Genomic DNA, 69,355 nt, shown 5'->3' with positions numbered 1-69,355 from the left:
GTGCATCCCTTCCAACTCAGGATATTATGTGATTCTATATTGCTGTGGCGAAAGATGTGGCGTCTAAAATAGCCAAGGCTTCCCACTAAAGAGCAGGGTAAGACAGATGAAAACAGTCAAACAGTGGAAGACCATAGAATGTATGGAGTCCCAAGGTACTGCTCCTCTGAAAGGTGGAGAGCTGGGCAGATGCAAAACGTAAAAAGCTCGGATCTCTACGTTGCATCCATTTTAGTTTATTTATGTACTAGATCGTAGCTGCTGGCTTGGAGCACTTTGGTCTCTTACGAGAGTACACAGAGGAGGAAGAGAAACCTTTCTTTTGCACCGCTGATGCTACTGATTAGTTGAGGCATTGCAAAGCCTTGTGCACAAACCCAGTGTTTGTGGTTGTCATGTATGGCATGTGTTCCCCTTTAGTGGGAAGGGGAAGCAGTGCCTTAGTTTTTCAGTTGTGTTCTGAACAGTCTCACCTTGGCCTTGTATAGACTCACCCTTCAGTTTTCTTTTTTTCATCCATCTTTCTTCCTGCTTTGACGACTCCCATTGGTGAGGGGGTAGCAAAACACTGGAAACCAACTGCTGTGTTAATACCTGACTGAGAGCAGATACTTTATCACAGAATCATGTAATCATAGAAAGGCTCAGGTTGGAAGAGACCTCAAGGATCATCCAGTTGCAACCCCCTGCCGTGGCCAGGGCTACCAACCAGGCGATAGATCGGTTTGCACAGCCTCCATCCCGACTAGCCTTGAACAAATGTTTCTGCTTGCCCCCTTGTTGAAAGGAAAAGAAGATAATTAAGACGGAGCCTGGTTCTCCCTTTGCCTGACCTTACTGGAAAGGTAACTGCACTGATGGCTTGCTCCAGCTGGCTGTGCTGGCAGTGAGTCAGTGGCACCGTGTGGTCAATTGCCTCAAAGTTGCAAAGGAAATGCATAGCATGAGGTATTGCTGCTTTGCATTAGCACCGTGAGCAGTAGCTCGTAACGAAGGTGGTGAAAGAATATTGTATTCCATCCTTGGACTGTGGATGGAAGTAGATATGGGCCTGCCTGTGTTCAAACCACCTTGTACTGTGACCCTGCAAGAAACTTCCTGCTAACATCCTTGTAGCTTGCAGTCCCTGATAACATCATGGCATCCTTCACGTGAGGGAAATGCTGAGCCCTACCTACCTTCTGCTACATTCATGCTTCTCTTCACTTTCCCTGCTGCCCGGCTTTGTAGGATAATCTTTTCTTCTTATCCTTAGGCATAGCACAGCCCTGCTGTTCTTGAGCTCATTACGTTTCTGTTGCAAACAAATAGTAGTTCTTCCTTCTGTTGCTGTTTGCGGATCAAAAGCAGTTTGAGATTTTAGTGTTTTGAGGTACTGTGATCCTGATGATGTATGATGCTCTGGGAGTAGGGGAATGAGAGGTAGACTTAGCAGTGAAGAAGTGCTAGTGCCCCAGAGGCTGGGTATCGTGCAGACAGTGCCCTGTTGTATGGCCCTTTGCCAGTGTCCTCCAGAGGAGAACATTAGGACTGGTGAATTGCCAGCTCTTAGCTGTGCATATCTTTCTCCGGCTCCTTGAAATCAGGATATGATTTCAAGATGGTATAAATCAACCGGTTACTTGATATAATGGCAAAGTAAAACTGTAACAGGTGCCTGGGGATAACTCATATGCGTACCACTTCTAGCTCTCCTCCTCTGAAAGCCATTCCCTTGCATGGCAGAGACATGCATCTGCATACAAGGAAATACCAAGGTTGTCCCTTTCACAGAGGAACTTTCGGCTCCTATTGCTGAGACAGAATGCTCCTGAAGCTGTTTATAACTGCATGTTCCCTAAGCTTTGAAAAGAGCTAGCTGTCCGTGCCCTTCCTGGCTTTTTCTTCTGCTTGCACATTAAAGCTTTTGTTTTTCATGCTGTTGTTTTTAACCTGACAGTAACTTGATCTCTCTTCACTTTTTTTTCCCCCTCCTCATTCAAAATTGTCATAAGGGAAATCTCTCCTCTTGCTCTTTTCTGTGTTCGAGTAACTGATGGCTGCTTTGTGCCAGAGCAGCTGGGGTTCCTTATGACAAGCTGAGATGTCTCCCTGTCCAGCACCTCCTTCCTCATTTCAGCTACACATAAATGTTCTGGGTGGGGAAGGTGGTTAATAACGCTTTCCTCCCCTGCTGGCCTTTGTCTCCAATTAGCCACTGCTCAAAGCACATCTTTTCCTGCAGTGCAGATCAGATGGTATGGGAAGGGATACGTGACAGACAGCTTTTGGCGTCTCAGCCCACCCAGGGGTGGATGAGCTCTCCACTCCCTGGCAGAGGAATCCCTGGCATGTGAGAACGGAGGTGGTTCCCAGGGAAGAAGTTTTTGAAGAGGACACAGCTTTATTCTTTGCTTCCCTCCTTTTACGAAGGGATAAGGAGTGGGTTCATGTTCCCACTCCTTCACAAAGGCAACTGAGCAGTGAAAACTGCCTCCTGGGAACTGTCGGCAGCGGAACAGCAGAGGGTACTGCAGGGCCAGCTTGCTTTGGCAGAGCTGCAGGGCAGGCTGCGGTAACGGGGAGGCAGTGCAGCCATGCACGGGCTGAGGAGCTGCAGAGCTTGTGCTGAGCCTGACGGACAGTGATGTATGCAAATGTCAAGTGAGGAAAAAAAGCTCTGCTTCTTCAAACCGTGTGTCCTGCTAGGTTGACATGGCACACCAGCGCCTGGAAAGTGAAGCAGTTTGTTAAATGTCAGGAGCAACAACTTCTGTTAGGGAGTTTCTCATGGCATGTGGAGCATTGAGGCCATCTGGGAAGAAGATGAAGACCTGCTGATCGTGACTCCTCCAGCACTTGTCCTGTGTGCTGGGCCAGCTCAGAGGATGCTGGCATTTGTGTCCTGTAGGAACTGGAGCCTTACTGGATCAAGGCAGTCCTTCATCTCACCTGAGCCTTGGTGAGCTGATATCCAGAGGTAACACCTTGCAGAAGTACAGGACGCTCAACTGGAGAGAGCTACACTAATGTACCAGCAAGGGATGTCTTCCAGCAGCCTCTGCTAGCTATCTTTCCAGATTCCTTGTATTCTTCTCTTCCCCGTATGTCAGGATGGAGCAAAACTGGTGGTGTAGAAGGAAGAGGTGCCAGATACTGCTTCTTGAGTAAGTGGTCCTACTGCTCCTAAAAGACAATAACAAAGACTAAGATAAGTAAATTTCCTGGGCACAATGAGATGCCTTTGGGTTTCTGTAGCCTCTTGCTTTAGCCCCAGTAAGAACACCTGAGGAAGAACAAGATGGTCCTTTACAGCTTCAGAGAAGGGAGCAGCACCAGGCCCTCCATCAGTGGATCACCACAGAGGTAGCTTTTCGTGAGCCCATGGCCGTGGTGGGTCCCTCCACTGTGTGCTGTGTCGAAATATATCAAAAGCAAACCCTATAACTCTTCCATTGGCTTCAGGCTTACAGTCTCTGTTTTTACGGTGAAATAACCCCACCAATAATGAAGTTGCCACAACCAGAATGCAGGGGATGGCGTTGGTGGATTTCCTAAAAATGTCACTAAAAAGGCAACAGCAAAGCTTCTAGGAGTGCTTGCTGCTGAACTGTAAGATATGAACGTGGACAACCCTTTTATCAAAGTCCACGTTGGAGCCCTCGGTAGGTGGCCAGATATGATTTCCTTTGAGTGGTTGCCATCTGCCTAAATTTATGGCTTTTCCCTTCAGCGTTAAGTTCTCCCCAGGTTAATCAGTAAACGTGCCCTGTTGTATTTCACTCATTCCCCCTGGGTGGGCTGGACACTTCTCCACTCTGCTCCTATCCAGGATGCATGTGGGCCATGGAAAGTGCCCGGCTGGCAAAGGGGAGCACCCTGGCACAGGGCCGAGGGCTTGGGCTGCCTGTGAGTGCTGCGTGGGGTTTATAAGCAATGGCATGGGATGTGGCACACCTGTCGTGGGGACCTTTGGCCGAGGGAGGAGACACTGAGACACATGTGCAGGCGTTATAACATGGTGGGGAGCTGCCATTGAGGAAAGCAGTGGAACATGTCGGGAGCGTACTGGTGGGTTTCCTGGGCGTGGAGGGTTTTATGCTTTTGGGGGAGAACCTCCACCTTGCTGAGGGTGTTCAGGTCACCTTGTTCCCTTGCCTGTTTGCTTCAACCTTCCCTAAGCAGCAGCATGCAGCTGCCTTTCCTTGTTCTGCCTGGTGAAGTGTTGGGTGAGGTTGTTTTTTTTCCTTCCTTTTTTTTTTTTTCCCCCTTCTTCCTTTTTCTGGATTGTAGTCTTCAATCACTTTTCTTCCTGACAGCAGCTCTGCTTTCCCAGCACGGACTGGCAGAGGGGAAGTGCTATAGAGAGAGAATGAAGACTGTTTTTTTTTTAATTGTTCTGAAGAAAGGGTTGAGCACCGCTGGCTCTTTGCTGGTCTGATATGGATCCATTGTGACAGCACTATATTGCCAGCAGAGACAGCTAGGCAGTTTTTATAGCCACCTTTATACAGATGCAAAAAAAACCCCTCAGCATCTAGTCCATGGAAGATGAAAAGCAAAGGGAGACAGCTGGAAACATAGTGGGCACAGAGGGATGGGAGGTGAATGAAAGGGAAAATCTTAACACTTTTTCTCCATTTTCCATACAAACTTGGCTAGAATTTCTTAGGAACAAGGGGTTTTTAAGGTGTGTTGTGGGTAAACACTGGAAAGATCTGAGAAGCATAGGTGTTTTCCTGGTCCTGGCAGCCTAGCTATGAGCTCAATCCCTTAAAACTGCTTTTCTTATGCTGGCTGGGTTTCAGCTGCATACCCTGTACTCCCTCTCATCCCTCTTGCTAACCTGCTGTCTCTTCATCTTCCCTGACTCAAGGTCTGCGTTTATTTGTTCCCATCAGTGAGTGGGGACAAATGTGCTAAGTGCAGTGCCTCACTGGACTCCTCTTGTTGCAGATTTCTCATCTTTCTACCCCATCGCCGGCACCTTTCCTCTCTCTGTGAGACCATAAGGCTATATCTGCTCTAGAGGAGGTTTAGCTTGGTACAACCAATCCAAAGCATAAGGCCCACTAAAAATGTTAGGGTGTGGGGGATTTGGTTTGGGTTCAATTCTTGATAGATGCATGCTGAGTTTGGACCGGCTTTGTAGCATCCCCAGCCTATTTTCCAACCACTAGCAAGCTTTTTTGCACCCTGGTAATTCCCGAATGTGACTTTCCTTTTCATGGCTTTTCCACAGGATGAAGATGAGACGCCATAAGCTCTTTCTGACTCTCTGCATGGCTGGTCTCTGCCTCATCTCCTTCTTGCACTTCCTGAAGGCCCTTTCCTATGTCACCTTCCCCCGGGACCTGGCTTCACTTAGCCCCAACCTCGTCTCCAGCTTCTTCTGGAACAATGCCCCCGTCACGCCACAGGTTAGCCCTGAACCGGGGGGCGCGGAGTTCCTCCGCACACCCCTGTACTCCCACTCTCCCTTACTCCAGCCCCTGCCACCCAGCAGAGCCAGCGAAGAGCTGCACAAAGTCGAGTTTGTGCTGCCGGAAGACACGACGGAATATTTTGTCCGAACCAAAGCCGGTGGTGTCTGCTTTAAACCGGGTACCAAGGTGTTGGAGAAGCCACCAGTGGGAGGGCGGCCGGAGGAGCGCGCAGATGGTGCAGCTTCAGGGCGTCCTGCTCGCAAACCGCTGAGCGCAGGTGGGACCAAGCGGCGCAAGTGGGTGGAGTGTGTGTGCTTGCCGGGCTGGCACGGCCCCAGCTGTGGCGTTCCTACCGTGGTCCAGTACTCCAACCTGCCCACCAAGGACCGCCTGGTGCCACGGGAGATCCCCCGGCGAGTCATCAACGCTATCAACATCAACCATGAGTTTGACCTGCTGGATGTCCGCTTCCACGAGCTGGGAGATGTGGTGGATGTCTTTGTGGTGTGTGAATCGAACTTCACGGCCTACGGAGAGCCACGGCCCCTCAAGTTCCGCGAGATGCTCCTCAACGGCTCCTATGAGTACATCCGCCACAAAGTGCTCTATGTCTTCCTGGACCACTTCCCTGCTGGTGGGCGCCAGGATGGCTGGATCGCTGACGATTACCTGCGCACCTTCCTCACCCGAGATGGCGTCTCTCGCCTCCGCAACCTGCGCCCGGATGATGTCTTCATCATCGATGATGCTGATGAGATCCCAGCTCGTGACGGCGTGCTCTTCCTCAAGCTCTACGACGGCTGGACGGAACCCTTCGCCTTTCACATGCGCAAGTCTCTCTACGGCTTCTTCTGGAAGCAACCGGGCACCTTGGAGGTGGTTTCAGGCTGCACTATGGGGATGCTCCAGGCTGTCTATGCTACTGATGGGATCCGTCTGCGGCGCCGTGAATACTACACCATGCCTGGTTTCCGGCAGTATGAGAACAGCACGGGACACATCCTGGTGCAGTGGTCGCTGGGCAGCCCCCTCCACTTTGCTGGCTGGCACTGCTCCTGGTGTTTCACCCCAGAGGGGATCTACTTCAAACTGGTATCGGCCCAGAATGGGGACTTCCCCCGTTGGGGTGACTACGAGGATAAACGAGACCTCAATTATATCCGGGAGCTGATCCGGACTGGTGGCTGGTTTGATGGTACGACGCAGGAATATCCCCCTGCTGACCCTAAGGAGCACATGTATGCTCCCAAGTATCTGCTCAAGAACTACCAGCAGTTCCATTACTTGCTGGAGAACCCATACCGAAAAGCGGAGGGTGCTGGTTGAGATCGCTGGACTGCTGTGGGAAATCAGAACTTCACGATAAAGGGAAAGAGTTGGGTGTTTGTCTGTTCCTTTCTTTTTTGTTTTCTTTGATTCCAGATGGGGTGTGCCATTTCTCCATGGTCTCTGTCCTACCTCCCTTCCCTTCTTCCCATGGTGATGCCTGGGGACAAATTCCTCAGACAAATGAAGGGAGACCTGGGCAGGAGGAGGGGAGAGGTGTGGGCAGTAGCATAAAGACCTCCCTGCGTCTTCTGGACCTTTCTGCTGGCTGGAGAGACTTGCTGCATCCAGCTGGTGGATTTTCCTTCTTGTGGGGCTGGGAGGGCTCCCTGAGGAAAGAGGGCAGCTGTTCCCATCCACCTTCATCTGTTGTGGATTGGAGCAAGCACAGATGCGAGCCTGAGCTGTTCATTGAGCGTTTGAGTCAGCAGGCACAAAGCGATGCGAGGGGTCACGTGTGCAGATGTGTGTCACAGGCATTTTTTGGATGAGTGAATGTGCAAAAGCATCTCAGTATGCATTTTTTTTTATACCTCTATGTTCAAAGTATTTTGGGGAAGGCAAATCCTTTGCTTCCAAGGTGTTCTCCCCTACACACTGCCTCCTCCCACAAATTTAATATATCTGTCCGAGGCTGTCTCTCAGCCTGATGCTCTACCAGACCTGAAGCAGGCAGGTGGGAAGCAGAGAGGAAAGCCAATTTTTTTTTTTTTTTTTTAAATTTTTTTTTCTGTTTACTCCCTTTTCACCCTGCCCCCAAAATGCTGCACTGGCTTGCTCCACAGGAGCTGAAGCATCTTCCCTGCAGCATGTGCTTTGTTTGGGTCTGGGATAAGCTGCAGGGGACTAAATCAGATGGTGGGAGTATATGTTTACAAGTGCATGGTTTCCTATGTGCATGAGTGCTAACATGCATGGTTTTGGTATGCACGTGGCTGTTTGTCACTGGTGTTGGGAGGGGAGGGGTCAAAGTTGGTCTTGGGTGGTGTGCGTATTTTCAGGAAATGGTGGCATCCATAAGCTGTGATCTGTCTTGTCATGGATGGCATTTCGGGGAGAGCATCAGCTCTTCATAGCAGGGTGTGCCATGTGGAGCTCTTACATGCCTCTCTGGATGCCTTTGCACCCTTGTGGGCTGTGCCTGCTGCAAGGATTCTGTTTACATGTGCTGGCTATTTTCAATTGCCATGGGGGAAATGAGAGGAGAAGGGCAAAGTTCTGAGTCACCAATGGGTGTTGTGGGGAAATACAAAGCATGTTGAGGCACAGGACCCACTGCGAGCTTGTGGTGAATGGAGCTGTGGGTAGAATCCCTCTGGGGCCAGAAGACTTTTCTGGGACAATCATGCAATCCACAGCCTGGACTGTGCAGATTAGGCCATGCAGAATAGAGGAGATGTAGGATGACATTCCTTGCAGCTGGTGGGCCAGTGTCCACACAGAGCTGGCCACTGATGGGTAGCCAAGATTAGCCTGTTGCTGTAGTAGACTGGTTCAGCTCATTGAGGAAGCAGATTGGCATCTCCACCCTCACCACCCTTCCTTAGCAGATGGCTTGACAGGGTGCCCAGAGCCCACGCTGTGGTGGGAAGAGGGAGAAAAACATGAATGTGCTCTGTTGGCCTTACAGTGGAAATATTGGCTCGTCTTCCGAACAAATAAGTGAGGATCATGTGGAGGAGGAGAATGTTGTCATAATGAAGAGTGACCGTGCCATCAGGCCAGCTGGAACAAGAGGGTTTCCACTGACCTCAACTCACTCCATCAGGGCTTCATATTCCCGTGTCATCCATCCCATTCTCTCCATTGCGCTCCATTCCTATCTCTGTCTCTCTCTCTCTCTTCTATTTGCTTCTTTAGAGATGTGAAAAGCATCAGGAAAGATAATTTGGTTCCCTAAGAAGAATTAAATTTGAACAGAAAGATGAATGTTGTTTTTCTGATCAAACTGAGTTGGACTTCATCTTAGTTCCGTCCCCCCATCTCACGTGCCACAATGCCTGCTTGGAAGAACTGAGGGATCCCCTCTTTTCTTGTTGTTTTGTTTTTGTGTTCTTTTTAATATATACGTGTATGTTGCTGTTTTCCTTTGTGATGTGTTTCCCAAGAAGAGGAAAGTCCCTTTGAGAACTGAGCAGGAGAAGGCTTGGTGGGTGGAATGCTCTCCCCTCAAAGAGAAGCTGTGGCTTTGCCGAGCTCAGTCTTGTTGATGCAGGAGGGAATTTTGCCATGGTCACAGAGACATGGTCACATGGACACAGAGGCAGGGGGAGACTGTAGAGAAATCAGGGCTTGGATGAGAAAGGAGCAGTCACTTTTAGCAAGTTAGAGCAATAGCTCTGAGACTGCTGCATGAGAGCTTTCCCCAGGGATAACCAGAGGAGAGCCCAGTGTATTGACACAAGGGATTTGGTAACAGTAAATTGAAAAGTAAAAAGGGAAGAAGCTATTCCTCATTTTCAATCTAGGATCTACATTCAGGCATTGCCTTGGTGACAACACAAGTCTCAGGTCAGGCGTTCCTGAAGACGAGAGAGGTCAGTCATTGCATACGTGCTTTGGGAGCAGCAGAGCACCACAGAAAACAGGCAGAAGCACACGCATGCTGAGGCTGCACCACCCGATCTGCAGTGGCAGCAGCCTCTCCCGTCCTACCAGCCCTTCCCACACATGGGCTTCCGTGGGGATTTTTAGTGCATTGCAAGTTGTGTTTTCATCACTGGGGTATGGTTTTTCATCTCAGCAGATTCAGATAAGCCTTAACTGCAATTATCAGCATCTCCTATTCCCAAAGTTCAGCCTGTTCCCTTCCCTCCCCTCTCTTTCACTATTTGCTCCATTGTTCCCCTCTTCTCCCTTCTGAGAAGGTCCCACTGGAACAGGCGAGAGCAGCACTGGGGCTCTTCTGCACGACTCTGGCCCTGTCAACCTCCTGGATGTCTCCATTTCCTTATTCTTAGGAAATCAAATTTAAAACAGGCTTCTGTTGTGGATGGAGGAAGGGACTTCACAGCTGAAATGCATTTTTTCTTTTTCTTTCTCAAGAATCATCCAGTGTTTTGATTTAAGGCCAAACCAGTTAATGTTCCTGTTGTTTCTGTAAGCCCTGTGTTTATTATCCTTAGGGAGTTGGAGTGCTTGTCATTAAAAGTCTTCCATCGCCTCCCTTGAGGGATGGGGATAAGCACAATGACTTCTGCACAGCGATTTCCCAAGGTGGTGGCTTGCCCTCAGCCATCCCTGTCTGAGCCAGACAATGAAGTTTGGAAAGGGATGAACTGAAAACCAAATCCCATTCTGCCCCAGGACTGGTTGTTGCAGCGAAGCCATGAGCCCACTGTCTTTCTGGGACCAACGTTGTCTGTGGTTCACCAACCTTTCCCCACAGATGTGTGCTTTTTCTTCCCCAGAACCTTTTCACCTTCAGATTAATTGGTGTTATCTGTAATTGGTGCATCCCTATACTTTGCCCTTCTTTCTGCCCAACTCTGCTCGACTTCCTTTGTGCCCATGCATGGCTTTGAAGTGGAAAGCTTCTCTTCCTCCTTCTTCCCAGGTGAAGGAGAGGATGTGGGCTAATGCCTCTGTCCCTCCAGAGGAACAAAGGCAGTGAGGAGGTGCAGTATACCCAGCAAGGGATTGGATGGGGTTGTGTCTGCATGAAGGACAATACTCAACAGTCTGCTCTCACTGTTGCTTTCTCTGATCCCTGTGTCTTGCTGAGGTGTTTTCTGTTGTGCAGCCTGTTCTTTGTGCCTCTGTGCTGGATAAAGGAAGGGGACCTCGTGGCCTCCAGGTAACTTATGAGTCAGGGTGGGGGCAGGGTCAGTGCAGAACGGGTATTTGTTCCCCTGGTGCCTCTTGGTGTGTCCTTGTGGGGTGGCAGTGTCTCTTCTTGTCCCGCTGCTCCTGCCAGCACTCCGTGGCTGCTATGCCTGTGCACTGTGAAGACGTGTCGGGAGTCACTCCTGGTCCTGTTAGCAAACACTGGTGGTGAAGAGGGAAGGGTTGGGGCTCATGCTGGCCTCACTGACCTCAAGCCTTGGTGAGAAGGGAGAGAAGTACGGTAGAATGGATCCCAAATCCCTCTATTGCTGCGTTTCCCCTATCCACCAAAAAATCTCCTTCTGATTTCTGAGACAATGGATGAATCTGCTCTTACTGAAAAAGAGGGGGAGCTGGAGATGTCAGGAGTGGCTCGAATCCAGCACCAAGGAGAGCTGTTTCTGATGCTATATACCAACATCTAAAGCATTGGGGACTACAGATAATGGCTTAAAAAGGGATCTGAAATGCTCTGAAACTAAGAATCAAAGCCACTGTTGGTTTTTTTCTTTCCTGTGAGGATGGTGATGCAGAATCGTCCTGGAGGAGGCCCAGCAGCACTGCTGATGCTGGGTTCCACCTGGACCTGCTGGTGGCATCAGGACACTGTACTGGCAAAAGAATGCGTGGACTTGCCAAAAACAATTTAAAAAAAAAAGAAAAAAAAAAAAAAAAAGAATCTGCAAAGCTCCTTTCCACTCTGTAATTTATAAACAGCAAGTAATAATGAACTTTTTGTAAGGATAAATCAAATGTACATTCTGAAATCATTTTCTCTGTAAATGGTTGGATTTCATTTCACCCTTAAAGGGATGCTTAAAAGGAGGAAATAATAAAAATAATAATAATTAAAAAAAAATTACAAAGTCTGAAAGGAAACCAAGGCATGTGTGTGGTAGCTTTTATTTCTGAGCACGGGAGGTTGCTGCTTTCTACCTCAGTGGGACTGAGGTTCGTAGGAGGGAGGTTGAGGGGCAGCCCCAGTGCTTTGAGGGATGACTCCTGTGCCCAAAGCAACCCTATTCTGTGTGTCAGGTGAGTACAAGCACATGTGGGGATGTGACGGGGAGCACAGCATCACCACTCACAAAATGGTCACATGCCACCATGCCCTGTCCCTTCCTGTCCTCACTTTCAAACGAAGCCATGGAAAGCCCCAGCTGAAACCTTTCCACTGCAGAAACATCTCTCATGGCTGATTTTCTGTGCAGTGTGTGAGAGAGCATGATCTCCTTGGCTTATTTTTAAAGCCATCTAAGGTAATTCTGGCTGTTCCCATTACTCCCTATCAAAGCCTGGTACTGCCCTGAATCCTCCTGAGCATCTGGTCCCAGCATTGGCTTTGCCAAGGGACCTTCAGGAGCTCCTGTGGAATCTGCAACTATTTCATTTTTTAGTGTTTTTAAGTGCCTTGAGCTTTTAGTTCCTGGTTTCAATGAGAGACAACAAAAGTAGACATTATTGGCTAGTTTCCTTATGATTCTAGATTGAATCACAGAATCACTGAGGTTGGAAAAGACCTCTAAGATCACAAAGTCCAACCATCAGCCCATTCCCACCATGCCTACCAACTCTGTCCAGAACTTCTGTTCCAGAGCCACACGGTTCTGGAACATTTCCAGGGATGGTGACTCCACCACCTCCCTATCAGCCTGTGCCACTGCAGCACCGCTCTTTTGGATAAGCTGTTTTTCCTAACACCCAACCTGAGTCTCTCCTGGTGCACTCTGGGGCCATTCCCTCTCATCCTATCACTGTTACATGGGAGAAGAGGCCAACTCCACTTCAGTACAGCTTCCTTTCAGGTTGTTGTAGGGATCGAGATCCATTTTCTCTTCTTCCTTTCTTCTACAGCCTTCTGAGGTTTTTATTTTCCCCCTTGCGAGAGGCTATCCATCAAACTGGAATTTCACCATCCATCACTGATGCCTTACTGCTGCTTCTATCTTTCTTTCTGGAGCAAAGAGCCTGGAATGAACACACACTCAAAATTAACAGATAACATTTTATATGAAGAATTTTTAGCATTCCTACTGGTTGCTGTCTTTTTGCACCCCAATAGGGAGCATTCTAAAAATAGGTGGTCACCAAAAAGTCTGTGAACTTGCAGGTTTTCAAAAAGGGAAGACAAGTCTGAGTGCTTGGGCCCACGGCAACTTAGCTAGACAGTTGAAGAAATGAGAGTTGACTCAGTCAAAGATTCTCACATGGATTCATCTTGCCTCTAGTACAAAATCTTTTCCTGACATTTATATTAAGGAGCAATGTAAATGGTATTTCATGATGTCTTACCACATTTTAAGTCAAGACATTGACAAACACCAAGACCTCTCCCCCGAGAAAGCACCAGTTTCTGCTGTGTGAGCTAGAGGAGGGATTAACTCTTCCATGAACTGGTCCGTGGTGGGGACCCTCGTTTGCAGAGCTGATGGATTGAGCACGGGGACACATGGCTGTGCCCTCTTTCAGAGTCAGCCCCTGCATCCCTCAAAATGCATTGGAATGGATTGTGGTACACACAGCCTGCATCTTGGATATGGATAGGCAGCTTTAAACATTGCATTGAACCATGAACGTTCAGGGCATGTGGCACAGAATCACTGAATGGCTCAGGTTGAAGGGGACCTTAAAGCTCAGTCAGTTCCAACTCCTGCCCTGGGCAGAGCTGCCACCTACCAGGTCAGGCTGCCCAGGCTTTGATGATGTGGGGGATAGACACGCTGCTTCCAAACACCGGAGTGCTTAGAAACAAAATCACTTTACTATAAACTTACAGCATCACTTAAAGAGCTGGAAAGGGGGATACTAAGTCTGGCTTGCTGGCTGTTTGTTTTTGTTGCTCAGATACATTTGTTCCCAGCACAAGGGCAAAGCTTAATAAGCTGTTTCACATGGACAGTAAATTTTTAATTATTAGCTTGCTTCTTTTTCCTAAGCCTAGTGGCTCAGCTGGGGCAGCAGCTGGGAACAGCCACCCCAGCCATGTCGAGCAGCTCCGTGCTCAGCTGCAGGTGCCAGTGCCCTGACAGGGAGGATTTGGCCATAGTGATGGCAGAAGGGAGCTGCGTGCTTGCTTCCAGCGCTGGTACGTGTTTGTGTGGCTCACCAGCACGCTGCAGCAAATCTCATGGGAGCCAGCTTTGCTCTATCACTGCGAAATGACATCCAAGGAGCACAGCAGAGCAAAGCTGTCCCATCTGGGGAAAGGGCTCCGGGTCACTGAAGCAAGGCACTGACCCGAGGGATGGCAGTGCTGGGGAGAGGAGCTGGCTGGGGGCTGGGCTGCCACGAGTGGTGCCTTTGTGGCAGGCAGAAGCACGTCAGCAAAGGGTAAGGATCAGCCCCTTCCAGCCTCTGTTTGGGCCATTACTGTAAGCATCTCTGAGAACTCCAAACATAGACACTTTCTTGGAATTAAGGAAAATTTGGCAATCTTGACGTTTCAAAAGTCCCTGGGTGTGCTTTTCTTTCATTCTTTCTTTCTTTCCTTTCTAGCAAAGAGAGATAACATAGTCCCCACCATTGTTTGAAATACATTACGTCTATGTAAAGCCACAAATCTTTCAAGGCCATCTCTCTCCTCATTCTGCCAAATGAAATAAAAAATTTAAAAAATCCCACATTGTTTCACTTCTGCTTATCTTTCCTGTGCCTTACGGCTCAGACCATGACTCCCTTGGCTGAAATCCATCCCAGTAATGATTTAATTTGGGAGCCACACTTCACCTTTCTAAAAATAAGGAAAACTGAGAAGAAGAGTGGCAAAGCTGTGCCGAATAAAGATATGAAATGACTTCTACAGGAGCTCGAATTAAAGAAACCGTGTTGCTCAGAAAATGCATAAAATCAGACCTTTAAGCCTGTCTCTATGCAGCAAGCTCTTTCCTGGCATTTTAGCCCTATTCTACAGTCTGGACCTTTTCCAAAGAGAGAGCAACAAATCATCAGTCATATCTTTTTTTTTTTCCCCCAGACACTTACTAAGAACCAGGCACACATGCAAAAATAAAGGAATGTTGAAAACATCCACCCACTTCTGTTTGATTGTCGGTGTTTTTAAAGGATTTGGCACATGTTGTTGCCCAGGACTGGACGTCAAACTGCTGCAAAGCCCAAACCAGACAGATGTCCCTAAATGGGACAGAAATTAATCTAACTGAGGATACATGATTTAATGGGACAAAATGTGAATTTGGTGCAGTGGCAGCTCGGTGCATGCAGATCCTGGGTTCCAGGGCTTGAGGCTGAAAGCTCTACTTTGGAAGCAGCGGGGCTGTGAGCTCTTCCTATCTTACCCCTGGCAAAAAGAGACCCTCAGAATTCCTCCCCGGCTGCTCTCTGAAGCTGTGACTGAAGGTTGGGTCTGGGCTGTGCGTCAGGAATGTACCTTGAAAGGCAGCGATCTCCCCTCCCTCAGCACCTGTGTTCCTTCTCAGCTGTGTTTGTTCAACATCAAAGCTGATGGATTCAGTGGAAAGGAGCCATCAGCACCAGCCTTGGTTGTTCTCCATTGCTGGCACATCATAGATGGAAAGCAAGAGCAAGATATCATTATTTCTGCTATGTTATCAACAGCAAACCAGTTTTGGTTTTTTTTTTCTTCTTTTTTTTTTTTTTCCTTTATTTTTCTTTTTTTCTTTCCTTCCACCAAATTCCAGTCTGCCAGATCGTGGAAAGTCACTAAAATGCAGAAGGGCAAAGCAGCCACTTAGGGCACAAATGCCACTATTCTTTGCAATTGCTCAAGAACTAGGAGCACAAAAGAGAAAGCTGTTGAACTGGTCCAAAAGGGCTCTTTATGATAAGACATGACAGATATTACGCCCATGCTCAGATGGTGCTGACAGGTCACTACCTATCTTCCCTGCTCCTAAACAGCAGCAACAGAGCCGTGGTTCCAGAGTCTCCCAGGAGAAACAGGGAAGGGGTACACCTGGCCTTATGCCCAGGTAACAGCCTGGGTTGTTGTGCCTTGTAACCCATGCTGCCTTTGATATTTCACAAGCTCAATTCGTCATTTGGGGAAACAAAAGCCATTATTGTTCTCTGAGCGTACAGTGAAGGTGTACTCTCTACTCTGCCTGCAGTATAAGGCTTTTTTGCAGGGATGCAGGCTGGAGACATGGGGCCCTCAGCCCACTGTGGAGTACCCCACCTTCCCAGAGGGCCCATGGGGAGGCGAAAGGCAGAAAGGGCATCCTGGACAGGCACTGAGCAGCACTGCAGGCAGCGGGACAAGGGGTCAGCATCCTGCCAGAGCAGCACAAGTCCATCCTACGCCAGGGCTGCAGGGGTACTGCTTGTCATGGGGTCAACAGAGGAGTAGGCTGGGCTGGGAAGCACTGAGGGGGCTGTTGCTTCACTGTCTGCAGGCAGAATTCAAGTTCATAACCCCAGCATGCTGTCAGCAGTCCAGCAGTGGGAAAGCAATGGATGCACGTCACTCTGCCTTTACACCTGCCCACTCTACAAGACCAAAGAGGCACACTGAATGTGACGCAGACATCTGGAGCACACGGCAGTGAAGTGGTGGCAGGCACAGCGAGCCCTGGGGTGCTGGGGCAGTTGGGGGCAGGCGGAGCAGCACGGCTGGAGGAGTTCACAACGCACGCACGCAGCTGCTGGCGAAGGGCCCAGGAGCTGGCAAGCAGCCCAGGGAGAAAAAAACAGAACAAAACACTAAAACAGGCACAACCAAAGGGGGCCAGGATGGGGAGGGGTGCTTGTGGAAGCCCATGGTCCTTGGCTTCCACAGCAAGAAGGGACAGAAAGTCCCCGAAAGTCCCTAAAAGCAACCTTGCCCAGGAAGGTCAGCACATTTGGCACGTTCTAAGCGGCTCAAAACAAGGAGCTGTACTTTAGTCTCCTGTGCCATGGTCGCAACTTAGCTCTCACACTCAGCTTTCATAGTACATGCAGGTGGATCCTGAGAGGAAGCACAGTCTGAAATCTTCTGCCTGGGACTCAGAGTGAAGGAGAGCGTGGGGAGCAAGGCTGGAATCACCTAACACAGTGCCACTGGTTCAAAGCCCACCCTGCTGCACATCTTGGAGCAGTTTGATCCCATTTGTACTGCATCAGGGATTTGCCACATGTAGATGTGAAAGTTTTGATCCAGACTTTGGAGTTTCAGGGACTGGACTTATCAGTGCACCTGTTCAGAGAACTGTTATGAGCAGCAAAGTATTTATGTGGCAATCCAAGGGGTAATTCAAGTGGAGAGTTCAAAAATCAATGTTCATTCTGGCAGAAGGCTAAGGGTAGAGAATATGAAGGCTGCCTCTGATGTCCCATATAGCTCAGAGTCTAAGCAGATGATCTGGAAAAAAAGGATGAGCAATATACTAAACATTTTTAAAAGATGACTCAAAGCTATAGACTCTTTAGGAGATCAGAAAGAACTGTAAGTAAAATGCAAATGCGGCAAATGGGCAACAACATGTGTTTGCCAAGGTTTAACTTGTCAAATGCCAAGTAAGAAAAAAAAAAAGAAAGAAAAAATTCCACACAGATATTATGAAGCTCCAGATTGCCTGTAGCAGCTTAGGGAAGGGTATGAATATCACACAAATCCTGAATCTGTGAGTGGATGCAGGTTAGAAAAGAGCACACACAAAACATTAGCATGCAGAAGGAAGAAGAGGAGAATAATATGGAAAATATGATAATGCTATTATGTAAATCAGCAGCGTAGCCTCTTTGGGAATACTGTCTGCAGTTCAAGCAAGCCTTTCTCGGAAAGGGCTGATTAGGGGCATGGCGAAGTCGCTAACAAAGAGAGATCAAAATGATTGGAGCTGTTTATCTCGGAAAGGAAATTAACAAGAGGAGGTTGGCACAGACCAAGCCAGTCCAGAGCTCCTGGTTTTCTTCCCGTTCAGTTCTATCACTATCATATCTGGTGTCGCTAAGGATAGTGTGAAGTGATGTGGCTCTCCTCTGCCACACACAGCTTGTTCTCTTTCTCACCCTCTTACCCAGGGGAGGCACGGCATATGTAGATATATTTTATATTTTGGTAGGATTTGGGGAGAAGATGGCGAAGGAGAAACAATGTGTGCTCCCTATAATAGGTTTATAGTAGAGCAGGCAAAGGTGAAAAAGGGATGGAGATGGGTTTTGTTGCTGGGAGGCTCCTTCCATTCCCTCAGGCAGAGCACAGCTCTGCCAGCTGCCTCCCAATGCCCTCAGTGGCCATAGGGATTTCCAGACATGGAGGTAAAGACTCAGAATTTGATGAATTATTCTGCAAAAAGTACCAGGGCAGCTGAAGGTACCCTCAGAGAAAAAGTATTTCCAAAAGCACAGAGTCAGCCCTTCGTCTTGTGTACACAGGTCAGGTAGACCATTGCAGTGAAACATTCCATCTGTACTCAGCTCTGGTGAGGCTGCACCTTGAGTTGCTGTGTTCAGTTCTGGGCCCCTCACTACCAGAAAGACATGGAGACCCTGGAGTGTGTCCAGAGAAGGGCAGCAGAGCTGTGAGGTGTCTGGAGCACAAGTCTGGTGGGGAGTGGCTGAGGGAACTGGAGTTGTTCAGTCTGGAGAAGAGGAGCTCAGGGGAGACCTCATTGCTCTCTATAATGACCTGAAGGGAGGTTGTGGCATGGTGAGGATTTGCCTCTTCTCCCAGGTAACAGCCATAGGACAGCAGGGAATGGCCTCAAGTTGCATGAGGGGAGGTTCAGATTGGATATGAGGAAAATTTTCTTCTCCAAAAGTGTTGATGCACTGGAGCAGGCTGCCCAGGAAGGTGGTGTCCCTGGAGATGTCCAAGAAAACGGCAGATGTGGCACCAAGTGAATCACAGAATCACAGAATGGCCAGGGTTGGAAGGGACCTCAAGGATCATGAATCTCCAACCCCCTGCCACATGCAGGGCCACCAACCTCCCCATTTCATACTAGACCAGGCTGCCCAGGGCCCCATCCAACCTGGCCTTGAACACCTCCAGGGACAGGGCATCCACAGCCTCTCTGTGCAGCCTGTTCCAGCACCTCACCATTCTCTCTGTAAGGAACTTCCTCCTGACATCCAACCTAAATCTCCCCTCCCTCAACTTAAAACCATTTCCCCTTGTCCTGCTATTATCTACCCTTTCAAAGAGTTGATTCCCCTCCTGTCTGTAGGCTCCCTTTAGGTACTGAAAGGCTGCCATGAGGTCACCCCGCAGCCTTCTTTTCTCACTTCTTTGACATTGACACAGTCTAAAGTGATTAAGGCATGGGTTTATGGCTGGACTCCATGACTTTAGTGGTCTTTTCCAGCGTTAACAATTCGATGATTCTGTGATCTTTTTTCCCCACACTTGACGGCATTCAGGCACATTTGAGCCCACATGCCTGAGGGAACACCTGTGCATGCTGCAGCTACGCTGGGCTGCTTTGTGACACGACCCCACGTGAGGAGCCAGCACGGTGGTCTGAGGACTTTTTTCCCCACCGTCCCCTCAGCCCCTTCCTGCACGCCCTCTGCCCGCTGTGGCAGACGACTGAAGGACACAGCCCCTGCCAGCAGCCCGGCGGTGGGCCATTCCCAGTCTCAACCGGGAGGAGAACTGGATTGGTGTGCTCCTCCCTGCCGGCAGGGGGAGCACTGGCGGCGCCGCGTGTCCCCTCTCGCTCGCCATACGGCGGAGCCCCGCCGCCAGGGGGAAGCAGCGCTTCGCCGCCATCGCCTCCCTCTCCGGCCGGAAGTCCTCCGCGGGGAGACCGTTAGGAGCCTCGGCTCGGATTGGCTGGCCCTGGGGTCACGACCCGGAGGCGGATCCGCCATGTTGCTGGGTGACCCCGCGAGCGGCGTCTGGAGGATGCGGCTGCCGTGAGGCCCCAGGGTGCCTCTCCCGGCCTGTGCGGGAGGTCGGGCCGGCAGCGGTATAGAGCGGTACCGGGCTGCCCGGACCAGGCCTCGGAGCCCCGCCGATTCCGCTGCAGCCGGGCTCGGGGCCCCCAGCTGACGGCCGCGGCAGCTCCGGAACATCCCTCCGGGAAGGGAGAAGTGGCCGCAGCCTCCTGCTCCTCCCCTCGCCTTCGGTCGGTCGGCCGTTCCCCATGGCAGCGTGGTCCCGGCAGGCCGTCCTGACCCTTTACCGGGCTCTGCTGCGCGAGGGCCGCGGGCTGCGCTACACCGACCGGGATTTCTACCTGGCTTCCATCCGCCGTGAGTTTCGCAAGAACCGGGGGCTGCAGCGGCTGGAGGATAAGGAGAGGCAGCTGGAGAAGGGGCAGGCTTTCCTGCAGAGCAAGCTGGGGGGCCTGGTGTAGAGCTTTGCTGCCTTCCCCACCGCCCTTTTTTTTCTAAAATCCTCTCACCTACCGCGGGATGATGACTGCTTCCTGCCCACTGCTACATTGAAATTGGCCAGAAGGTGCCTCCACAGCCACACCAGGAGGGCTCTCCTGTTCTCTGAACAAATGCTTTAGGTCACAGGTAGGTTCCTTATGCTGATATAGCCCTGTTCTTCATGGTTACATGGCAGTTAGCTTTGTGCAAGCACATTATATTTTGCCTTGTGATGAAGATTGCCTGGTTTCCTGACCAGATGAGGTAGGCACATTCATTTTTAAGCAGTAACTTCACTTTAGAAAATACATAAGTTCACTCAGGCTCTGATCCGTCATGTGCCTTTGCCTTAGAAATGTAATCTTAAATCAAATTGGGAGAGTTTTCTGGTGTTTTCTTTCAGTTTCAATCCACCCATGTGCAGAGCAGTGGCAAAATGCATTTTGTGTGTGTGGTTGACCAGGGAATCTCTCTGAATTTAAACATAAAGGTCAGAGGTTAAATGGGATTTGGAAAAAAAAAGAAAAACAAAGTGCATACATAAGAGAACATTAACATTTGTGTTATACAGGGCTTGTATGAAAACCAAACCCAGCAGCCTTGAGGGCAGAAGTAAATATCAGGTGGAAGCGAGGAGTTGTTCCCTTTGTGGTGCACTGTGGTTTGCAGTGCCGACTCCTGGATGTCTTTGAAATACCTGGTACCAATTGTTGTCGGAAATAAGTCTGAGAGTGGATACTCTGAGGCTCTTGAGATTTTTATCAATGACAAGAGGTTGGCAGTCTGTGTAGCCGTATCTAATGAGCAAAGTTGCAGGCCTTAAGACGGAGGACGAGAAGATAAATTGGTGTAAAATGGCTGTGCTCCGGCTGAAAAGCACCAGCTAGAGTTACCTTGTTGTGACCCATTTGTTTGATGCTCCCTTCCAGGTGAGATGGCAGGCGCTGGGCCGCGCAAAGGCAAGAAAGACGACAATGGCATCGGCACAGCCATCGACTTCGTGCTGTCCAACGCCCGGCTGGTGCTGGGCGTGGGGGGAGCTGCGATGCTGGGCATTGCCACGCTGGCTGTCAAACGGGTGAGCTGGTGATGTGGGGAGAGAAGTGAAAGGACACGGGATGTTGGCATTAGATGGGGAAGAACGCAAAAACACTGGGCCCTTATCGACTGAAACTGTGCCTGGTGATGTTCCTTTAGATGTATGACCGTGCAATCAGTGCTCCCAGCAGCCCCACTCGCTTGAACCAGTCAGGAAAGAGAAGCTGGGAAGAGCCAAACTGGTTGGGATCCTCCTCACGCTTACTGAGCCAGGACATGAAGACTAATCTCAGCCGCTCCCTGCAGACCCTTCCCACTGACACTTCGGCCACGGCCACAGGTACAGAGCAGTGTGGCATTTCTGTGTTGCTGAATCATCTTGGCCTGTCTACCCTGTTAATCCTTTAAAGGAATATGGAAGAAGAGAATGCTCTCTCTATCCTAGTATTTTGATGCTGTTGTTTAAGTTGATCTATTGTTAGCTTCCAGGATTAGAAGTCAGATTGGGAATTAGTGAGTAATAGTCATCTCTTATTGGCATTTCTGATTTCTTTCATTTCATGGACTTGAATTTTATTCTCCTTCAGACTTTTCTTTGAAACTCTTTGTTGCTTTTCTTTGGGCCTTTCCAATTCATTTGCCTCTTCTTAAGAGAATACTTAGCGGTGAATCGTAGAATCACAGAATCCTTAGAGTTGGATGGGACTTCTGAACGCCATCTAGTCCAACTCTCCTGCAATTAACAGGGACATCCACAGCTAGTTCAGGTTGCCCAGGGACTGATCCAGCCTGGCCTTGAAAGCCTCCAGGGATGGGGCATCAATGTTGTCACTAGGTAACCTGTTCCAGTGCCTCACTAGACTTTTTCCTTATATCTAACCTAAATCTCCCCTCTTTGAGCTTGACTGTGCTAGTCATTTATTATCTTATTTTCCATGTTATTTCTATGATCTTTCTAATAATTTCTGTAACACTTTTGGCCTTTTTAGTGCTGCTTATCACTAAGCTAGTCTTCATCGAAAAAGGCACTTGGCAGTTGTCTTTCCAAGTGCAGTGATAAGCAATTCAATCCTTAAGTGTTTTTTAATGTGAATTTTTGTTAGTTTGTTGTTTCTCCCTGGTTTGATTTTAGGAGATTTTGGGAGTTTTACACTTAGATTTGAAACAAAAAAAAAAGTGGGGGATGTTATTAGGCTGACTTTGAAACAGCAAAATAACAATCAAGCTTTAACTTTCCAGGTTCTACAAGAAATTCAGCTTTGGGATGGCAATAGATTTTCTGCTGAGGAAGTATTAAATAACTAGACAGCTTTGTTAAAGGGGAATGAAGACCATTTGATTGGACCCACCAAAGATGAAGATTGGGGCCCAAAATACTTATTAAGACTATCTCACGTATTTGGCTTAAAAATAAATTAAAATGCAAGGTGAAAAAAATAAGTTGTTTCATGAATAGTCAATAAAATGACTTTGTGGTTTTGTGGGTTACTTCCTGGTCACACAGATCCCGAGATCTGTCCAAAAGACTCCAGTGAGACAAAAGACAGCAGCAGCTGAGGCTGAGCAAGCTGGATCTGTGTGTTGTTTGGTCAGCCATTCTGTATGGGATGTGAGGTGGCCGTGTGCCTGTTTCCAAACAAGTGTGTGACAGCTGCTTGCCTTAACAGTGCCACTGGTTTGGGAGATTCTCCTGCACTCTTAAGTTCCACAGCCCTTCCAAAGGCTTAGGATCCCCCAGATCTGTAATTCTTCCTTAATTCTTATTAATGACTTCTGAAAGTCCAGGTCTGTGCTAAGAGTACTCTGAGAGAGATAGAAGGATGCCCAGCTCTTTCCTTAAGGAAACCAGCCTGAAAAAGAGGGCGTTAGAGAAAAAGTGCAGATTAGACATTGCTTTATACTTTAAGCAGCGATGTAAAATGTTACGATGCTGTTATACACATAAGAGCCTGCTCTTAGCTCTTCATTCGGTTAAAATTTGAGGAGGTTTCCAATTAAGGCCGTGATTGCCTGAGCTCTGCTGGCTCCAAAATCCATCATTTTACCGTTTACCTTACAATTCTCACATACGATGATCAGAAACCTGATGACTGCTTTTTTCCTAATGGTGTGATCTCAGATCTCTTACCCCGGTTACAACTGGCTTTAGCAAATGTGTTGTGAAAATCCATTATAATGTTAAAAATGTAGTGATGGTTGTTCAGGGGTGTTTTGGTGATCTATTGGTCTGGCATCATGTTCAAAGCAGCTGAACAGCTAACAGTGCTGAATTTTTGATGAAACATAGCTAAGAAACTGTCCACGTAGCCATTAACGTTCTTGAAGATTCTCAGTACTCTTCTTTTGACTGATACCAGTGTAAAGCTTGCAAAATGTCTGCTGTAAGCTTTTTTGAGATCTAGGTGAGGTGCTTCTGCAGATCGCTACACAGTGAAACGCTGCAGACAATCAACAGTTTTCCTTCTGTCTCACAGACTTCTTCCGACCCACAAAACCCAAGCAATCTGCCAAGAGGAGCCAAGTGGAGCTGAAAAAATCCCGCCTTCGTCTGTCTCTGCAAGAAAAGCTGTTTGCTTATTACAGGAGGAAGGTAGCTATCCCCACAGAGGAGCAGGCCCTGGCCAAGCAAGCAGCCGTGGACATCTGTGCTGAGCTGCGCAGCTTCCTCCGTGCCAAGCTGCCGGACATGCCCCTGCGTGACATGTATCTCAGTGGCAGCCTGTATGATGATCTGCAGGTAATTCCTGGGGCCACGTGATGGGTCATTATTCAGCAGGCTGACGAGACAGGAGCGTTTCAGGCGTCCCTCTTGGCAGTGCTGTCTCAGCACAACATTCTTCTGTAATAAGGCTCTTGGTGTCACGTTTCCCACCGTGAAGCCAGGCATTGATTACTGCAGTACTGTTTGGACAAGCTTGAGCAAGCTGCTCTGAATTTGTCTGCAAAGCATTTGATTTTTGCTCTTTCATTTCTCTGGACTGTCCTGGCTGTTCTTTCCTTTTCCTTTTAGCTGTGTTTTTTCTTTTTGCTTTTTCAGTACAGCTCTGTTTTCTCTCCATTCCTTCTGTCTTCTTTCAGATAGAAGATAGTTCTCTTAGAACTGCTTTGCATTCATGTAGGTCTTCCTTACTCTTTTTTTTTTCCTTTTAATTAAATGCATGACAGACCTTGACTGAACAGCAGTTCCTGCTGCATATCTGCCCAGTGGAAAAATGCCCATGGCTAAAGTGAGTGATTCAGAGGCACGCTTTTTTTTTTGTTTGAGTCAGAGCTCTGAAATGGAGTGCTGAGTGTCAAGTGAAACTTAGATCTGGGCTCTTAATCACACTGGTGAAAAGAGATCTTTAGTGACCTTTTTCTCATCAATGTGGCAGACAAGGTGAGGGTAGCACCTAGCTCTTGCTTGGAATAATTAAAACATGGCAACTTAAACTTGTCTAGAAATGCCTCCTGTTTCAAATTATTGTGTGGCATTGCTATGCCTTGCGCCAGCTGCATCTCACACCTTAGAGCAATAGGAGATAAAATGATTCTTTTTCTGTATGTAATCCACATCAGGTCCTGAAGTATTTGAAGATATCTGAATAGTGAGTACCACATAAGTTTTATCTTGTATTATACCTTGGAGTTGCTTATTGATGATAGAAAATAGCTATCAAAGTGTCTTTTGACAACAAGAGGCTGTGAATCCCACACAGGGAGGAAACTGAGACAGCTGAACCGTTATTCCAAGTTTCTTTGAACAGGGGGCATTCCAAAAGGCGGTGAATAAAATGGTGTGGAGAGAAAGCTTGTCCTTACTGACTTTTCTCTCTTGCGAAAGGTAGTGACAGCTGACCATATCCAGCTTATTGTGCCTCTGATGCTGGAGCAGAACTTGTGGTCGTGCATCCCTGGAGAGGAAACTATCATGAACATTCCTGGCTTCTACTTGGTGCGTCGAGAAAACCCAGAGTACTTTCCCCGTGGGAGCAGCTACTGGGACCGCTGTGTCGTAGGAGGTTACCTTTCCCCTAAAGCTGTAGCAGAGACCTTTGAGAAAGTTGTAGCTGGATCCATCAACTGGCCAGCAATTGGGTCTCTCTTGGATTACGTGATCCGTCCAGCAGCTCCCCCAGCAGATTTGACACTAGAAGTCCAGTATGATCCAGAACGGCGTCTTTTTATTGACTTCCTACCATCCCTCACTCTGGGTGACATCGTCCTTGTGGCCAAACCCCATCGACTGGCCCGGAATGACAACCTATGGCGACTGAGTCTGCGGCCAGCAGAAACAGCTCGCCTCAGGGCCCTGGACCAGTGCGATTCTGGCTGCCGTTGCTTGTGCCTGAAGATCTTCAAAGCGGTATGCAAGTTGAACCCAGCCCTGGGTCACCTCACTGCCAGCCAGCTCACCAATGTCATCCTGCACCTGTCCCAAGAGGAGTCCAACTGGTCCCAGGACATGCTGGCTGATCGCTTCCTGCAAGCGCTGAAGGGCTTGATCCGCTACTTGGAGGCAGGTGTCCTCCCGAGTGCTCTGAACCCCAAGGTGAACTTGTTTTCAGAGCTCACCCCAGAAGAAGTGGATGAATTGGGCTACACCCTCTACAGCTCTCTGTCAGAGCCGGAGGTTTTACTCCAGACGTAATGGGGCCTTAACTGGGGAAACATTGATAGGATTTAGCCAAGGTGGACTTTGAAATGTGTCGTCTCCTGCACCATCCCCCCCCTCTCTCACACTATCTACTTTTGGTTCATTTGGTTCATTTTTATTTCCTGCTGTGGAGTTGTTGCTCCCGCTGGATTTCTTGGTGCTACTGGTCCATTTCCACCATCTGTACCCCAGCAGGTACCCATTGGCTGTGGAAAAGAGGCTTAAATTGCAGCTGTAAGATCACTGCATAAGTCTTGCTGATGCTTAAGTGTCTACAAAAACAAAACAACAACAAACCCAACCAACAACACAACTATGCACTTCTTTCCCCTGTAGTGAGTCTTTCTTGCTGCAGTGAATCCATTTTGGTCTGAAGAAGGTGGAAGTGGGCTGGTGAATCCAGTGACAAATTCAGCAGACTTGCACTGAAGTCCTTTCTTTTCCTTGGGTCAGATTTTGTCCTCGTATTTCTTTTTCTCTGCTGTACCACACTCTCACTTTCCCTTTTTTTTTTATTTTTTTTAACCAAGTCATACAGAGCAGACTGAATGAGATGTTCTTGTTAAGGCTGTATGTTGTACGTCTGAGTACATCATGATTAACAGTATTTACTGCAATAGTACTTTAAAGAGGAAAATGCATATGGTTCTGGCTCCCACAGAGCCTTCTTATCCTTTGTCATCTGGATTCAGGAGTATGGCTTGTCCAGTCTGTTGTAACAGCTTCCAGTATAGACACTTCTCACAGGTGTTACTGCAGGGAGGAAGAAGCTTTTGTGGTGTCTGTGTGATGAGGCCAAAGGAGTAGGGCTTGCTGTTCCAGCCTAGCCAGATCTGCTGCGTGTTGCTGGTGGGAATGGCCATGGGAATTGGAAGGTAGGCAGCTCCTCAGATGTCTCTCTGGCCTAGAGGAGGAGAGGCTGGTTATGGAAGATGGGTGGGAGGTGCACATGGGAACAGAGATTATTTTTTCATCTTTTCTGGATTTTTTGCTGTTCTGGTTTATAGAAGGTGGAAGCAGGACTTTATGCCTCAGACGGTTTTGTAGTAAGCACATGTAAGCCAGATTCTCACGAGCTGTAAGTTGGTGAGGGTGACAGGGCTAAACTGATGTCATCAGAGAGGGTCTGTTCCATATGCTGATGTTATTATTCATATGCCGAGTTGGCATTTAGAAAGGAACTGTCATTGCCATTTGCTCTCACTTGTGCTTTAGTTCTCTCCCCTGGCACCTCAGAGGTGAGGCAGTTTCCCCTTCCTCATTCCCATGTGTTGACTTTCCAGTGTTCGCAGTTTACAGTTACCATTAGAAAGCTGGTGAGGGCACACCTTCCCACTCTGTGTGGTTGGACCTATTGATCATGCGCTTCTGCCCACTCCTGTTCACCTCTGCTATCAGGCCATTCTCCCTTGGCTGTCCTCTCATCCACTGCTGGACTGTGGTGTGGCTTTCAGGGGCAGCTGATGCACTGTGGGTATCTCTTACACTAACTGCATGTACTCTGTGCTGCTGTCAGTCTTTTGGCCTCCTATCTTTAAAGAGTGGAAGCCCTCCTGAGTCTGGGGTTATGCATATTAAATGATAAGCACAGCCAGTGTTATAGAAACATAACCCATCTTTAGTACCTTTCTTTCCTGTTGCTGTCCAGCCTCCCTAGCCAAGGAGGCAGAGTTCAGAGGGAGCAGGTATCCTTTTCTCCTCCCTTCCTCACAGGACTTCCCTTTGACAGGGAAGTTTCAAGGTGAGTTTCAGGAGTGGAACCGAGGAGGAGAGTCTTTACCCCTTGTTTTCTTTTCAGAGGCAGTGCTGGTGAGATGAGGGTAGGAGCATCTTTCACGGACGATCCGTCCATTTTAGACAGTGTGTCAGATAGTATTCTGTATACAGTGATAACATGACAATGCATTTTAAATTATTTAATCCTTAGGTTACAGGTATTTTCTAGACTGCCAGATGCATACTTTTTAAAGTGTGTGTGTGTGTGTGTATATATAAAGTCTGTAGTCTCTAAAAGGTAAACAAATTCCATTTGTATGATTTTGTGTTTCGTATGTTGTGCAGCAGTCACTGTTGCTCAGGTGTTGATTGCTCTTCACTCTGGTTCCCAGATTACACCCACTTTTCCCTGCCCTCCACTGCTTTTCTGTCAGCCTTCCTTCCCTAAAAGCAGATGGATAAGACTTGGAGCCCACAGGCTGTCTGGGGAAATTCCCCTTTCTTCTCATTACTTGAAGGTCAAGAAAAATATTAACGTATCGGGGTTGTCAGGCATTCCCCTTCTGTTCATTCATACAGTGTGATCTCACCATCACTTGGTGCTGAATCCAATGCCATGGTCTTCATGTGGAACTGAGCAGCAGCATGGTTTGGAATGATAGAGACTATAATTGCTAAGGTGAGACGTAAGCAGGAGGAAGCCACTGTCTGAGCTGCTTAAGAACAGTTGCCACTTACATATCTGTATATGGAATTTTTCACATGAATGCTTTTACTTCTTCCTGGCAACCTAATGAATTAATATTTTATGGCCATTTCTTGCTGCTATTGAGCTCAATTTGTGTATCAAATGGAGACTGAAGCTGCCTTTTTGCTTTTTCTGTAGACTTTTCTCCACTTCACTTGAATCACGTCTGTCGTTTCTTCCCTTCAGTTTTACCCTGTTCTGAGCTAGCCACAAGCCTGTTCCTGGGAGGCAGAAGCTCCCCTCCTACGGACAACCACCACCATGGGCAGCAGCTGCCCTGGCAGTGGCAGTCTCAGCAAAGGCCAAAGATGTAATGGGTCAGAGGGACATTTGCAATGAGGAGTGTTACAAGAGCAGGGTCAAGTGGAAGGGGTGATAAAGGCAGGGAAGAAGGAGCAGAGCAACTATGCAGGAAATTTACAGTAAAGTTGTATGAAGCTTGTGGACAAATGGGTTGTTGCAAAGTCTTTTGAATCAGCACCTTTCAGTGTTACATTGGGTGCATATGTTTATATACAGCCAGGAGGGCTGAATCACAGATTGGCTCCTTTCTCATCGGAGCTGTAGCACAGAGCAGGAAAGACGAATGTGAAAAAGGCAGCTCTTGGCCACCTTCCTGGCAGAGCAGCTCAGAGACAAATTGATTGTAAGGGGCTCAGAGTGTGCATTGCCTGCTTGCTGTCTGGGCTCCTGGAATGCCTTGGTGTGTTCAGCTGTAGCTTAGCTTCCACAAGCTTCTCACGAGATTGTCATCTGATTCCCTGTACGTGCGGGGCAAGGACCAACTCGCTCAGCAGTGGCTTTTCACTGCTGCTGAGTCTTACCACTAATCTTTCGGCTTGGATGAATTTATTTTAAAGTGTTCAGAAGCAATTACTGAACCAAGAGGCTGCTTGCTGCCTCTCGACCCGCACTTTGTGTGTGGGTACTTGCAGTGTGCAGTAAAGAGATGATGCCCCGTTGCTTCTAGGTCTGGAGGCTGTGGACTTGTAAAGGAGAAAGTCTCAAGTGCATGTGACAGAGTGTGTGAAATTCTGAAATAAAATGACTTTCCACAGTAACCTGATTGTCTCCGATGTGTTTATAAACAAAGGAGTGTCTCTCTGCTTCTGTGCCAGGGAGGGGCGTCACCTTTCTGCTGTCAGCTTTCTGCACCACGCTGTTCTCAGTGGACTGTCGTGCCCCTTGCTGATTCACTGCTTTCCCTTTACAGCTTGGGGCGCTCTGTGGCTGCCTTCAAAACAAGTGGGTTGGCGCTGCAGCGCGTTCGCTCCTGTCAGTGCTTGCACCAGTCACAAGATAATGATGGCTCTCTGCCTTTCCTCCTTTCTCTGACAGCTCACACGCCTGGGCAGGCACCCACGCTTCATGTGATTCTCCAGACTTCACAGGCTTCCGTGCATCTTTTAATATTGACTTTCCTGCACAGCCTTTCCCTGCCCTTGGCTCAGTGACACCTTTGTTTCTACATGCCCAAGTGTGCTCCTCTCTTATCCAAGCATCAGCCTTGGGGCAGTGAGGAATCTGCTATGGCTCTGGTACGCAGCAAGCCCCAGTTTTGTGTGTCTGCTTTGGGAGGTGGGGGAAGTGTTTGACATAAAGAGAAACATGAAGTGATGCCACTTCTGATGAATCCCTGCTCCTTAATTCTCAAAAGACACGCTAGGGTAAAGACATCCTGTGAGAATTGTTTTAATGAGGGCTAAGCAATTACCATTTAACTAGCATGGAGGATATGTTGTATTAGAAAGGGAGTCTCCATCTCTAGCATTATTCTTCCTGATACCCCTTGTCTATTTTTTTTTTTTTTTCCTTTAATCTGTTCCATGATAGAAACAGATCAGGTGAGATCAAGCATATTTCACATCATATGGTCTCTTATGGGAACAGCTAATAGAAGCTGCTCTTTGGAAGCTGTGCCAGCTATGACACCCCTCGCATTAATGCCCTTGGAAAGCTTAGGGCTTGCAATCCATATTTAATGTATGTAGTAGTTTGCACTTTTGCATAAAACTTGTCCCAGCATGCACAGTGAGATCAAAAGATAGGGTTTGTTTAATGGAGAGCAGAAATAATTGAGTGGAGTCATGGTAATTATTTCATGTATGCAAAAGGTTGCTGCAAAGAACAGCACAAATGGCTTTCTGCAAATGCTCTGGTTCTCTTTTGTTCTTAGCCTAATGAACAAGCAGCTTATGAGAGCATACCTTGTTAAATAAGCACAGTCCTGGCCTGGAAATGAATGTAGCCAAGCTTACATTTAAAAATTCAAAAGATACAAAACCTTAAAATAGTTGTTGTGCAACAAATATGTTCTCTACACAATTGATAGCATGGTGTAGCAATTTTATTAGCATACTCTGAGAAGGACAGCGTTAGTCACAAGTCACTGATCCAGAAATGGGGTGGTGAGCAGGCTAATAATATCTTTATAGTATGTGATCCTGTGCAATAACCTTGCAAATGGCGAGACTGAAGAGACTGGTCAGACCAAAGGGTAAAGCAGAGATCTTGAAGTCATGCCATTTATAGAAAGTATTCTTGTCATTTTATGGATAGCAGGAGAGAGGAGTCTGGCGTATGGAACTCAAACTTTTCTCCATCTTAAGCTTTCCAATGTACTCAGTAATGAGTTGTGAACACAATCACTTTAAGCACACTAAAAGTCAGATGACTTTTTATTTTGCTGGTTCAGTTTCCCTGGCTCCAGTAGCTAAGTAGAAATTTGATCTGTCTTTTCAAACTCAGCGCTAAACTTCTCAGGGGAAAAGATATATATATATATGTATGTATGTATATAAATTCTATCCACATTCCTCATGAAAAGGCTTCTTCATCTAAATAACGAGCAGAAGTTGCTTCCATGAGTTTTCTGGGTTTTGGTTTTTTTTAAGATTTTAAGCCCACCCCTACCTGTGTCTCTCATGGTCGAATCATTGCCATTCCACAGAAGCAAAGGCAGCAGTGACATACTATCCTGTTAGACATCCCACTGCAATGATCCCAGTCCTCTAAGGCTTTCTTGTCTCATTCTGCTCAGCAGTGCGAAGGACATGAGTGTTGTAGGCAACAGACACAAGGGCACAGATGGCAAATGATGGAGCTCTGAGGAAAAGAGCAAATTGGCTCTTTACCTGGTCCCATGCCAGACATTTTGTCAAAATTCACAATGCACTGTAGGCAGGCTCCTCATCACCTTGGAAAGGCAAGAAGCAATCATTCCTGGAAGGAATATGGCAAAGAGACATTTTTGTCTTCTAATTCTTGAATTTATTTAGCGTGGTGGTTAGTTATGGCCTTGGACATAACTACCAGCAGCTACCTAGATAATATCAGCTGAATTATGTTCAGGCTCCTGGTTGTTTATAGCAGTGGTGATATGCTGTCAGAAGGCCTGAGATATGCAGAAGCAAAGATAAGAGAAGATGCAGTAATCTCACAGAACTGGACTCCCACGTTGCTTGTCAGAGAGTGTTGGCTGGGCTCCCAGCTTCCTGACATTCAAGTGGAGGTTGGGTTTTGCTGAGGCAAGCGCGTGACCAAGGCACAAATCTTCCCTTAATTCCCAAATCACCACAAAGGGACAGCAGGAAGCACTTAGGACAGTGCCTTTTACTGAACGACGAACTAGTGATGTGTACTAAGAACCCTCTTAAAAAAAGAAAAACAAAACCAAAAAACGAATTGCTTTCTTGCATAAAAGAGAAAGTAGGAAGAATGATCCATGTTCATCACTATGCACTGCAAAGGAAGATGTATGGTGTCGTGGGCACAATGTCCTCCCAAACCGTGTGGCTTCAGACAAACTCAGCCCTTTTATGATCAGATGGAGTCTGCATTGCCTCAGGGAGACTCGCTTTTCTGGTGAGTATTGAGCTTGCAGATCAGTGTCACTGAGAATTCCCGACCAAGACATTCAGATGTTACTTTCCTGAACAGTGCCTACATTGCCTCAGACTCAGAGGAGACGTCCACCTTCGTCACAATCCCAGGAAAGTTCTCACCCTCTGAATGCTGAAAGAGCAGAGGTGGGTTGCCGCTGCTGATTCCTCAGACAGAACTCTCACAAAAGTCAAGCTCAGAAACATTTTCCTGCTGGCAGCATTGCAAAACTCCCTCACCAAGCACCACAATGGCACGAGTAAGAGGGGCAGTAGGCTGAGAAACCACAACACCTACTCAAGACAATGCTTTGGGCACAAAGGTTTTAGGGGGACTATTCTCCAGCTTGTCCATAGTCAATTGCCCCTTAACACACCTGAGGAATCTGTGCCAAGGCTGCCCTTGCCAGCCACCAGCTCAGGTGGAAGTGGAGGGAGCAGAGCAGACTTCTGGAAGAATCTTTTCTTTGCCAAATATCCCAGCACAGAGACCTTAGGAAGGAAAATGAGTCACAAAGGCAAAGGTTATCAACTTGGTATTCTGAACACATCAACATTTGCCAAGAATTTCCCCTTCCTCCCCCATAAACAAACACATATATCGAAACAGATTAAAGTCTGCTGGTAAATTCCAGCTGCCAACAGCTTTTGCTTACAGAGCAGAGAAGGGTTACAAAATAATGGCTGCAGTGTTCCCTCTGAATCCAGGGAGCTACAGCCTCAACTCTGATTTATCCCCAGGTGAGTTGAAGAGCTCCACCTGAGCTGCCTGGTATGCCTGTGTTCCTGCTGAATCTGCCTGCCAGCAGCAGAGACCAAGTGATCTCAATGCATACAAGATATCCTCAGGATCCTGCTTGATTTCATTAACAGAGTACACGTTTGCAGTTTTTCTTCTTTGCTTTTCAGTACTCTCTGAAGTGACATGAAGAATCGTAGAATCACAGAACATCCCAAGTTGGAAGAGACAAGGATCAGTGAGCTCAACTCCTGGAAAGTTAAAAAAAAAACAGAAAAAGGAATTTGCATTGCCACTCTCCTTCTCATCCTGTTTCACAGGAAGGCACAAGGCACCTGGCACATGTGCATCTCCAGCTGATGTTGCTACTGATGCACCTTCACTTCGGTAGGCACTGAGTGCACACACATCTGCACTGCGTCTGCATAATTGAGTCCTGGTGAATAACAGCAGTTTCCGATGAGATCCAGTTCTGTTCTTTTATTGTTTGTATAACTGGAAGGCTTTCGTTTGTGTGCTAAACTGTTCCCATGTGTGCTAATACACACAAGGGATTATACTCGACCCTCAAGTCCTTTCATCATCATAAAATACGGCTGGAAGATGAGAAAACCCCCAAATCCCCGGATGCTCCAAACAAAAGTCAGCTCCCTCCCCCTTCACACATATTTTTTGCTAAACATCATTTTCAACCCGTTGTAGCTTTGCTCAGGAAATTCATGCTTGGGCAAGTTACAAGTTAAATCTCACCTCCCTCTGACTGGATTTGCACAATGTTTTTCCTCATGGCAGCTGGCCACAGCCTGTCCAGCTCTGAGTAACTGAGCCTCTGGAGAGATGTATTTTGTGAGCTATCAGCATGTGCTTGGCATGCCTGCTTTTGCTCAGCAAGAAAAATGTAGGTGGACAACCAGGAGTGTTTCCATATCCGTCTGAAATTATTGAACTGCAAGTTGCAAATGTAAATTGCAGATTTAATCCTTTTTTTTTTATTAATCTCCTTTCAAATGTCGGTGATATTTACATATCAGGATGGAAACATAAGAAACTGAGGGGGTGGGTAAGCAATGAATGACTTATTAGAGATTCTATTTGGTGCACCAGTCCAAAACAAACGAGGCACAGCATATGGCTAACTTATTTCTTGTTTGTACATAATAAAAAATGGACACTAATACCTCCCAGCTCGATCTTTAATCACACATATTCATCTCTCCACCCGGTTTTAAAATGGAAGGTCTATAAAGCAATCCTTAAAGAGCTTACAACAGGGATCTGGCAGAACCAATTCTCCGGTTATCCGTTTGTGCCGCATGAGGGGAGAAGCAACCAAGCACTGCAAATTACCCTGAGCTGCACAGACTGTAGGTAATTCTCCCTCAAAATTGCTCAGACTTTATAAGCACTTTGCCTCAATCCATCTTCGTGTTTCCCTCAACAATCTCTGCCGGAAAATTTCCTCCTGGTGTCTGGAAATTCTTTGCTCACTGAAGTGCAGAGTTAGGCTGAATGCCTGGGGTTTGTTTCCTGTTGCCCTGCCTATGAATGGCAGCTTCAAAGGACAGAAATTATCACAAGGACCCCCCCCTGGGGTGTGAGACCCTGCAGGAGCCCAAAGCACTCTGACAGAGCCACCATGGGGCCTGCAAACCCTCCTGGCTGCCACAGCATTCCAGGAAGGGGCCAGCATCTCAATCTGCATTACTGTTGGTGGTTATCTTCCTGGCCCTGGTAATGCATATCCCTCACATCCCCCTCCTCACTCCCCGCTATGCAACACCACAAGTGCCTCCCCCCCTTGACAGTCCCTGAGCGTCATATACAGGCCAGCCAGACTGTGCAAAGAGATGTTACTATGGAAACATTTACGTCTTCCCTTTGTGTATTTAATAACACAGCATACAGCATGTTTATCTCCCGTATATTTATTGATAAAAGAAAAACTCTTTTCCTTCGCAACGTTAAGATGAAAGACAGACAGACAGAAAGAAGGACAGACAGACAGAAAAAAAAGCAAGTTCATATATTGACTTTCCATCTTAATGAAGAAGAAGGGTGAATGGAGGAGAATCAGTTTACCTCCTGGTGCTTTCTGCAGTGCTGCATACATCTGAGAATTTCGTCACTCCCCAGCAAGGTCATTTTGGCCTCTATCCTGCTGTGAGCTCTGCATGAGCATCTCCTCTTGCCTGCAGCTGGCCCCTAGCTTCTGAATAGGAATGGATCCGACTTATCGCAGGAGCTCTCTGCTGAGATACCATGCCTAAGGCAGAAAAATAACATCAGCAGAGCTAAAGCTGTTAATGTGTCATCAGGAGTTTATTGACCATGCACACACACTAATCTTCACTCAGAAGCCATCTTTTTGTGCTGCAAATTCAATTTTCTTCAGAGCTATCAGGCTTCTCTCCACACATCTAAGCCACAAATATATTCTGTGGTATTGAAAAAGGAACGTTTGAGTTAGTGGCTAGCTAGTAGTTCTCTGCTTAGAAAACATTTGCTGTTTTATTTGCACAAAAAATCCTAAGGAATTGTTATTTAGGCTTGACGAATTATCTTCTAGCTCAGTCACAAAACTCAAACCTCAAAGGAGAAACCTCTGATGTAATATCTGCAAAAGCAGAGACGTGTTTCGTAATGGAATTAGAGATGTGTCTCATTAAATTATGTAACAATGATAATTCTGCAGTCTCTTTCAGGAAAAGGGGAGAAATAACACTAATTATTACTAAATGGCTGGCTTTTTGTTACCTGATTTCACTTCCTGAATTGAGGATGATGAAAAGAAAAAAAAAAAACACAACAAAACCTGTCTGGTGCTCAAATCGAAGACAGATTTCCACATTTGCAAAATAAAAAGGGAAGCAGGCAGCTAGAAAACAGGCAGATCTGGGTTAAGTTCCTTATTACATACATCATTTTTGCTTGCATGATTCTTGCTCACACATACCCAGAGTCCTTTCTGCAGAAATCTATAATTACCATTTCAAGAGGAAAGATTGGGTGGGTAGAGCATTTCTGTTTATTTTACAATTACAGTGGTACAATCACCTTTTTCTTTGCACTTGGGTGTGAGGGATGTGAGAGCCCTCCTTCAGCCAGCCAAACACAGAGATGCTGCCTTTCATCCACCCAAGCCAATCACCCACCGAGCTTCTTTGTAAGCTGCTGCATCCAGCCTCTGAATTTTGCTTTGTAGCAAGATCTGCCTGCTCATTGGTGCATGTATCAGAGCAGTCATCTGAGATCACTCAGTTGCTAGCATGCTTTCTGGCAGTGGAGGGCATTTTTTTCTGCTGCCTCTTCCATCTTAGTGAGCCATTCAAAATCGATGCTTTATTCAAGAAAAGCAAAAACAAAATAAACACACACACAAACAAAAAACACCACAGTGAAGAGGAAAAATTGCATTTTTTCTCTCAGCAGCCGGTGTTCAGTTTACAGAGCTGGACTGACATACCCTGATTTGTATCGGTGATGGTGACAACCTGCTGCTAAAAGTAGAAACCTGGCCATGACTGCCCTCCCTGGCCATGGCTGTCCTCCGGAATTATCAGTCGAGTTGTTTAATGAATTCCAGGCAGTTATACCTGTGTAAACTGAGCCAAGGCCATGGCTGTACACAAATACTACCAAACCCTAACTGGAAAACAAAGGAGTCTTTTGCAGTGGAGCCAAGAGGAGTTTGCCCGACAGGGTGATAATGTTTTGAGCAAGCAGGGATCCATGGAGGGGGGTTGGAGCTTGATGATCTTTAAGGTCCCTTCCAAGCTAAGCCATTCTATGATTAACCTTCAGAGATGATGGTGTGCTGTAGGGCTGGTAATGTGGGAAAGCAACCAAAGGCTGGGTAGTGAGAGAGTACATGGGTAGCAACCTTTCTAGCTCACTCTGAGCTGTATATGGTGCTTTAGTGTCCTCAGAGAATCATGAGGGGACTGAAACCATCTGTTCTCCATGGGTTTTATACAGGGTTAGCAAAACCAGCTGAGGGACCGAGGAGCTTCTAGAAACGTAAAGGCTGGGCTAGAAGTGAGGTTGCAGGGCTGCCTTTTCACTTGTTTGATTTAGCTCAGATAAAACATAATGCAAACTGCTTGAAAATCTTCCCAAGGTGAGGCTGCTTGCTAAGGCTGTGAGACTGTGTAGATGACCCACTAATGCTCTCCTCCATCTGAGTAATGGCTGCCCTTGGGTCTCCTCACAAACCACCAAAGGCTAATGTTACGCCATAGTTACAAGGCTGGCAGAGTGTCAGGGACACAAAAACTCAGCCAATGCCCCGCACAGTCCTATCTCTGAGGAGCAGGTCGCAGGCAGGGAGGCTCCCACTTATCTGAGGGAGCAGTGACTCTCCTCAGCAAACTTCTGCCCTCAATTCTGCTGGGCTTTGTCCAGCGGGGCTGTTAAGAGTGCAGAAAGAACAGTGCTTGGAGGGGGGACAGGACTTCGTGTGGAGGACGTAAGAAGCTGCTAGGAACAAAGCAGACGCGGTGCTTGAGGGAGGTAAGGCCACAGAAACACGAGGCACCAATCACAACTCTTCCGCTCCAGCCGCCATTTTACCTCTCCTTGTCCTCCGTGCATCTCGCCTCACCATCTGGCCTCTTTCGGGCCTCAGCCAATGGCGGCTCAGAGTGCACATGAATACCACGCCGCCAGCCAATCAGCGCCGGAGCGCCCTGGCTTTGTTGGCGGGCAGGAGCAAGAGCCCCCCCAAATCCTCCAGCGCTCGCCGGTGGGCGGGAGGAGCGCCCTCAGCTGCTTCATCACGTGACCGCGCTTCTCGGCTGGGAGGTGTCCGCGCGGAGGAACACCATATAGTCCCTCTGTCCATCAGCTCACGACAGGGGGGGAAGTTATTGTTGTCAGCTTTTATGGTTAATCCGAACCAGGTTGGAACGAGAGAAGCCCAGGCCAGAAGTTACAGACCGAAGGGCGCTGACGAGAGGCAGGTGACGAAGAGCGGAAGGACACATCAGGCCGGATCTCGTTCTGCTTAGCGCGGTCACATATAAGGGCGGAGCGCGCGCTGTGCCACCTCATTGTGTGCCTTTAGCTGAGCTAGCAGGTTGTGGTAGTGGCCGTGCGCAGCACATCTTCGCGCGGCGCTGACCGGAACACTTCCCCCACCCCAGCCGCCATGGCTCTCTAAGGGCGGCAGGGCCAGCGGCGGCATCGGCCAGTGCAGCGGGCGCAGCAGCAGCGGCGGCGGCCTCGGCACATCCCCGGCATCTGCAACCATGGCGTGAGTAGCGCGTGTGGGGAGCGCACGCTGTGTGACACCTTTCCCTTCGCCCGGTTCCTAAAGCGGGGTTCTGCGGTGCGAAACGAACCCCCAGAGGAGAAGCTGTCTGGGTAATAGGGTGGGGGTGGGGGCTAAAAGCCTACTTGGGAGTGAGAGAAACGGCAGGAAGTGACACTTCGAGAGGAAAAGCGAGCCGTAATACCCTATGTTTTAGAGAAAACCACATCCTGAAAGCTTGGAGCTTGTCTAGTTTGTAAGGTTTTTGTGAGTATTAGCTCCCTATGCGGGTGTCCTAGTCGTGCAGGGGAATGCCTTCATAGAGGGGCATTGGGAATAGCAGATGGCGGGGCTTCCAGCGTGCGGGCATTGAGGTATGAGTGGATCCCTAATGCCGCAGCGCTGGAGGGGATGGTGTGAAACCAGCCTGATAGAAGGATGTGAGCCTCTCACGACGTTTCTCAACCGAATCCCCCTGGTCCATAAGTCAGCATAGAAAGGTGCCCTGTCCTTCCGTCCTGTCACCCTCCCCCTTCTCCCCCGGCGTTGATGGCGGTCCCAGCGACACGAGGTGGAAACGTGGCACGGCACAAAATGGCGGCGGCGCCGGGTGGGGAGCGGGAGGCGGCGGATCGCGAAATGGCTGCGGCGTGGGCGTGAGTCAGGGCGCGGTGGGCGGGGCGTGGGCAGCGCTGAGCTGGTTCTGCTCTGCTGGGGATGGGAATAGAAGAGCCTTTAAAAAAGAAAGAAAGAAAAATGAAAAGTTAAAGGCAAACTGCCTGGAAAATGTCTGGCGTACCACCACGCTCCCTGCATGCGGTGTCTTACTGTGAAGGCTGTTATTCCAGTAGAACAACCACTGATGTGTGTGGAAAAAATGTCTGTCTTACAGGTTTTTCAAGGCACCGCACAGCAGCACTGCTGTAGTCGACAGAAAGACCTTCTTGTCTACATCCTTTGACGTCAAAGCACTAAAACCTGACCAAGATGAGCCTCTTGAACAACGAGATGCTGTTGGGGGAGTCCTCCCCCTTCAGCCAGCCGTGTTCGGTGGCTGAGGAAAGTCTGGGACTCCTCGATGACTACCTGGAGGTGGCCGTGCCCCTCGGTTCGCATGGGTTCTCCAGCGACAAGGCTAAGGCAGTCTCCTCCAATTGGCTCGCTGTGGACAGTTTAGGCAACACCATAGATAGCAGCCAGGGTAAGGCACTAATTCATGTGGAGAAAATACATCTGTGGTGGTGGCACATAATAAACAATGTAACCCTCCCGTTCAAAAATATACTGCGCAAGTTCTCTAAATGTAGAGGTAACATCAGGTGTGTACTCAGGCCTGGAAAGCATCCATACAACACTGATTACACAATAGCAAATGGCTAGTTACTAGACTGGCCTGTGGGAAAATGACACTTGTGTTGCCCTTTTAATAACATGCCAGCTGTTAAAGTAGCCTTCCTTGGAAGAGGTCACAAGAAACAAGTGTGGTTGTGCGTTTCAAATAGCCCTGAGTCTGTACAGAGTTGAGAGTAAGAGGGATGGAATGTCATAACAGCTGACAGGTACATTGTATCATGCAGTACTCCCCCCTCATGGTGGGCTGAAGTTCTGGCAGTTAATCTTTTGTACCATTAAAAATTACGGGGGTAGGTTTAAAAATTTTGGGTGTTGTGGTTTTTTTTTTTTTTTTTTTTTTTTAAGGTACCTTCTAGAAGCTTACTTTATTAGCTCACTGAAAAAATACGCATTTCTTTTCTCCCTTGTTTAGAGGATGCCTTCTCTGGCATGGAGTGGATGGTGGAGAAGATGGATCTGAAGGAATTTGATTTTGATGCCCTGTTAGGAATGGAACATCTGGAAGCCACCGTCTCACCAGACGAGCTGATGGCCACGTTGGAAGACACGTGTGATCTTCTATTTAACCCTACCACCCAGGAATTTCACAACAAAGAACCTCCACTCATACCTGATCTAATCACCAGTCTCCCTGAATCTCCAATTGGAGCAGATCCCATGGCCCCTTTAGCTTCCCTCTGGTCTTTTCCCCTCTCCCCAGAGTCTCTGACTTCTGTTCCAGACCATTCATTTAGTTTAGAACTAGGTAGTGAAGTGGATGTTCTGGAAGGTGAAAGGAAACAGGAGGGCCCCACCTTTCTGGTAGTGATCACCAAGTCAGAGAAAGAGGAGGAGAACCATTCTGATGATAGTGGAATATGCATGAGCCCAGACTCTTATTTGGGAACGCCCCAGCATAGTCCTACCAATTCACTTGGATCCCCCAATGACAACCAGTTCCCTGCAGATGCCACCTGTGGCTCTGTGCGGTCCAAACCATATGACCACCCTGCTGAGAAGGTAGTGTCAGCAAAGGTGAAAGGAGAAAAGAAAATAGATAAGAAACTGAAAAAGATGGAGCAAAATAAGACAGCTGCCACGCGTTACCGGCAAAAAAAGAGGGCAGAACAGGAGGCACTGTCAGGGGAGTGCAGAGATTTGGAACAGAAAAATCAGGCCCTGAAAGAGAAAGCAGATTCCTTGAGTAAGGAAATCCAGTACTTGAAAGATCTGATTGAAGAGGTGAGGAAGGCCAAAGTCAAAAGAGCTAGAGTCCCTGAGTAGGGTAGTCAGTAGTGTTCATGTGCATGTATATATGCTTGCTGCTTAAGCTGTGTATGGTGTCTTAATAAATTATTTTATAGTAAACTTGAATTTTGTGTGGTAATTGGGTATGTGTAAAATAAGCGTTAATTTGCACCACATCATTTGGGGCTTCAACCAGCTAGAGTGCGCTGCTCCACTGCGGAGTGTGCAAATAGCATTTAGTTAATGTGGTTCAAGTGATAGAGCACACATTACAGCTAATGAACAACTGAATTTATACTTGATATATCTGGTAAGATGGAGGGGATCTAATGGGGATACTCTCAGATCTTTCATATCAAAGGCAAAATCATAAAGGTTATGAGACTGTAGAGGAGACATTTAATAGTGCTTATGAATGGGTTTTGGAAAAGGTTCTTGAGGGAGCTTTATGTGCTTGTCAGGCTTCAACACAATTCCTGGTGGAGGTGAATGGTGCAGGGTACAAGAGTTATGAAATCAGGAGATGAGCTGGAAGATACCTCCAGAACATAAGCATGCAGAGGATCAGGTGCTTGGGAGTAGGGGTTTGCAGGCTGCACTGAGGGTAGTGGTTATGATGGGAGCCTGTGCTATGTGAGATAATCTTCATACTGGAGTGCTGGGAGGGAAGGTGCAATTGGGAAAGTGTGCTGTGATGTTCTGTGTTACACTGAAGAAGCAAGGTGAAGGTGGCAGGTAGGATCCTGCATAGCAGGGTGATTTCAGCCCATTAGATTTATTAGCATTCTTTAATTTATGTCAATATTAAGTATTCTTTTTTTTTGTTTGTTTCTTTTGTGAGATTCAGAAATTCAGTAAGCTCTGTGGTCAGCGCAGCTGTACCTGCTAATACCTTCAGGATTTGGGATGTACCCTTTATCATCACGTGTGTGATGATTATTTTCTTTGGCTCACTGATACCCAGATTTAGTGATTCATCACATTCCTTAATCCCTGCTTGTCCTGCCAGGGACAGCTTTTGCATGTAGATGTGTGCATCCTTCCCGGGGCGTTAATTCCTGCTCACTTGCACTGACTTGTCCAAGCATATTGCCCAGCTCAGGCATTCACATGGATGGTCTTTGTGCTCACAGCTTTTCAGATGCAGCCAACGAGCTGATCTTATGCGATGCCTCTTGCAATGATGCTGTTTCCATACTTAGTAACTTAGTTAAGACTTTGCACAGGCTGAAGGTTAGGGCTGGCTGTTCCTCTGTATGTTCATTTGGCATTTACAAGATCATTGCATTAAGAGATGGGAAAAAGCACCTGAGCAGCGGACAGCCTCCTGACTGATCTCACATGTGCAGGCTTCAGGAACCTCTTCGTTTTCTCACAGGCTCTCAGAAAAAATGTGATTCAACAATCTCAATTGTTTACATGCATGGTGACACCATTGCCAGAAATAGACTTTGGTGCATGAAATACAGGCTTTACCAGACCCCAGAGGAAGCCAGTGGAAACAGTGGAATTTTCCCAATCTGCACTCTCTAAAAGCTCAGTATTCATAGCTACCTTCCTCTTCATCCTGCATTTAGGGAGACCCAGGTGCTCGTAGTTCTCTTTGTAAACAAGAAGAGGAAACCGCTGCCACTGAGGACTCCACCACTTGCCCCTGTGAATAACCGAAGGGGCAAAAATAACCTCCATCTGCAGTGCTGGAGAATGAAAGCAGAATGACAGCAAACGCTTCCAAAGAGCCCTGGCAGAAAGCCCAGAACAGCAGCAAGGACAGGGTGTCCTTCAGGAGAGGAGTTTTCCTCAGCACTGTGCTAGTGGCAGGGAATTGTTGGCCATGTATCGTGGTGACAGAACCATCACAGTCACAAGGGATCAGACCTAGGCAGTACTATTTCAGCCACTCAGCTATCCCAGCTTTGCACTTCTTTCAGTGCACTCACGCAGCATCAGAAGCCACTAAATGAGGCTAGCTCTACCCACAAGCTCCAATTTTTGTATTATACAGGCACATGTTCTCAAAGTAATGGTTAGCCACCTCTCATTTTTCCTTCAGTTGCCCTTTTTCTCTCTTTCACACCTGTAGTGGAAATGCTAAGTCAGGGCTTGAAACAACGACTGAGCACCTGGTGGGAAGGCAGGTTTAACCCAGGGGAGCTCAGGTGCAAGCAATGCATTGAATGACTGGAAGGAGTGAGGCAAGGGTTCACCCCTTCCCAGACCTCATGTAAGGGTTGTAAGTGAAGGCAAGGGTATTTTGCTGGAGATCCCTGTATACCTGAAACTTTCTAAGGGTAAGCAGATTTTTTTTTTCCTTTATTTCTGTGTCTGCAGCTTCTGCATTTGGGTTTATTGTTACTTGCTGCAGTCTAGGACTTTGCTACCCTGCTATTGTTGCTGTGCTTTCCATCACATTATAGCATTACAACTCCCAGTGGCAGGCAACAAGACGCAAGTGAGCAACCACTTCAACTTTATTTAAGTAGGGCAGAGGATTTCCAAAGCACAAGCTACCTGCTGTGAGCCTGACTCCTCTGCATCACCACTGGAGTGCAAGGACAACTAGAGAAGAACATCTACTCTTTCCCTTCCATTAATGACAAGTTAATGGAGGAGATAAATGAGCTTTCTTGCATACAAATGGTGCTGCTCAGCTTGGCTAGGTTGCTGCTCAGCCCTGCCAACAGCTAATTCCTTCAGAACAAGGTGTATGTAACCCTGCGGGCAGAGCAACCTTCATGATTTCCATTTCCCCTGCCCCCAACAGTTAGTGGCTGGCGCTGTTAATCCTCTTTAATGTAACTATGGATAGTCATGCAAACCTTTAATCCGTCTCAAACCTACTAACCGTTCAGCCTGCTTTGGCTGGAGTTCCAGGTTTTGAGCTGTAAGCAAGCATTAGGCAGCTTGCCTTCCTTTACATTCCTCATTTGATTGTTCTTCTTGTTTCAAAGTGAGAAACTTCCATGTGCTTCACCATTACATTTGTGAGCTATTTAGGGTACTGCTGCTGTGTTCCCCTTTCTGTGGTGACCAACCCCTTACCCAAGGTGTTCAGAGCCCATTAGTTTTGTAGGTGTGGATCCAACACTGTGTGGATCATCAGCAAGATTGAAAGGGAAGTCATTCCTAAAAAAAACTAGCCAAACTAGCCAAGGACTGAGATTCCAAAAGTTTCTAGGACCCCTCCCAGCCACGGTTTTCCTCTCTCCCTACTGTGGTCGTTTCAGCATTTTAAGTCTTGTATGCCAAGCTACTTTGGTTCGTTTGCAGCCAGGCTTGTTTCGCTCTGTTATTTCAGAGGGAAGAAACTGTTGAGTGTCCTGGGCAATCATGTTTTATTAGTTTATACTTGCAGCCTTCCTGATACACTTCTATGCTGATACTGGCTGTCATTGCTTTCCATGTTGAGGAAGAACACATTTGCTGATACAGCAGAAGCTTTGAGCCACTCATACCTGCTCAAACAAGTTTTCCTGTTTGCTTTCCATTTGCAAACAGAGGAAGACCATTAAATGGCTTTGTGAATCTTACTCACAGGAAACCAGCCCAGCACTGAGCATCTGGGAACTATTCTTCCTTCTCTAAACCACTTCCCTGGAAAGGTTTGGCCACATTATTAATCCTCCAGAGCTTATATTTGCATTTATATTAAAGCTGCTCCTTCCCATCTTGATTCCCTGCTGCTTGTGGGTGTAGATGTTCTGGAAGATGGCACCCCTCTCTTTCTCAGCTCGACCACTTCTATTTTTTTTTTTTTTTTTTTTGCTGTGGGATGCTTGGCTGATGTCGCAGAGCTGGGAAGAGAGCCAGCAGCACGATGAGCTCAGCCTCCCTGGATTGCAGCTGCGCAGGAGAGAAATGCTGTCCAGCAGGTTGGAGGGCTGTGGGATGCAGCATCTTCGCTCCCAGTGTGGGAACCAGTCAGGTCGGAGGCCCAATAGGAAAAGAAACTATGGGAGCTTCTCCCCCCTTCACCCCTCTTCTCTCTGTTGTGAGGCAGCGAAGCCTGGCTGTGAGCAAGCAACAGAGAGGTGGCACACGAAGTTCAGATAGCCACTGCCTGGATTACTCAGCTGGGGTGAGGAGCTGGCATGCTCTAAGCATGACTGGTCTGTAATATATAGATGGTTGGGAGTGTGAGAACGCAGTTTTATCTTACCACCAGGCAATGAAGACATTCCTCTCAAAGGCCAGCTCATGTTCTTGAACGACAAGCAGGAAGCACTGCCATTCTCTCCTGGAGCTCCAGCTCTGTGAGAAAGGTGAAAAAATCAAGGCTAGGACATACCAGATCTTTGCTGTTTCTAAGGATGGTTTATCAAGAACCACGCTTTTTCTTGCTTTTTCTCCCTCCTGCAAGGTAAAATTTAATTTAGTTGGGGATACTGTTGGCTGCAAAAGCAACTTTGATTTCAGCTGGCAAAACCCAGTCTGACAGTTGGCTTTACCTTCTCAAGCAAGTGCCACGCCTCTTGGCATATAGCCACAAGTATGGGGATTACTTGTGTTAGCCCTAGTAGTCTTCCCTGCCAGTAATTAGAGCTCCCATCCAACTTTAAAATTCCAGGTATCTGGGTGTTGTTATCCTTGGGGAAGACTGCTTTGGAGTTCACTTTAAAGTTCCTTATTGACTTTGAAAGAGCAACTTCCCTATTTACTTATGTTTGCAAACAAACAAGCTGGGTTTTGTGCAAACAGAATGAGCCACGCTTCCCTACCGTTCCTTTCTGCAGCAACAAAGGATGTTTTTGCTTTCCTTAAGGTGTAGAAAGTTGGCTGAACGACCACAGGAACAGGAGTGCGTAGGAGGAGCTCGGAGAGGAGATATGGGGGCTGAGAAGGACTTCTTGAAAGTCAAAGGAACAGCTGAGTGCTGACGGTGAGGATAGGACACAAAGTAGCACCCTTTGTAGGTGCCAAAGTAGCACCAAAACAAGATTTGCCCCTTTCAAGTCATGCCATAGCAGAACAGGCTTTTCCACGCTTTGAATAGTCTCTATAACAGCTCCACACAGAACTACATGTATTAGAGCAGCTAATGCTCTCAGCAGCCAGCATGGAGTGCATCAGTTTTATAAAGATGTATGCTGCATACACATCATTTTCAACTATTTCTTTACACAGTCATTCTCTCCCCTCCTACACATCTCTCCATTTTAGGAGTAGAGACAAACTGAATAAGAGGGCAACCGGTCCTTGAACTGTTTTATTTACCACTTTTGGCTGCAAACAGTTGAACTGATCTTATTACAAGAAATCCCCTCCCATATGCTGTTAACACAGTTTCCACAACACATGCTTTAGTATGTTCACTATTTCCCTGTTTGGACAAAGTACATCTGTGTGACCTTCCCTTCCATACTTGCAGACACAACGGAAAGAACAGAACACAGGTGGTGCAGACTTAACGATGCACTGGGTGGATACCAAATTCCTTCCACTGCTAACATCTGAACCAAGCTACTTAGAGTAGCTAAGAACTAACTCGGGAGTTAGTTCTAACCAAGGGTTGGTATTATTAGTACTTGTCTCTTTTTTTGTCTAAAGGGAGAACGCTTCCCATTTGTTTAAGGAAGGGGTGGGAAGGGGCAGAGGAAGAGCTCCAAAAAGCAAGTTTACAGTAGTTTACCAAGGAAGATCATCTGGAACAACACTCCCATCTGCTGGGCAATCTACTCATTGCAGCAGGGAATTTAGCAGTGTGAAGAAAAATAAACACCAACAAACTACACAAAAACCCCATCTCTTCCATCCAGCACCACAGCCTCTGGTTCAGATGATTAGATAGAGCTGACTTTTGGGTCACAAGCATTCTTGCCTACAGGAGCTGGCAGCATCCAGCAGCAGTGCCCTCCTAGGGCAGCTGTAACCTCAGAAGAAAAGCTTGGGCTGAAACATGAGAAAGAGCTTTCTCCATTTCAGACATCTTTCTTGGAGAGGGGTGACTGAGCAGGCAGAGCAGGAGTCATCTCAGTTCCAACCTGCAACTCTGAAAGCCTGAGCATGTAGGAGAGAAGATTAATACACATGTCAAGAGGAATCAGAGCAGGGACATTCACACAACTGAGTCATCCTAGTGACAGGAACGCTTGGCTCAGAACAATGATCTGGTCTGTCTTCTTCAATCACAGCTACTCATAACAATCACTATCACAAAGGCAAAGACAGGCAGCACCTGTAACAACAATTGTTTAATCGTACAATACATACAAAACTTTTTACAATGTCAGAAAAACCTGACAGATGTTATAATGACAGAAACTGCAGGAGTACTAGGATTTCAGTCTTTTGAAGCATCCTTCCCTCTTAATGATTTACTTCTGCTGTTGAAAACATATCTCCATTGAGTTGGAGACTGGCAGCAGATGCCTTACTTACTGAAGAACAAGATTTGTTTTTGGATTAGTCCACCTTTCTATGTCAAGAACGCAAGACATGCTGGCTGAAGGGAGGTAATGATAAGGACAATGTATTGCAAAGACCAAAGAGAACCTCCATGGCCCCAGCAGTGAGTTCTGGACAGGTGCAGTTATTCTGCAAGTCTGATGCTAGTTTATTTGCTGACAAAGTGACAGATCTCCTACGTCCATTCTCAAACACGCTGAGGAAGTGGCCAGTCCTGCCTTCTGAGCACTCAGCTGCAGATGGACTGGAGCTGCAAGAGTTCCTTTCATGCTGTTTATGGGATTCCAAAGTATTCTCTCTCAAATTTACGGAAGTCTTCCTCAGTAAAGACAGTGCCCTCAGGCTTCTTCTTTTCTTTCTTCTCTACAGGCAGATCTTTTGACTTTCTGCCTCTGTTCTGTGTAAGAACCTTCAGGAAAAACAGAAAGAAAAATAACATTCACTGTCATCTAGACCAAATCACAAAACAGTTTTTGAGCTCACTTGCCACACCCTTATTTGCTAGTACCCTGCTACATTCTGGAATGCCTCCAGAGAGGTGTGAGAGGCAAACATTATATTACCCAAAGCAGGTCACTGGGACAGCAGCAAGCACCCAGGTAGTATTCAGAGCCAAAAAAGGAAGCTACTTTCTGATAACTCTCATTGAGACTGCAATATTGATTTTAACTCAAACTTTTTCTGAAACTGTAGCCTTCTTTTGTCCTGTCTCTCCATGAGACAACTAGAAAACCCAAGAAATTGGTAGAATTCCCCTGGCATTTTTTAATGTCATCCTTGCCATTTACAACCTCAAACCTGAAAAACAGTGGCCGAAATAACTTAGTTTCTTTAAGTTAAAAGTGTTGTCATAAAAACAGCCTATGAATCTAGTGGTGTTGCTACCTTCAAATCCTGGCTCAGAACTATTATTTGGGAAAGACCGTTGGTTAAATTTTGAAGTTATGAGAAACATAATTTCAGATGCTATGAAATTCGTACTGTGGGGGCCAGCAGCATGTCTGGTTCTCTACTAAAACAGCCTCTAGCTATAGAAGAGGAGAGTTCAAAGAACAGAAGGGAAGTCTGAACCAGGGCTTTGCTGTGAAATACCTTTAGTAACCAAGAGAAGTCAACAGTTACCAGATTATAACGAGTAGCTGTAAGAAATAAGATTCTAACCAGATTCTAACGAGAACACTGTAAGAAATAAGCTATCAACAAAAATCTAAAGCTTAGTAAGGTGTTTTGCTTGAGCACAAAGAAACACTTCAAGGCCACTACCAAGCAGAAACGTAACTCTTTTGCACAAGGACTAAGCTGGAAGATCTAAAGATAATTCCCATTCATCTATGCTCCTCAGAGGAAGAAAGAAGTGTCATCCTTACTTGCTGGGTTACAGCTCTGTCAGCAACGCATCGTCCGCTTGTCATGTACTGCAAATTCGCTTTGAGGTGATTTACAGCTTTCTTCTTGTGATACTCCTCTAGGTCAGAGCACAGTGAGACAAAACACATCACCTGATTGCCCAGGCAGTACCTGAAAGCTGCTACAAGGAGGATGGGGAGGGATAGCCACAGGTGATCCTGACAGAGGCGGCAGGATACCACGAAAGGACCTGGCCTGAGAGTGTAGAGAGCAATAAGGCCGCTCTTCGCTAGAGCTAAGCCAAGACTCACCTATCGCCGACTTCACGACTCTGCCCTTGATCGTAGCCTTGTTCTTCCCAGGCCCCGCCATTACCTTCCTCCGCCGGGCGGCTCCTGCCGGTCTGCCGCCATCACGCCCCTGCTGGAGTCCCGGCGGGGTCTTCCCCCGGCCTGAAAGACGAGATGAGGAAGGTTACCAGGGCCACACACTGCGACAATCCCCTCCTCCCCTGCCTCCGGCCCCTCGGGCCTACCCGGTGCCTCCAGTAGCTCCAGGCCCCGCCGTAGCAACGAAGCAGACATGGCCACACACCCCCGCCTTTCACCCACTTCCGGCTTACCCAACGCACTTCCGCCCTCTCCTGAGACCACTTCCGCCCTTTGAACAGCCATGCTGCCGTCTTTCCCCCGGCTGGGCGCGCATGCGTGAGCGAAGCTGGGAGAGGGTTTAGGCTGGAAGGAAGCAATGCGGAGCTGTATTGAGGCTCCGTGCTTTGTGGATGCTGCCTTGGGCCAGCCGTGAGCTGGCTTTGTGTACAGATGCAACGCTGATGCCTGGCTTTCCTCTCTCCTGCCGGGTCTGCAGGCCCTCTGTAGTGTACCCTTACTGAATTAATGCATAGGGAACAGGCTTTTTGAGGCCCTGCTGTGGTGGTGATCACAGGGGAGGCAATAATTACCAGCTGAGAGGAAGGGGAGCATCCAGCAGCACTGTCACATTTTGTCTCTGCAAGGCCCCCCAAAGCGGGTTTAACTGTGCCCAGCTCCTGAGGCGCAGAGTTTTGCTCCGCCATTAATTGCATCTATTATTCAGTATTACTTTAGCGTGTTTATTTAAAGCTTTCCTCCCCCACTTTTGCCTCTCCAGAGACTTGCTGCTAATGTCTGCTAAATTTAGCTATCATCTGAATAAAGCTTATTCAATTATAGCCAACGCTGGCAGTAACAAGCTGGTGCTGGAGGAGGAGAGAGGTTCATTCTCCCTCAGATAGAGTCCCATAGGGAGAGAGCGGTACAAGCAGCGCTCGTTATTTCATATGGCAATGATCTCTAGTGGTGGCTGATAGCAGTTAATCTGTGGCTCATTAACAGGCATCCATTCTCTGCAGGTTGCTCTCCAGTCCCTGCAAATGTCACCTCAGTGCCAATCTTCTTATTCTTAGTTCTCTTTGGAGTCTTGTTGGATGGTTCCTGGCATCCTGTGTCAGTATTTGTCATTGTGATCGTGCAAATGCATCTTTCTGGACAAGACAGTCTCAGTGCTCATTCTTGGGAAATATTAACTGTTTACTTCCTGTTCAGCGTGTCACTTCTCACTTGTGATTTTCCTCTTAAAGAAATCCAAATCACTTTTTTGGACTAATTTGGGTGGGCAGTGGCTGGGTGTGTAGCCTGATGCGGCTCTGGGCATCCTGGTATAATGGTTGATGACCCTGCACATAGCAGGGGGGTTGAAACTAGATGATCATCGTGGTCCTTTTCAACCCAGGCCATTATATGATTCTATGAATATTTCTCCATTTTCTTGTCTTCTGCTAAACTAGCAAAAACTGAGGCTGTTCAGCTCCTTGTTCTGTGCCGGGTTTGTCCCTGCAAGTCATGTGAGTTAGCATATTTGTGAGGATGATACTGTGTTTTGAAAAGCAGACACTGAACAAGAAGTGATTTAATAGCCTTTTGCTGAAATAAAAGTGAGCATTCTAGCCTCTGACATATTTGTCCTTACTTGAACATTGTTCAGCACATATTTTGGTCTGATAAAGGATAGCTGCCAGTGATATGACTGTGGGGAAAGCATTTCCAATTATACCTTATCTGTCAAACATTCTCCTTTAGCCCCTAAAATAGAATTACAGGTTTTTTTTAAGCTGTTCATACACATGTATCACACAGGATAGCTTTTTCTACTAGTTAAACATGGCATTTACATCAATTAACTTTATCAGGCTCACCTGATCACATCATCACATGTGTTTAGTGTCAAAGCAGTGTAACCTTATAAATGTCTTATGAGGCCTCCTTATGCAAAAACATAATTGCCTACACTGCTAAACATGTTTTGATTTAACAAATTAATGCGTTACAAGCTGCACTGATTTATTGTCTCATTGGAAAACATATGCCCTTTTCTATCTCAAAAGTAAGCCTCTGCAAACAGTATTGCATTTCTATTTCTGTTGCACCAATTAATAACGCTGTCAATTATGTAGGTCTCTGAGAAAATCTGAGTCCCTTCTTATTAAATATCTTCAGTATGAAGAAACCTTAATACGGGCAATGCCTCCTTTGACCAGCAAGGCTGAGTGCAACCCTGCTATGATTTTAGTCTGCAATTACCTGCAGGATAAAATTTAACGAGCGCATGGGGTCATTTTGCTGAAGAGGGAAGGCAAGATATTTTCTTCAAGTGCATTCACAGTCTCCTGCATTGGAGTCTGCTCAGGCTCTTGGAGCTAGTTAGAGCCCTGAGAAGTTAAATAGGCGCATGCTTTTTGGTGAAATGCATTCCCCAGGTTTAGATCTGTTGCTGCCCCAGAACTGCACAAAGATCACCATCCGACATGAGCCATGGATTTTTTAACGCTTTGTGGAACCACGTAGCTATTATTAATACATTATATTTCTTCCACTTCTTTTAACAGGATCTGGCAGCCTTTCTCAGGGGATGATCATTAGTGTTTCTCCTAACTGCATTCTGGCTTCAGCTACGCTTGGTCTTGGCAGACATGGTGATAACAGCATTTGTCATGTCTCTGGGTGACTTTGGTACAGCTAATACCTGCCATACTCCTGCAGATAGAGTTGCACATTCTTCCCGTATTCTTTGACTTCAATGGAAAATTATATTTACAATTCTTTTTTCCTGAAATGCTAAACAAGATCAGTTTATTGTCTTGTATTTTACTTGTGTATTGTATGTTCCTTTAAACCTTCACTGGTGTAGAATTTAGGCATTTGGATCACATGATCTCATCTCCCACATGTCATAAACCATAAAATTTCCTCTGTTGACTTTAGATTAAGTCCACTAACCTGTGTTTGAGCAGTCTGCTTTGTGCTGAGCACAGCATATAATACGCTGTATTTTTCTTTGCAGGAGCTTTGCTGGGTTTATCACTCTCACAGTGAGGATGCATTCCTTTTTTCATCACGGTATATACACTTAACTCTCACTTTCTTTTACCTGAATCACCTTTGAGAGCAGATGAGAAGCCCCAGAAAATAACTTTTTTTCCTGACTGGTGCATACTTTTAAAAATTTAATGTCAGGAGACTTTGTGGCTACGTCAGTAATAAGTAAATAAATAAATAAGGAACTCAGTATTTTATTGTGCTCTTTAAAGGCTCTGCTCAAATTAAAATTTCATCCAAGAAAACTTCATCACTTTGTAATCTCTCAGAAATCAGTGCAGTTAGCTCTTTGGAACACTGGGGACAGAATGAATGTCAAATGGTATTCATTGAAATGTATAACATCCAAATAAATCGCTGTCTTAGAGCCTGAATAATCTAACTTGTGATGGCAAAAACTACAGGCGCTGCCTTTCAGATGGAGAATGTCCTTGCTTCTGAGAGTTAAGCTGTCTTCGAAAGCTTTCTGCTGCTAATGTTCATGTTTTATAGCTTTCTCTAAATTTCATGCCTCAGTGATTACCTGTGAGCTAGCTGGCTTTTCAATTACAAATAACTCAGCATACAGATCAGCTGAAGTTTTAAGTGACTTCCTTGTGTGGCCATTAGAATTTTACTTTCTGCTTTATTTCTTATGACATTGAAAATGGAAAATTTCCCTGTTGGAATAAGTTGATAAAGTTTCTGCTTCGTCTTGGAGGGACTGTTCTTCTCCCTGTTATTCTGGGCTTTGGAAGATGTTTGAGATTATCATACATTTGGTCTGTGCCATCTTGTTATTCTGGTTAATATGATAATAAAATCACATTGCTGTCTGTAGCAGTTCTTAACAGCAGTTTGTGTGTGCTCTTTTTTATGTTCTAGCTTCTGGATTTGGGGGGTTACACAGAAGTCTCAGTTTGAAGGGATATTCTGAAGAAAGTTAGAAAACAGAAGCTGAGAGCTGCAATACAAGTAAGATGCAACAATCACAAGGATTTATTTAGTTTAGGACTGTTTTGAACATTCTTATAGTGTTGGGAAATGGGATCTTGATGTTTAAACACTGCATATTGTTTGTACTGACACACAGACCTGCATTTTTTTTTTTTCTTTCAAAATGAAACAGACTGATTTTCGAGTTGATTGATAACAGATTTTCACCTTTGCATGCTCCTTCACATGTGGGTCACGTAATGTGCTTTGATTTAGACAGATATCCAGCTTCACCACATCCAGTGTTCTGTATTTTCTCTCCACAGCAATACATGATGATGCCTTCATCAAAGCTGCTGTCATTACTACTTATCTGTGTTTGCTAACCTCAACGGTTTCTGTTGTGGTCATTGTTTCTACAAAGACCCACGGATCACTGCTTGCCCTGTACTTCAAGTACACAGGAACCTTTGTCCTTTAACTGTGTGACATGCCTTTGAAAAGTGATTTGACTTTCTGGCCTGCTGAGTTTGAGCAAGTGCTGGACAATGCCTTGATTCATATCCCTGCGTGGGTAAGCTTGTAGTTACTGCAGATGGAAAGAAAGCCTTTTTTTTCTGATTTTTTATTATTTTGTCTTAACACAGTGCATATACCTGCCTCTTCAGTGCACTTTTCCAGGACACTGAGAAGCCATCTCTGCATTACATAGCTTCTGCAAATAATATTGGCTCAAGCTGGGACTAAATCAGCTTCCCACTGGACTAGATGCCATAGTATGAAATGAGCTCTGCCTCCAAACAAGGCAGAGTTGTTATCCTTCCTATATAGATGAGATAAGAAGGCATAAAGATTAAGCAATTCAGAAAATATCTGAGACAGGACGTGTTCATGCTAGCTCCGAATGACAATGTGGGGCCTTACCCTTTTTTCTCCCTCTTCTGCTTTTTACTCCAAATGGAAAGATACTGCCTTTGCTGAAGCTCTAAGAGCTGACTTTGTAGGCAGAAGTAATATTTTTAAGAACACAAATGTTGAATTTGGAAAAAAACACATAAATCCTTAGGGCCTTGATTGCCAGAAGAAAACATTTTAATAATAAATCTTGCATGCCAGTGAAGAGTTGGTGTCACAAGGTTTTTTTTGTGGTCAGAAAAAACAGAATTTTGCATCCAGAATCACAAAAATTACAAACTTCCAGTACTCTCATACTCCCTACGTAAAGGCAAAAATCTCATCTGAGGGACACCTGCTGCTGTTGCACACCTTCTAGAGCGGAGCAGGCAAACAGGTCTGCAGCTGGAGGGGGACAATTTCCCTCTCTCTGCTGCTATCCTCAATATCAACAAAGGGAAGAAGTAGAAGAAGGATCCTGAACTTCTGCTTCACCTTTGGCTTTCAGCTTAACTCTTTATTTCTCCCTTATGTTGTTTGATTTGCCCTTCCTATCTTTCTCTTCTGTTTCATTCAGAACCACAGATTTTTCATGCCAGCATCTGTGAAATTTCCCCCCAAAACACTTCACTGTGGAGGACAGAGCAAATGGATAGAAACTGAAAAAGGGATTTTGAATCAAAATATGGAGTGTAACACAGATTCTTTAACCAAAGAGATTTGTAAAAAGGCTGTAGCTCTTAATTTAGTGAATATTGTAGCCTTTGGTAACACAAAGTCTAGTTTCCTCTGGGAAGGATGCATTTTATCCACGATTACAATGGAAATAATGATCTCTCATGTAAAGAGTGTGAGATCTGAGCGTTCTTAAGCACCCTCATGCTGTGCAGATACGAAACTGGGGTCTGTCAGTCATTGTTGAATGTGGCAGCTTTCAGAGTAGTGACAAAGAGGTGGAAGGCTCTGTGTTTTGTTCCCAGACTCTCTGCTCCAGGGCCATAAAATGTTTACAAGCCCCAGAGCTGGCTCTGGATGCAGTGAAGTTTAGCTAGTTATGCTTGTCACCTACCGTTAAGGGTTTGGAGGCAGACAGGAGATGGGCTGGAGCTGTCACTGGCTTTTGCTGCCTTAGGCAGGCCTTGTTAGCTTGATGCTTGATGTAGAATGGGGCTGCTAGAGCATTGCTGGCTGCTGCGGTTTCTGTCTGCTCCATCCTCTGCTGGAGCCCATCTGATCTCCCCATACTGGTTCACTGGCTGAAGGATTGTCATGCCTCATGCCCCCTCCTGTTCCCCAGTGTCCCTTCAGACTTGGGAGGGACCATTTGGTAACAGCAGGAAAGAAAAGCTCCCTGTTGTCATTGATGTGGCGATGGACAGCAAGGCAGCATTGTGAATTCAGCTGTGAGCAGCAGGGCAGCTGGCTGCTTGTTGCCACAATGCACACTTTGTGGCTTCTTAGCCCAGGATTTTTGTTTGTTTGTTTGTTTTTCCCATCAGAATTGTTCAAAACCACACAGAACTGTATGTGAGGCTTGTACAGAGCAAGATGATCAGTCCCATGGCTGTGTTTATCAGCATGGTGCCAGGCCCCTTTCTGCCTTCACCCCGCCTTTGTCATTTTTCCTCCTCCATTTTTCCTTCCTTTCCTTCCTTTGCTCTCTCTTTAATAGCGTATTTAGTCCTTCCTGGTGTTAATCCCTGTCTCCTTGACTTCTCTTGCTATCTCTTACCCTCCCCAGCCAGGATCAGCACTTTCTGAGTCTGTGCGAAAGTGACAGTTCAACCTGACCTTTTATCATTTGTTTGTGACTCTTTGCTCTGGAGTCCCTCTAAATAACCTGCTGGCTCTCTCTTCCTTTCCCTCACTCCTTTTTTTCCCTCACCATCCAGCTCTCTTTCACTGAGTGTCACTGTCTTGTAATGGGTGGAACTGCATCCCCAGGGAGGTCCTGGCACCCACAAAACCCTTACTCAATTGGGGTGCAGGGGCAGCCCTGGAAGTGCTGGTTACTGGGCACCCTTCATCTCACCACACCATATCCTTTAGGTTGGGCTGCCTTCTCCTCCAGGGCCACATCTGCTCTGCCCTGCCTTATGTTTGGGGGGAGGAGGGAGGACAAAGCAGTGGGAGAGGTGAGCAGACAGGCCAGGCTGCAGTTTGTGAGGCTGGTCCATGGTGCCACGAGGTCTCTCCTCACTAGATGTCACTGTGAGGCTGGGTTTTAGCTGCCTCAGGTGAGATAGGTGCTGAGGTGGGTGCTGAGCTCTAGGAAGGCCCTGCCAGGAACAGGACAAGGGCATAGAAGAAGTTCACAGGGCAAACGCTGTGTTGCTGTTGATTTTCCCCAACCTTGGCAAGATGCAAGAGGGTTTTTTGAAGCGCAGCTCCATAATAACTCCTTTGAATGCCCCAGCCTGTACCTGTGTGTGAATCAATGTGAATCAGCCACCGTGACTTTCTCATCTCCTGCTGGTTGTGATATAGGTTTGGCAGCAAGTCCCTAGCTCACACTCAGCCCTGGATCACTGTTCACCTTCCCCATCTGCTGCCAGCCCTCCCTATGCACTCTGTAAGTCCTCCTCCCTGCCCTGGCTACAGCACAACTCCCTGCAGCAAATGGCTGTGCCCAGACCGAACTGCAAGGAGAGGATATGGCACATGCTTTTATATCTTCTTTTATTTTTTTATTTTTTTCCTTTTTTCATTTTTTTAATTCTTTCTTTCCTTCCTTTTCTCTTGTTTGCCTTTTGTTGCCTGTTTTCTTCTCTTCTTGACTGCTCTCTCTTTGAACTCTTGCTTCTCCAACCGGGATCAATGATTTCTGGGTGGAAGAAAGCTCAGCCTGAGCTTATGTGTCTTGTTCTTGACTGCCAGCACCTGAGTTCCTCTACATTATAAGGCCAACTCTTTTGTTGTTGTTGTTGTCTTTCTCTCTACTTTTCTCTTACTCCTTTCCTTCTCCTCCTGGACTCAGCAAAATGTTAGAGTGGAAATACCAACCCTGCCCTTTCCTGCCTAGCATGGTTTAACCTCCCTGTCCCTGTTCCTCTACTATTTGTTGCTTTCCTTAATCTTTGTGTTGAGAACTGGACTTCGCAATGATATCTCTCTTCTCTCGCTATTGTAGGGGAAAGGAATTGGCTGATAAATGCCCCATGAACTGTGCTGTCAAATGGTCTTTAAGAAAATGATAAGTTTGTTATTTTGAAGTGAATCATGAGCATGGGAATGAGTGTTACGTGGAAAACAATCAGTGCCAGCAGAGCATTTTGGTTTGGTCGTGCACAGGAGTACAGCCTCCTGTAGGCACACCTACATTCTCCTAGGGACTCTGTGACTTTGATAGCTGTAAGATCAGACCACATGTATCTGTTTGCACATCCCTATGAATTTCTACCTCTATACATATGTATGGAAATCATGCTCTGATTGCACAGTGCATGAGTTCCCAACCTTGCATCCTCACTGACAGTTTACAGGCAATTCACTGCAAGGTATTGGACTTGATGATCCTTATGAGTCCCTTCCAACTCAGAAAATTCTATATTCTATGGCTCTGTGCATAGGATTTGGATAGCTATAGGCAAATATGTGCATTTTTGTGTAACTGGGGTGTATACATTTACATAGACACATGAATCAGTGGTGTAGAGAATGTGGAAGAGATTGGTTACGAACTGTCAGAATATACAATCCATTTGGTATGAGCTACGGGGACTTACTTTTAATATCCCAGCACTGCCTTCCTACTTCTCCCAGCTCCATGGGTGCCACAAGCTTGTTGGGGCTTTGCTCTTCAAATGAACCCAAGTCCCCACAGCTTACATGTCTTGGATCCTTTGTCCCTCCCAGGCTCCTTCTAGTGGTTTTGCACCATACAGGGCCAGTTCAGCAGATGCTTTTGTTGTACTCCAACCAACACTATTCAGCACTTTCCTGTTGGTGTTTCGGATTTTGCTTCCACGTTCCATACAAGTGGATGAGGCTGGGATGAATCCATTCCCTTCCCTTTTTAGCAGAGCTGCCTGCTGTCTCTGAGGGCTGGGCTGTTGCTGTCAGCCTCTCCCAGATGTGACTGCCCCCTCCCAAGCAGACATCATGTCACTTCCCAATTGAAAAACCAAATGAAATTTCCAGGCGGTTTGCAGTTTTTATGATGCACTTGTTTGCTTTTTCTCCCCTTCTTTCCTTTTTTTGTTTTTTAATTTATTTTTTGTTCTTTCTCTCTTCTGTCTCCAATTTACTCCTGCCAGCTGCCTGCTTTGAATTTAGTTTGTATCAAGGGCAGGAGAAATTCATTTTCTGCTTTCCTGTTTGGTGCAGAGTGGATTCTCCTCCCTCCGTTCTCCTTCCCTGCCTGTTTCTGGAGTAAAGGGAGATGCTTGGAAACATTCCCTTTTTTTTTTTTTTTTTTTTTTTAATCTCCTTATGCCCTCTCATAAATCCTTGGCCTCTCTGCTGGGACAGGTGCTAACACAGTACTCCTTTCCTGATCCAAGATCTTGGCTATGTTGCAGGCAACCAAGTGAGATCACATTTAATTACAAAAACACACAAAATATATATGTATTAGGTCATTCAAAGTGGGATAGGTTTTGCATCTGCTCTGGGAAAACAGCTCTGCCACTGGGTAGCTGGGAGTTGTGACTCAGAGCATTTCTGGGTTCAGAGGCAGGCTGACCCACTGGGAGCTGGGAAGGAAAGCATGGCACGGCAGAACAGAGGCCAGGAGGTGGTGTGGTCCATTTGTGGTGGGCATCTGGAAAATCTGTTGTTTCACTCTGGAGATTGTGGTTTTGTGCTGCGCATAGAAAAGTTCCCAGTTAGGCACAAAGGACTTGAAAGCAACTTCCCAACTCCTATAGTGCAGCAATGTGTATGGGCCTTATATGTGTCTATGTACCTATAATACTTTATGGTATAGCACATTTGTGAGATGTGGTGTTTGTGTTACCTTTTAGCGAGGAAGAATCTTTTATCTCAGCATTCTAATTATGTCCCATTAAAATGCAAATTTGAGTTTGTGCATTGAAATTGTCAGTGCCATTGCCATGGCAACTGGAGCTTGAGGGTGGGGAACTGGGAAAGGTAGGACCATGCATCTCTCTTCATATCCCTCTTCATTGCCTCCAGGTGATGGAAATCACAGCGCTGTTCCCCATGCACCACGGCACCCTCCCACTAGTGAGTGTAGGGCATCACTGAGGTTCTCTTTAAGTTGTTATAATGGGGCAAGCTATTACAAGGACAGGCTGCTGGCCAAGTGCCAGGGAAGGGGAAGACCTAGTGTGGAGGTCTTTTTGAAGGAGGTGAAACTTTTTCCTTTTACCTATATCATGATTCCTGTGACGTGGGAAGGAGGAAAAGAAGGTCCTTAATGACACCCACATACCTCCCCACTGAAAGCCCTTAGATGCTCTCCCACTTACTGGAAGATCTAACAACTGTCTATACTTTTAGAGTCACTGACCTCCAGGCAAACACCTGGTCCAGCTGTCTGTGTGCTCCCCTGGTCAACCATCCTTTGCACAGAGTAGCCTTCCCCACAGCGTATCTTTGGGGCCCTTCTTTTTCCAGTGCTTGTTTTACATATCCAGATGTGACTTAGTGCCTTCCTTCTTGGTTCATTCCTGCTCCCTTCAACAGATATAGCTGGTACTCCTGGAGCAGGTCTTCCTCCTGTTCCAGAGTTGAGTGAAGAGGTTTTAGGATGCTGGGTGGAAGCAGATGCTGAGGGAGATCAGAATGCAGAAAATTTTGCTGGGGAAAAATGTGTGTCTGTTTTGGCTGTTGACTGGAAATGTAACAGTTTTGATGATACATAAATTATGATGAGTTAATTCCCAAACCATGCTGGCAGCTGGGCAGGGAAGATGGGACTGCAGTCTGTTTTCTGTCTTCCCAGCCCTGTTAAGAGGTTCACAAAATCCTCTGAGTCCTCATTCTGCTACTGCCAGAGGATTGCTAGAGGAGTCATCAGGAAAAGCTATAGGTAGTGAAGCACAGGTCTGGATTGCCCAGACATGAGTTGAGGTCTGAGCCGTTGGTGAAGATCTGCTAACATCAGCAAAAGATGGCTTTTGTCTCATTGATTCAGGGGAGACACAGAGATTCGCTGACCCCGTGCAGTCCCTCAGCATAGTCACATGTTCCTGTGATGCTTGCTAGCATCATCAACGTCACCCGACAGTCTGGCATTGCAGCATCTTGTCCCAGAGCTCACCTTGCCTGGGTGAGGTTGTCTGGTGGTAACTGTGGCAGAGAGGTTGAGTCCTCTAGCAGAGACATCATAGCTTTCTTTCTTTTAAAAATATATATTTTTAAATTGTCAGTGGAATTTCTTTTGCCATTTTCATCGGGTCTAAAAAAAGTACCCTTCACTGAATATTCAGCATGACAGTGCTCCCAGAGCCATGACAGTGGTCAGTGGGGCCGTGGGTACCAACTGGAGTGCACATCTTGGCTTGCTCTCTCCTCTGGCTGAAGCCTGGGATCCCTGATCTAAAACCTCTTGTAGGGATCTCCCCATGGACTTATTGTGTTTTTGCTTCAAGTTCTTTCCTGCTGGCACCTGAGCCAGCCCTGGCTCATTTTCACACAGCCTCCTGTGTTTCTCAGTCATTGAGTAAATTAAATTTCAATTACTTTTTTTTTTTTTTCCTTTTTCTTTTTTAACCAGCAAAAGCAGTGGTGCTCAGCTGGCAGCAATCACTTGTTGCAGAGGGGATGAGTTGTTGCTCACTTTCATCTTTTTTCTCCTACTCTACTGCTCACTACAAATCCCTGGGAAAGGCCACCCTTGCCCTGAGCCTTCACACCTGTTGGCCATACCAGCTGCCAACACCTGGAGCCCTTTTCCTGCCGGTGACATCTTGTGGCACAGGCTGACAGGTAGTCAGGACTCATTGTCTGGCCAAGATACTGGGAAAATAAGCTTGTGCTTGAATCCCAGGTGCAGAGAGGGCCAGACTCTCTGTCTGTCACCACCAATTCAGGCACCGCACTCCCTGGCAATGCTGTTTTCTATTCCAGAGGCTCTCACTCACCTTGCTTTCTTTCCCTTTGGCTTGTGTTCCCTCGAGCTCCTCTCTATCCCTCTCTCTCTCTCTCTCCTCCCCGAGCTGCCTCCCAGCAGATTGCCTATTAAGCCAGCTGTGCTGAGCCTGTGAGATGCACCTGGGCATTCAGACCACGTGTCTGAGAGCGGTGTCAAACGCTCTTTGAACTCTGGCAGCTCGAGGCTGTGGTTACTGCTCTGGGCAGCCCCTTCCATGCCCACCGCCCTCTGCTGCAGACCCTGTCCCTGACCCCCAGTTCCCCTCCCCTGACAGCTCCATGCCGTTCCCTCGGGCCCCATCGCTGTCACACAGAGCAGAGCTCAGCGCTGCCCCTCTGCTCCCTGCGAGGAGCTGCAGCCATCAGGCCTCCCCTCGGCTCCTCTGCTCTGCGCTGAGCAAACCAGGGGAGCTCAGCCACTCCTCACAGGTCTTGCCCTCCAGACCCTTCTCTGTCCTTGTAGCCCTCCTTTGGACTCTCTCTAACAGTTTGATGTCCTTTCCTTATGGACGTGGTGTATGAAAGCCTGAGTAGTGTTTGGCTTCATTCAAGCTACCAGAGGAGGGAATTGAGAAGACAGGCAAAAGCTGTTGAAGAACTGGGCTACAGTGGACTGTATGAGTTCATTTTATCAGAATGGAATTACCTAGGTAGGTGCCCTGGCCATGCCTGTGCCCCCAAGGCAGGATGCCTGCTTGCAGTCCATCTCTCTTTACATTTATTCCACTTGCAGACCATTTTCCGCTCATCTTGGCTTGTTTATCTTTTGGAGATTTGCCCAGGAGTGGGTTAAGCTTCTTCATTAATAACCAGATGGATAAAAATCACTGGAAAAGGTAAATGAAATGCTGCTCTGACACATCTGATGCAGTGAGAGAGACAGATCCTCCATACTGGAAAGCTGTTCTCTCCCAGGGGTTTTCAGATATCACAGCCTCAGTGGAAGCAAACGGGACATGCCCAGATCCACAGTAGCATCTGTCAAGGTGTTGTGGAGAGAACTGTGGAACAACTTTTTTTCTGTGTTTCCCCATGTCACATTTGTTTCCTGCCTGTGGTCATTGCTGCTGTCCTCTCACCAGTGGCAAGGATGGGATGGCACCCATGGCATAGCATAGAGTTAAATAAAAGAAGGAAAAAAGAGTAGGGAAGTATTTAGGATGCCTCTGGCTATTGTCAAGGAGGCTTTGCAGCAAGTAGAGGTCGGGCCAGTAGAAGATGTCTAGGCTGCTTCCAGTCAGGACATCTCAGCAGGAGATCGTACTGAAGGGTCAGGGTTGAAAGCAGAAGTTGCTGCTGTGCCCTTCTGAGCCTTCATCCCCATTCTCACCATGCTGGTGACACCAGGCACTCTGCAGCACATCTCTCCCATTGCTCTGTGCCTCTACTCTAAACCTGTTTGGGAAAAAAGAAGAAGCGAAGAGAGAAGAGAAGGAGAGAAGATGAAAGGAAAAGTAAAAGAAAAGGAAAAGAAAAAAGGAAAGGAAAAGAAAGGAAAAGAAAAGAAGGGAGCAAGTAGGAAAACTACTTCGGAAAAATAACTCCACTGTAATCAGGAGAAAAGTCTATCTTATTTTGTTGGAGCAGATGCAGTTTAAAAGAAGGAACATTAAGGAAACACTTTGGGGAAATCTTTAATCTGGTAGCAGCATCCAAGAGAAATAGTGTAAGAGAAAAAGACCTGAGGGAGATGAAGGCGCGGTGATGCATTAGCAGATAAATAGCTAGCAGTGGACTCTGGGCACTTCCTCATCACTGTGCCCGGCTCAGGCCAGCTGGGTCTTCTCTTTAGCAAATGGGGAGAGAGGGATGTGCATCTCCTGACTGTGTCCTCAGCTCAGCAAAGGTTTTCCAGTGATCTAGCTTCTAATTGTGATACCCAGAGCTTGTTTCTTTAAGCATTTACACCTCCAATCAGGCCGCCAGTCCCACTACCATGTGGAGCCATAAACAGGGATAAACAGTAATTAGTATGGTAAATAGCTTGGCCTTGCATTTTCTGGTTACAGTATCATGGTAATTATTTCCGGCTCCCTGCCTGCATGCTTCTGCTGCCTGATTTTGTGTCCATGCATCCCTTGCCAGACTGATTATCACCGGACGCGTTGCATTCGGCGATGGCTCCCTCCTGTCTCCCAGCTGCTTCACGGGGTTACTGACCCAGGCCCATTATGCTGAGGCGGCTGGGGATGACTGAGAGAGGATGGGCTGATTTCTCTGGGTTTTGTCCTGTGAAGGACAGATGTACTGTGTATGTGTGCATGTGTGGGGTATCCTGAATTCCTGCTCAGCATGGACAGATGCTTGGTCTCTTGGCCAGCATTCCAAGTTCTGCTATTCTCAAATGCAGCATGGATGCTTTGGCTAGGTTAGGGTGCCTGATACCTTCTTACCAGCTGTGGGATCCACTCTTCACTTTCTGACCCAGGCTTCTCCCTTCTTTCTAAATTATCCCCAATAAAAGTCTCTGTTTTGCAATGCACCATGTTTTCCTTTTGCCCCTGCACTTCCCCAGAGCTCACGACTCACTTTTTCTTTCTGAACATCCCTCCTCCTGCAGACTACAGCAGGTCAGTACGCATCTGTTGCTTTGTTTGCATCCAGCCCTTTTTGATAGGTATGCACACAGGTGGGGGGGCACTGAAGGCAGCCTGTGGATCTGGTGCAATTGCTCATTCACTGCCTCTCTCCTGGTGGCCAGGAAATTAGTGTGAGCAATTTGTTAGGAACCTCTCTCAGGTCCTGTTTTATTCATGGTTTCACGTATGAAATGCCACTAAAATGGTTGTTTTTTTTTTTCCCTAGTTATGTTTGAACACTGCCTGTGTTCATGGTGAGTTGGACTCCACAGCACTGTAAGGTCCATCGACAAATGCATTGGCTGCTCCCAGTGTATACCAGCATGCGCCACAGCTGACCCAGTTTTTTGTTTTGCTGGAGATATATGAGTGTTATTATTCACAAAGCATTGCAAACACATGCTGGGCTCCAAGAGACTTTCAAGAAGACAAATGGGCTTTGCTGGGGAAGGAGTGGCCAGGGGGTAAGCAGCTGCTGTTTCTCCCCAAAAAGAGCCTCACTAGCAATATTTGGTTGTGGCAGTAGCCACATGCACTTGGGATTAGAGACCCAGAGAAGACAGGGTCCTCAGGAGTTTGTGTCCATCCCATGAGGCTCAATGCATGTGTTGTTCCCAAGAGGTTTTGGCTGGCCAAGTTTGAGGGCAGGCCTGTAGTGCAGTTTAAGCCCATTACTTCCTCCTCTGCCCACTGTGGACACTGAGATCTGAGGACTCTCCTTTTATGTATGTGAAGATTGTTATTGTGTCCCTTCTCAATCTTCTGCAGTCTAAACAGCTTCATTTTGCTCCATCTTTTCTTGGTAGGTTCTATTTTCTGCATCTCTGATCAAGCTGGCACAATTCTCCTAACTATTTGCAGGAGTGCTTCACTCTCCTCCCCCGTCACTCTCAGTCTGACAGCAGAAAACCTCTCTCTCACCCCTCCAACCATAAGCCCTGATGGAGACGCACGTTATCCTTCACTCCTCAAATATAACTTTGACGACATGTCATTTTTCCAGACAACTGAAATAATTCATCAGATTTTCCCCACAAGACTTGGACTGGAGTGCATTGTTGTTCTCTCAGGCAATTAATTCTAGCTGAATCTTGGCTTAGATGTGAGCCAAAAAGGTGTCTGAATGAAAACTGATTTTGTGTGTGTCTATGTGTCTCCTTTACAAAGTTGCTGTAGTATAGCTCTAAGGGGTGGAGAACCTTACAGTTTTTGCAGTGTGGTACCCATGCTGCCTGGAAAAATAGCTCTGCAGTGGAAACCAGCTCTTAGAAAGCTAGCCCTGCCATCCCCAGCCTTTCTGGGGAGGTTTACAATCAGCAAACAAATGAGCAGTCTCTGGGAGGCTGCCTTTGAAAGCTGCCTTCAGATCCCCTCTGCCAACACACCTAAGCATTGTAAGTTTATTTCCTCTGTGCAAAGGTACAGAGAGGAGCACAAACAAAAACCAAAGATGTTTTACTGGGATTCTGCTGTGCTGCTCAGAGGTTTTACTTCATGAAGGTGGAAGATCAGGAGGCACGTGTCATTGGGACTGGTGGAAGGTCATTCTTCTCCAGCATATCCAGCAAACGAGGCTGGAGCAAATGTAGACTTATGAGCTGCTCTTTGTCTTTATAGTTGGATCATTTTTCTGCCTATCTGCCTTCTGAAACAGCTGAGGGCTTGTCTTGAGGTATCCCTTCCTTAGCTGTGTCCAGAGGAAGCCTTCTTCTCAGCCTTCTGGCCCTCATAGCTTGCCATTCCCATACTCTTCAGGCACCTGGAACAGACACAAAGCACAAATGAAAGAGACCTCTGCACATGCAGCAGTATTGCAATCTTTTTGGGTATCCAAGAATGCAATTGCATCCTTCGTCCTGCTTCCCATCTGCCTGGCTTGCAGTGCAGGGTCACTCTCGAATCACTCTGCACATTAAAGACATTCCCTTCCCTGCTTGATTTGCCTTCTACTGCTCTGCTTGCTTGCCATCTCACTGCAGCAGCTGGGAGAACATCAGCATTGCTTTGCTTTGCCTCTCCTCCTGCTGAGCACAGCTGAAATCGCACAGGTCTTCTCTCCCCTTGCTCCCATGCCCTCCCTCTGCTGCAAGTTCAGCTGGTGGGCAATGACGCATGCAGAAATACCGAGCATGTGCTTAGGATATACAACAAGTACTGAGCTCTTACATGCTGCTCTTCACCCTTGTTCTCCAACACACTCAAGCAGAAGGATGGAAATATCCTTTCTGTGCAGAGGAGCAATGTGACTCACATAGGGCTGCCCAGAGCTGGAAGCAAGATATGGACAACCTAAAACTCTGCATGATACCTTTTGCTTAGTCCTGGCTCTTACTGTGCTGTCCAGCCCAGAGCACACTGCCCACTGATGGGCTGCATCTGTGTGTCTCCATGCAGAGCAGGAGAAGGCAATGTCTCCAGAAGGGTGTGGAGCAGATGCCTTGCATCAGTCTCACATGCTCTGGGCAGCCTGGTCTAGTGTTTGGTGACCCTGCACATAGCAACCAGATGATCATTTTGGTCCCTTTCAACCAAGGCCATTCTATGATTCTATGATTCTGTTCCAGTGTGAATGCAGCTGTGCTGTGCAGGGTGCATTGGAATGCCCTTCCCTTGGCAATGCGCTCCTTGCAGCCTGAGATTTGGTTGTTGTTTGGTGAGATGTAACATCATCCATCGGGTCGCACCGAGTTGGTGCTGAGCTGGTGTGATGTTTGATCCATTGCTTTCATTGCTGGGCCTCGGGTTCTTCATCTCTGAGAGGAGAGATAATTAGATCTGTTCCCTTCATCAAGTGCTTATATAATGCCTCTCCAGCTGAAAAATGCTGGAGAAGATGCCTTGTTTTGTATCTCAACAATATAAAAGTATATCAGCTACCTCCAGACCTAGAAAATTCCTCGCTGTTAGCATTAAAGATGTGGGAGAGCATGTCCTGCTCAGAGAGGAGGCAAATCAGTGTGTGCCATGCTTCAGAGAGAACAGAAAAGGGGTGGAATAGGGAACAAGGAAAAGGAACCCATCAGTTTATGTCCTGGGGATCTGATCCTGGTTTCATGTTGCTTTGGAATCCAGAACCGGGGGGGTCACTGAGTATTGTCAGTTTTCACCGTAGAGTTGTAGAATTGTTAAGGTTGGAAAAGACCTCCAAGATCACAAGGACCAATCACCACCCACCCCTACCATGCCCACTGACCATGTCCTTAGTGCCACATCCAGACGGTTCTTAAATGCCTCCACCACCTTCCTGAGCAGCCTGTGCCACTGCAGCACTGCTCTTTCTGAGAATAACTTTTTCCTAATATCCGATCTGAATGCCAACTGAGACTCAAACCCTTCCTATTGTCTTGGATTATGCTTTTAATCGAGGAGAAAGAAACAGCCATTTTCTGCTCCATAGGCAGTCCTAAAAAGCATGTTCTTTTTTTCTGTATCATCTTGTGCCTTTACTGCAAAATCTTTTCTGCTGCAGGACATGATATAAATAGAAAAAGTTGTATCCATCAGCATTTGAGGTGTCCCAGTGGAAACTCTATTGTTTGTATTTGGTTACCTGCTTCCTGTGTTGCAATCAGCAATGACAGTATCTGAGCCAAAGTCACATCTTTTTGAGCCTGGCAAACGTGAATGAGCCTCAGTTTGTAGCTCTAATCGCTTATGGGCTCTCACCTTGGTCCTGCTCTGGTTCTTGTGCCTTGGTAGATGATTGCCCTTGGACCCAGGTCTATGCTGCGCAAACATATCACGAGGTGGCACCACAGGATTGCTTTTGTTGCTCTTTTTTTATAAATCCTCTTTATTTTCCATCCCAGCCCCAAGCCATCCTCTCCCTTTTGAGCCCTTTGCTGCTTTCTGCCACTTGGATGGCTACAGACGCTCATTTGATTTTCCTCCAGAGAAGTGAGGATGCCTGGGAGTGCAGCCCAGCATGGGTTTCTGTTCAGCTCTAGCCTCATCCTCTGCTCCCTGGAGGAGCTGTTGAAGGGAGGATGTTCTGCTGGGTGAGACAGCCCCTTAGAGGCTGGGGTTGACCCCACAGGATGCGTTGGGGAAGCGCACGTGCCCCAGATGTATCCCACAGACCCACATCTGGAGAAAATTCACCCTGAGCTTTTGAAGGCACTGCTGATCTTTGCAGTAGCTGCTTGGCACATTGCAGTGCTGAGCTTCCTTTTCTATGCTGAGATGTGCTAAATTGAATTCCATCCCTCAGAGACCTCTCCCTCAAACACACACCCCCTCATTATGCTTTTCCTCTCTGCTGCTGTTTTCCATTACGCATCACCTTTTCACACATGGTCTTTGTCTCCCATCTACAAAGCCGTCTGCCACTGTACCTCTGGCTGCCCTTTGAGGGACAGAGACTCCTTTTCCCTTGCATTCTCTTTGCTTCTCTCTTCTGCTGGAGGGATTGATATTTTTCCTTTGGCCTCTTTCCAAGCCATTATGATTCCCTTTTCCATGTATCTCAGCCCATTTGGGGTGAGGAGAGTAGAAGCTTGGGGCTACCACAGGGATTTCTTCTCCAAAACATAAGATGCTCTTCCTTTATCATCCATCCCAGGTGGACCACCAGGACCAGGAATAGATGTTGGATCTGAATGGTGGCCGCAGGACCAGGAGAGGATGCTCAAATCCAAATGCTGGCCCTGCAGCTGGCATAGAATCATAGAATCATTTAGATTGGAAAAGACCAATAAGATCATCTGGTCCAACCATCAACCCATCAAACAGCAGTGAGGGAGTGCCAGGCCAGCTGGGGAAGGCTCTGGCTGCTCCACGTGAGGAGCTCTGCCTCAGAGCCACAACACTGAATCACTCCCAGAGATCCCCCAGCAGCAATGAGAGGGGAAGGTGGGGAGATGTGTTGCTTCCATCTCCTACAACAAAGCAAGCGTAAGGAGATTAGGAAGGCAGTGTGGGGGGGGGGGGGGGGGCGCGGGGAAGGGAGAGATTTAGAAGGAAAGGGAACATTAAGATTGAGAGGGATAATATGCAGATCGAAGCTGTTGGGCTAGAACAGAACTTTTCAGTCTGTATATTTAGCTCTGTGCGGTATATAAACAGAAACCTACAGCCAGCTCAGCCACTTCTCCCCCAGCAGAGTGAGTCATCAGCTCTTGGATCTAAAGTTAGGTTCACGTCAGAGCTTACACTCTCTCTCCCTCATTTTATTTTTCTCTTTCTATTTTGAAGGCTGTGGGAAAAGCTGAGCACTGTCTCCTGGAAGCAGCAAACACAAAACCATGGTGGCAACAGATGCTGGACCTGCTGCCTTACCTGGGAATGCCACGGAGGAGTCTGCTGTCTGCCTGGCTGCTCCTCCTCACTCCTGTGGGTGTGGGATGAACTCAGCCCATGCTGTGGCTGGTTGGTGCCACTGGGACATGGCCACAGGATACTTCTAAGTCCAGTGTTGCAGGTTCAGCTTCTCCTTGGCACACTGCCAGACCTGGGCTTTGCTGTTCCTCTCAAAAATTGCAGAGGAGACAGGGAGGGACCTTTAGAAATGCTGTGTGTGCTTGTGTAGGGCCAGTGTGTGCCATCCTTATTCCTGATGTCACCCATCTCCAGGCTGCTCCCAGAAGACCTCATATGTATTTGCTTTTGGACTTGGTAATCATTGCAAGACTATTCCAGTTGAACCATTCTATTCTGTTCTGTTCTGTTCTGCTCTGTTCTGTTCTGTTCTATTCTATTCTGCTCTGTTCTGTTCTGTCCTGTCCTGTTCCGTTCTGTTCTTTTCTGTCCCATTTCATCCCATTCTATTCTGTCCCATTTCATCCTATTTCATCCCATCCTGTTCCATCCCATGCCTCAGAGCAGATGACAGACCTCCTTGAAGGAGCTCTGGTGGTTTGAGATGGAGCCCTGTGACTTCCTGAGCTGCAATATGAGGAGCTGCTTGTCTGCAAGGCACTTTTCTTGGGGCTGGGGAGAGGAGGCTCTGTTCAGAGAGGGCAAAGGTGTCTCAGCCTCAGGCTCTATGACAACAATGGGTTTGCCACAGTCCCAGCCCACAGAAGTCCTCCCTGGTGGAAGGAGTATGGGGACAAGAGGCTTTTATCTGGATTTACATCTTTGCAGGAGCATGAGCTGCCCTGGGCTTGCTCTTGTGATTACTGAAATTGTGATGGGCTGCATGGCATGGCTATTTCCCTTCCTGGTCCCTTTCCATCTCCCCTCCTTCCAGGTGTTGCATGGTTTTATGAATCTGTTGGGTTCATTTGAGCAACAGTTTGAATGTTGTCTAATCCTCATGGTGTAAATATGCTGGAAAACAAATATATGTGGTCCTGGGTTGTGGGCATCAGTGATGACC

The 69,355-nt window shown here is 47.0% G+C and overlaps 5 protein-coding genes across 7 annotated transcripts in view; 4 read left to right on the top strand and 1 right to left on the bottom strand.

Annotated features, from left to right (window-relative positions):
* MGAT3 (beta-1,4-mannosyl-glycoprotein 4-beta-N-acetylglucosaminyltransferase) overlaps nt 1-11,439 on the top strand; it is a 17,265-nt gene extending 5,826 nt beyond the window's left edge. Inside the window, exons 1-2 of one of the 3 annotated variants that reach the window (XM_042837858.1) lie at nt 3,546-3,888; nt 5,222-11,439. In XM_042837858.1, coding sequence (XP_042693792.1) covers nt 5,223-6,731 — 1,509 coding nt within the window. In that variant the 5' untranslated portion in view covers nt 3,546-3,888; nt 5,222 and the 3' untranslated portion in view covers nt 6,732-11,439. The other 2 variants (XM_042837857.1, XM_042837859.1) reach the window with 2 other exon arrangements.
* A 7,887-nt stretch (nt 11,440-19,326) lies between these two features.
* On the top strand, nt 19,327-19,823 carry LOC122170725 (MIEF1 upstream open reading frame protein-like). Its single transcript, XM_042837867.1, has one exon. The coding sequence runs from the start codon at nt 19,607-19,609 to the stop codon at nt 19,817-19,819; it is 213 nt and encodes a 70-aa protein (XP_042693801.1). The 5' UTR covers nt 19,327-19,606; the 3' UTR covers nt 19,820-19,823.
* Nucleotide 19,824: 1 nt separating this feature from the next.
* Nucleotides 19,825-29,037, top strand: LOC122170724 (mitochondrial dynamics protein MID51). Its single transcript, XM_042837866.1, has 5 exons — nt 19,825-19,985; nt 20,768-20,916; nt 21,036-21,216; nt 23,351-23,613; nt 24,700-29,037. Exons 2-5 carry the CDS (start codon nt 20,773-20,775, stop codon nt 25,504-25,506), a joined length of 1,395 nt encoding a protein of 464 aa, XP_042693800.1. The 5' UTR covers nt 19,825-19,985; nt 20,768-20,772; the 3' UTR covers nt 25,507-29,037.
* Nucleotides 29,038-37,446: 8,409 nt separating this feature from the next.
* ATF4 (activating transcription factor 4) lies at nt 37,447-40,550 on the top strand. Its single transcript, XM_042837789.1, has 3 exons — nt 37,447-37,847; nt 38,737-39,045; nt 39,610-40,550. The coding sequence occupies exons 2-3, from the start codon at nt 38,832-38,834 to the stop codon at nt 40,458-40,460; spliced, it is 1,065 nt and encodes a 354-aa protein (XP_042693723.1). The 5' UTR covers nt 37,447-37,847; nt 38,737-38,831; the 3' UTR covers nt 40,461-40,550.
* A 6,050-nt stretch (nt 40,551-46,600) lies between these two features.
* On the bottom strand, nt 46,601-48,788 carry RPS19BP1 (ribosomal protein S19 binding protein 1). Its single transcript, XM_042837865.1, has 4 exons — nt 48,712-48,788; nt 48,488-48,628; nt 48,197-48,294; nt 46,601-47,238 (listed from the first exon to the last, which is right to left on the bottom strand). Exons 1-4 carry the CDS (start codon nt 48,758-48,760, stop codon nt 47,104-47,106), a joined length of 423 nt encoding a protein of 140 aa, XP_042693799.1. The 5' UTR covers nt 48,761-48,788; the 3' UTR covers nt 46,601-47,103.
* Between the last annotated feature and the right edge of the window lie 20,567 nt (nt 48,789-69,355).

The sequence above is a fragment of the Centrocercus urophasianus genome, unplaced genomic scaffold (genome assembly GCF_019232065.1).
Source record: "Centrocercus urophasianus isolate 14NV4802_14NV808 unplaced genomic scaffold, USGS_Curo_1.0 seq_73, whole genome shotgun sequence".
NCBI lineage: Eukaryota > Metazoa > Chordata > Aves > Galliformes > Phasianidae > Centrocercus > Centrocercus urophasianus.
The sequence above is the reverse complement of the archived record's forward strand: the minus strand, read 5'-3'. Positions and strand labels throughout refer to the sequence as shown.

Bases quoted from the DNA above. Each gene is read 5' to 3' on its own strand.
- LOC122170725 (XM_042837867.1), top strand. From the start codon at position 19,607: ATGGCAGCGTGGTCCCGGCAGGCCGTCCTGACCCTTTACCGGGCTCTG.
- LOC122170724 (XM_042837866.1), top strand. From the start codon at position 20,773: ATGGCAGGCGCTGGGCCGCGCAAAGGCAAGAAAGACGACAATGGCATC. The intron at 20,917-21,035 runs GTGAGCTGGTGA...ATGTTCCTTTAG, and splicing joins CCACGCTGGCTGTCAAACGG to ATGTATGACCGTGCAATCAG. The intron at 23,614-24,699 runs GTAATTCCTGGG...CTCTTGCGAAAG, and splicing joins GCCTGTATGATGATCTGCAG to GTAGTGACAGCTGACCATAT.
- ATF4 (XM_042837789.1), top strand. From the start codon at position 38,832: ATGAGCCTCTTGAACAACGAGATGCTGTTGGGGGAGTCCTCCCCCTTC. The intron at 39,046-39,609 runs GTAAGGCACTAA...TCCCTTGTTTAG, and splicing joins CACCATAGATAGCAGCCAGG to AGGATGCCTTCTCTGGCATG.
- RPS19BP1 (XM_042837865.1), bottom strand. From the start codon at position 48,760: ATGTCTGCTTCGTTGCTACGGCGGGGCCTGGAGCTACTGGAGGCACCG. The intron at 48,629-48,711 runs GTAGGCCCGAGG...CTCGTCTTTCAG, and splicing joins GGAGCTACTGGAGGCACCGG to GCCGGGGGAAGACCCCGCCG. The intron at 48,295-48,487 runs GTGAGTCTTGGC...GCTCTGACCTAG, and splicing joins AGTCGTGAAGTCGGCGATAG to AGGAGTATCACAAGAAGAAA.